At 42.4% G+C, this 68,704-nt stretch overlaps 8 protein-coding genes across 9 annotated transcripts in view; 3 read left to right on the top strand and 5 right to left on the bottom strand.

Moving 5' to 3' along the window:
* Positions 1-71: 71 nt before the first annotated feature.
* On the bottom strand, positions 72-2,763 carry dmac2 (distal membrane arm assembly component 2). The gene is made up of 6 exons (XM_068745603.1): positions 2,739-2,763; positions 2,332-2,522; positions 1,777-1,857; positions 1,099-1,238; positions 830-992; positions 72-759 (listed from the first exon to the last, which is right to left on the bottom strand). Exons 1-6 carry the CDS (start codon positions 2,754-2,756, stop codon positions 567-569), a joined length of 786 nt encoding a protein of 261 aa, XP_068601704.1. The 5' UTR covers positions 2,757-2,763; the 3' UTR covers positions 72-566.
* A 12,499-nt stretch (positions 2,764-15,262) lies between these two features.
* On the bottom strand, positions 15,263-30,295 carry LOC137901491 (gap junction delta-2 protein). Its single transcript, XM_068745526.1, has 2 exons — positions 30,225-30,295; positions 15,263-16,118 (listed from the first exon to the last, which is right to left on the bottom strand). Exons 1-2 carry the CDS (start codon positions 30,293-30,295, stop codon positions 15,263-15,265), a joined length of 927 nt encoding a protein of 308 aa, XP_068601627.1.
* A 2,710-nt stretch (positions 30,296-33,005) lies between these two features.
* Positions 33,006-36,942, bottom strand: nop53 (NOP53 ribosome biogenesis factor). Of its 2 annotated transcripts, none has more exons than XM_068745909.1 (12): positions 36,689-36,942; positions 36,435-36,511; positions 36,237-36,339; positions 35,587-35,789; positions 35,276-35,331; positions 35,060-35,155; positions 34,747-34,848; positions 34,502-34,660; positions 34,183-34,358; positions 33,788-33,854; positions 33,343-33,419; positions 33,006-33,237 (listed from the first exon to the last, which is right to left on the bottom strand). In XM_068745909.1, the coding sequence occupies exons 1-12, from the start codon at positions 36,892-36,894 to the stop codon at positions 33,177-33,179; spliced, it is 1,383 nt and encodes a 460-aa protein (XP_068602010.1). In that variant the 5' UTR covers positions 36,895-36,942; the 3' UTR covers positions 33,006-33,176. The 2 variants fall into 2 exon arrangements, with proteins under 2 accessions (XP_068602010.1, XP_068602011.1); XM_068745910.1 differs by having other exon boundaries at positions 36,237-36,333.
* A 634-nt stretch (positions 36,943-37,576) lies between these two features.
* On the top strand, positions 37,577-40,190 carry LOC137901866 (histone H3.3A). The gene is made up of 4 exons (XM_068745911.1): positions 37,577-37,662; positions 38,561-38,704; positions 39,048-39,201; positions 39,287-40,190. Exons 2-4 carry the CDS (start codon positions 38,577-38,579, stop codon positions 39,413-39,415), a joined length of 411 nt encoding a protein of 136 aa, XP_068602012.1. The 5' UTR covers positions 37,577-37,662; positions 38,561-38,576; the 3' UTR covers positions 39,416-40,190.
* Positions 40,191-40,600: 410 nt separating this feature from the next.
* On the top strand, positions 40,601-43,742 carry LOC137901166 (histone H3.3A). Its single transcript, XM_068745170.1, has 4 exons — positions 40,601-40,784; positions 41,749-41,892; positions 42,003-42,156; positions 42,382-43,742. The coding sequence occupies exons 2-4, from the start codon at positions 41,765-41,767 to the stop codon at positions 42,508-42,510; spliced, it is 411 nt and encodes a 136-aa protein (XP_068601271.1). The 5' UTR covers positions 40,601-40,784; positions 41,749-41,764; the 3' UTR covers positions 42,511-43,742.
* Positions 43,743-52,931: 9,189 nt separating this feature from the next.
* LOC137901271 (homeobox protein otx5-like) lies at positions 52,932-55,142 on the bottom strand. The gene is made up of 3 exons (XM_068745286.1): positions 55,043-55,142; positions 53,724-53,875; positions 52,932-53,570 (listed from the first exon to the last, which is right to left on the bottom strand). The coding sequence occupies exons 1-3, from the start codon at positions 55,140-55,142 to the stop codon at positions 52,932-52,934; spliced, it is 891 nt and encodes a 296-aa protein (XP_068601387.1).
* A 9,739-nt stretch (positions 55,143-64,881) lies between these two features.
* Positions 64,882-67,814, bottom strand: psma6l (proteasome 20S subunit alpha 6, like). The gene is made up of 7 exons (XM_068745316.1): positions 67,739-67,814; positions 66,896-66,990; positions 66,394-66,475; positions 66,134-66,289; positions 65,483-65,661; positions 65,206-65,300; positions 64,882-64,939 (listed from the first exon to the last, which is right to left on the bottom strand). The coding sequence occupies exons 1-7, from the start codon at positions 67,812-67,814 to the stop codon at positions 64,882-64,884; spliced, it is 741 nt and encodes a 246-aa protein (XP_068601417.1).
* Positions 67,815-68,180: 366 nt separating this feature from the next.
* Positions 68,181-68,704, top strand: part of LOC137901674 (inositol-tetrakisphosphate 1-kinase-like) — a 3,514-nt gene continuing 2,990 nt past the window's right edge. Inside the window, exons 1-2 of the mRNA XM_068745717.1 lie at positions 68,181-68,263; positions 68,438-68,462. Coding sequence (XP_068601818.1) covers positions 68,181-68,263; positions 68,438-68,462 — 108 coding nt within the window. The remainder of the gene's footprint in view (positions 68,264-68,437; positions 68,463-68,704) is intronic.

Raw genomic sequence — 68,704 nt, 5'->3', positions numbered from 1 at the left:
TCCTATATTAAGGTCCCAGCAAACCAAGTTGAAGGAAGTTGAATGAAGGATACAGGCAAAGGAAGTCTTCTTACAATACAATTTTTACTCAGTAGCCTACATTTACAATTATTTTTACATTTCAACAGAATTTAATTACCAGTGTCATTATTTAGACCTTAATAGTTTGCATCTTAATCGAGAACACTCAAGAGCAAATTGAATCTGGAAGAAACCAACACAGCACAACATAACAGGGATAAATAATGCAACAATGAGGGGTGGCATATTGGTTCCTCCTTTGTTGCATTTTGTGTGTATTAATACGTACAAAGTCAAAAAGTATTATTCCATAACTGGTTAGTGTTATAACAATTTTCTTTTATATATGTTGGTCGTTTTCTGTAGATAAACAAAAATCATGTTTATGGTAAGAAGAGACTGTTGCTTAAGAAATCTGACTTATGGCCTCCGGTCTTCTCATGTCCAATGGTTCTACGGCGTAGTTGCTCCATCAGTGATCCTTCTGTCAGACAATGGTGAAGTAAAGCTCCTCGAGAAGACTCATGTCCCTGACTCTATCCGATTCATTCCTGTGTCTTGCTCCACCTTTGCCCCTGTTTTGGCTCCTTGTTCTCCTCTTCGGTCTCCTGCCTCAGGGTTAAGTCATAGCCATTTGCAATGATCTGGCACTGTGGAAGCATCTCCTTTAGTAAGATAATGGCCAAACCAGGACTTTTCAGCCCTTGAAGTGATGACACATCCAGGCGCCGCAATCTTCTGTAATAGACAAACGCAGCATGAATACAACAGTGACAATATCAACAATAACTAGGATATGTTTAATTACGTGAGATTTATCAGTGCCGGTAGGCCGCCTATCGTGATCTTCGGACAGTGAGAAATGTCCAGTTCCTCGAGAGAGTCCTGAAATACGTGGAGCCTGGCCAGGAACCAGTCATCTACTTCAGAACAACCACGTAACGACAGCGTCCGCAACAGATGCTGCCCCTCTAATTTGGAGCAGATTAGAAACACAATTAATGAACAGCGGACCTGATAGAAAGTCGGGTCATATTACAAAATGGTTTAAAAAGGAAAAGGTTAGGAACTCAATACCCAGGTTCTGCAGTCCTGTGTAGTTGATAAGTGTGTAGTTCATATTAACTTCTTCAAGAGGTGCGTCTTTGTGTTTCATGAAGTCCCAATTAAACCTGCCCTTCTTGTATGTAAGGTACCATTCGGGCTGCCCCGCATACCTGAGGACACCACAGACAATCGCTTGAAAAATTGACTGCAGCAGCACATTTGAGATGTGACACTTAAATTGTCATCGTTGCCATGTTACTGTAAACATGCATATGTCTTCATGTTTGTCATCAGTAGCTTATAATTGACAAAAATATTTTCAGCAACACCAGATACAGATTAATTTTTCCTCTCTAACATTCGGATCTTTTTACAAATACAGGAAATCCCTTTATTTTTCTTTGCGATACACTGAAGTGTCATATCTTCACTCTTTACATATTAACCCCCCTGCAAATCTATATTTGAATCACCAAGATCCAGATCAGAATTTAATGTGTCGTAGCGGTGTAGCATCATAAGATGTCAAATGTTGACAAAAGTGAAAAAAATGATTAATGAAAGAGAAACTGAAGATTCATTATTGTCCCGTTATATTTAGGGGGGGATAAAAACTGATCCAAGATTCAAATCTAGTCCCACTTTCACATTCAATAAAGTCTTCAATGACCCAAGAGCCACTGATTTCAACACACGTAAGACACTTACCTAAATCCTCCCTTCAAACACAAGATATAATACGCCGTCGCTACGTGCTCCCCATGCAAGTGCTTCGTGTAGCCATAGTAACTGTGAAAGACAGTTTAGAAAATCAGTGATAAGCAGCATCTCTAGTCAACTAAACGCACCGTAACACAGTCAATACTTTGTGCACATATGTTTTCATCTGTATTAATTGCCCAGGGGAAGACAAAGAGCAGGTGAAACTGAAGTTCAAAATGAGGCTTCTTAAGTGGGCGATTATAACTGGCTAAGAAAATGTCCACAGGGGTCAAATTTACATTTATTTCCACAGCTCTTACAGAACTACTCCTATTCATTTCTCCTCTAAATTTCTTTACATGTATTTGTTTCCCTCGTGAAACAACAGTACCTGTTCAAGAACAGTTACCTGTTACCTGTTCAAGAACAGTTACCTGTCTTGAACAGGTACTGAAAAGAAACACCTCTTGCCCAACAACATTTACCAGCAGCATTATTTGATAGGACTTCACCTAACTGTTCAAGACGGACAAAAAAATAAATAAAAAAAAACATTCTCACGCATTCTTCTTCTGAATCCCCTTCCTCCTCATTTGCAGCCTCCAGCCCAGGAACATCTCGACATCGTAGAATCGCTGGGAGAGGAAGCGCATAAATCTCGCGTACAAGGAAGGAGACGCCGAGGAGGACGAGCTACCTGTTCGGCTCGCAACACGAAACAAAACACACCGCTGGAAGCATCTGCGAAGAGGCTGCGTAAAGATAGATGGGAAAGGACAGGGAACAGTGACTGATATCCTCCATCTGTTTCCGGTTTACGCAGCCCGGCTTTCCTTGGATGGCTGCGCATATTTTAGCTCATATTAGCTACACTTAGCTCGATGCATATATATGTTAATATTACCCTCTGGTAAAATATTAAAGTCGGTTTATTGCAGTAATTATTCGAAGTTCGAAGGGCAACTCACCGCAAGGGGAGCCGCCATTGCGACGCACTTCAACGGAAAGTCGTGAGGGACAATCATCACGGCACTTCCGTGTTTTCATTCGTCTGTAGTTCATAAACTGGCCACGCATCGTCGCTCGTCTCCTCTGCTCACCGGATACTACAACTGATCTGTGATCTTTCTGTTCCGAAACAACAGCGCTAACCCCTACACCACTGTGACACTGAACTCTGCTGCTAAAATTTAGCCTGGACTTTTTATTCCACAGCAAAAAATAAATAAATCAAGTCCCATGCAACTTGCAGCATTTCAGTTGTTGCATTGTTCCTCTTGAATCAAAGTTCAACAGTAGAATGAACTCTCCTCCCCAGAACCTGGGGAGATACCTTTACAGGGAGGCTGAGACAGGTGTGATCGACTGTAATGTACTGTATTGTAGTATTGGACAATATTATTGTACAATATTTGTCCATCTATTACATTTAAAATGTGGTAAATCATGTTAGAAAGGCTGTTTGTAACTCATTAGTCCCTTTGTATTTATTGGCGTAATCCAGAAATGAAAAAAAAAAAAGGAAAGATGGAGGAAAACCTACTGCATGTGTAAAATTGGGTGTGTAGCCTGCACAAATCACATTACAGAGGGGTTGGTTAAATGAACAGATGGACCAATGAAATAAAGAGTGAGTGACAGAGAGAATAATTGAATAGATTGGGGAATGGATAGAGGCAGACCGTTTGGGTTGTCCTCGTGGTGCCTGTAGGGCGACTACTGTGGGTGTCTGTGGGCATTCATCTGTCTTGATTTCCTCCGACATTGAGACTGACGATCACTGATTGTGATCTGCTCGAGCATCAATCAAGTATTTTGCATAAAGCTGTGGTTGAGCTCTATCCTGTCAGATGCGCATCGCTACAAAGAAAATGGCAGTCCATTTTGTTTCTTGTAAATTCAAAAAGGCAGAACTGCTTCCACGGTTTCGTTAGAAGCAGAAGACAGAGGTTTCCTAATAGCTGCTGCCCTGCGGCTCCCCACGTTTTACTGAGCGTTGCAAGAAGTGATGGAACTGAGGGAAAGCCATTAGCCACTGGTTGTACGCCTTGGCCCTCTGGTTCTGAAGTACACACACACACACACACACACACACACACACACACACACGCGCGCATCCTCTTCAAATACCAGCATTCTCAAGACTGTTAGTGGCTGTCCAGGGTTGTTTGTTTTCACCAGCGTCCATCAGGTCAGTGGAGTATAAATCTCAACCGTCTTGGCAGGAAAGCCATTAGTTGGGGATTGGACTGGGCCGGCTGCTTAATGCTCACATTGAGGGATGGTCACTTAAAGGGCAGCTGGAGGGGACGACCAAAACAAAACAAAACTCTGAATCAATGCTTAACATTCAGACATGCACTAATTAATATCAGTGGGACATGCGATATCAAATCTTATTTTGTAGAGATTGCGAGGTTAATCCAGATTTTTCTGAGGTTTATTTTACAACATACAGTAGGATAATTGGCTTACAGACATTCTACAAGAAGAAGAAAAATCGTTCACCAATTGTTGGTAATTAGCATCACTAGGAATCTTAGCATGTTCCTTCGAGGCCAAAGGCCTCCAGTTCTGTAATATTCAGGGATACATGTGCTTCAAACGCCTTTTATAAATGCTTTTTAGCTGCGTTTGTCTCATATAATTCATTAGTTCAGTGATTTGTGGACAGAGACACTCGGCTCAGCTTCAGCACCACAAATGCGATTTGTTTTCAGTTCACACTGGGATATATGATCCACATTTACCTTCAGTTAAAATGTAAATGTTAGATTTTAATGTTAGATTTTAATGTTGGACGAGCTGGTGGATGACGGGATTGTAGAAACTCTGGGCTGGCATTTTGGTTTTATTCACAGTTTCTGCAGCACGCCAACATTTTTGGAATTGGGGTTGTATTTTCTGCCAGCCATCAGACAAAAATAGTTCAATACCTGCTATTTAAATATGTGAGTCTGGCAGTTTCCATCAGCAACTGCCAGACTGAGTGCTTAGATGTGTCCCATCACTTCCGGCTAGCTCTTCTAATATTACTGTATCATCATCTCCCTAGAAAATTCTGTTAAAAGCATTTAGATCTTTTCTCACTGACAGGAAGTGATGCCAATTAAAGCCCTCTGAGAGAGACTTGTGATCTTCAGGTTTTATAAATAACGCTGACATCATTTGTCTTTGCACTTCTTCTGCTTCTCTTCACTCCCAGACCCTTTTCAGACACAGCTGCCGCTCATGCAATGAAGAAAAGTCACGCATCTGTGGGACGTGCCAATTACTAATCACCGATTGTACAATCTAATCAATGCAGATTTATGTCAGCTTTTGTTGCCTCACTGCTTTACTCACAGGCTTTACGTCATTAAAACGTATAAAGCACAGCTGGGTTTCCTTTGTGACGTCGCTCTTTGTCCCGTATCCTGACACCAGGAAATATAGTTTGATTTTGTTCTCTTCCAGTTCTGTCAGTCTTTATGTGTTGCATTGCTTCGGTGCTCTGGACTCCCTTCCCTTTGTGCGATCCTATTTTTGATTGCATGATTTCTTTTCCCACCACTCCTTAATCATGCATGTCTCCCATCTCATCTTCCCTTCTGCAGCATTGAGCTTAGTGCTGTTTAACAGATATAATGGCTTACTCTTTGTGGCCTCATTTGGTGGATGCTAAATAAAAAGCAGACTTTTCTACAACGTCACTCATCTTAGACAGATGTTTCGATGAAGCTGGGATTAATAAAGTATTCTGATGATCTTTCCTCTTCTATGCCTCTGCAACATTCAGTATTTCTAAGATCTCCACATAGCATAATCAGTAAAAGCCTTGTTGTTGAATATATTTGACTCATTACTTTTATGTTTTCCGAGGTCTTCATGAAGGATGAGATATGCCACTGGTACACTGACTCTAAAATAAAATAATGAGCTTTAGTGGGAGGATGGATCTTGAGTAGAGCTTATTAAATATTGATAAAGATCCTGTTTCAAGTGCATATCCATGATTCTTTCCTATGTTCTGTAAAAAATGAGCCTTTTGTTTTATTTGACCTTTTTTTGTTCAATGTTTTTTTCCAGTTAAAATACCTCGTAAACAAAGTGAAAAATGCTTCAGAGAATAACTGCATGTATAAATAAGTATACATAATTATAATAACAACAGAAAAAGTCCACAATAACAGAAGTGAAGCCATTATGGAAAATAGAAAAAGAAAATAAGGTTAAAAAACATCTAAGCTGACACATCGCGCGCACACACACACACAATTAAGAACAAAAGCTTACAGCAGATTATCCTTTTTTTATTTACCCTTATTTTTAGGCTGAAGACAATACATCCTATGAGCAGAAAAAAATTGCCATATTATTGCTGAAACAGCATTAACACTTCAATGTTGCCACTTTGTCAGCTTTTAAATGTTGTTTTTTTGAAGGTACATTATTTATTCATTTTCCGAACAGCACTGTTCTTGATCCAGAGGTCCTAGACCTATGTATAACCCCCCCGCCTCTTTAAAAGTCTTGAGAAAGCAGTCATTAAACAGTTGCGTGATTCTCCACGTAACAATAGTTTATTTTAGGATTTCCATTTAAGCTTCAGAGTGTGTCATAGAACAGAGACAGCTTTGATCAAAGCTACTAACAAACGTCTTTTTGCACCAGGCGAAGGTCTTGTCTCTCTGCTTGTCTTGTTAACTCTTATTGCTGCATTTGACGCCTCCGAATATGAGACGCTACAAAGACTCAGGTAATTAATTGCCCTGGAAGGCACTGCATCATTCACACACAGACTATAATAATTTGGGCAACCAGGAAACCAATCAGGGTGGAGCAGACTCACGTAGAAAGACGCTTCATAATGCTTGTGCGTGAGCATGCTGGTAATATAAGTACGTTTGTGCTGGCGGCCCAGGAGGGCGCCTCGGAGGACTGGTGTTTGATTGGCGCGTGCTGTCGAGATCTGCTCCTTCCTGTTAGCGTACGCATCACTTCCTCTCACCCTGCCCAGAGCTACTGCCTCACTGTCTCACAATCACTCTGACACGATTTTTCTTCAGCCTGATCTCCGTCTTGTCGTGACTTTCTGTCCTCCTTCCTCTGCCTTTTCGCTGTCTCCCTTTTAAGTGCCTCCTGCATCTCTACTCCTATTCCACTCTTTGTTTTGTTCTTTTCTTTTCTACTTAGTTTCATTTTTATGCCTTCCACCACCACAGTGCTCCCTCCCCTCCAGTCTTTGTCCATTTGTCTCTCTCTGCTCTCCCTCTTAACTCTCAAAAGGCCACTTTTGTTTTAACAACCTGACAGCAGCTCATCATCCTCAAGATTCCATTTATTTTCCTCTTGCTTTGTGGCTCTCGCCTTCATCTTCTTAACCTCTTTCTCCCTCGATATCTGCTCAGTATTCAATCCTGAAGCGCACCCTTCCTCTTCCTCACTTTCTTTGTCTCTTCCTCCTCAGCTGCTCTGCCTGAAGACAGAGCAGATGTGGCCGGGATGTTCCCATGTTCTGCAGCTGCTGCAGTCCTCTTAAACCTCTCAATTCCTCTCTTCAGCCCTCAGCCTATCACATGTATTTTGCATAATTAAATTATCTTTCCCACTTTTTTAATGTATTCCAGCATTTGCTCTGTTTTGATTAATTCTCTCTCCTTTCTCTCCCCTTGCACCTTTCGCTCATCTCCAGGCTCCACCCTCGTTCTCTGCATAACATTGCTTTAGGCCCACATGTGCATCCTTCTATTTCAAGCCCTTTACTCTCATTTCATCTTGACTTTCTGTGATATTTAACAGCATGGCGGGCTCCTCAACATTTCTCCCTCTTCCTTACTGCTCAGCATTGAAGAAACTCTCCAGCGTTACACGTTTCAGCTTTTATTCACTCACTGAATGCCATCATCTCTTCCCTGCACTTTTTATCACTGTCACATATGGGCTCATGTTTATGCTGATGACATCCTCACCTTCATATATTGCCCACAGCACTGTCACATCATGTACACTACAGCACCGCTTTGAGGGGCTAAGTAAAAAAAAAAAAGTACACTTGTTTGGATAAAAGACACAACGGCAAATTGGACTTAAGTAAATGTGTTGTATATTTCAGAAGTTATCTGGCTGCTGATTTGACACCGGCTCATTTGAGTTGCCTCTCCAAGATATCTAATACCATCTGATGTCATTAATGTCAGTTTATCACAAGACAGGCATCGGAAAGGTCATCAAACGCACCATAAGAGATCCAGGCAACATGTCACAGAAGAGAGGAACAGCAAAAGTGAGTCATATTTCCTGGTGTGGTGCCGTTGCTTTTTGAGACTGTTTTGTTTGCAACATTCCATATCCTTCCTCTCATACCGATATTTTATCTCACATTGGCTTGATCTTAGTTAATTTGAGACCAAGAAAGAGTCTCAGAAATAACATACAGTACGATGATAGATACTGAATGACCTACTTTATGCCCCCCTCCAGCAAAGAAGAGGCTTTCTTTTTTTTCTTTTTGTTTTTTTTACAGTTGACAGCATTTGAGAATATTATCGGGAAGTAATATATTTTTTAACAAACTATGAAACTTGGCAAAATATTTTCATTTTTGTTCTGAAGGTGAATTTGAATAATGAAAGCAAATGGAAAATGAGTGAATGAATATTCCTTTTCTTTCTGAAATATTAATTTTCAAGCCATGGTCCTCATCAGCAGGTGGAGTTGAGCTTGAACAACACGTTCATTCACTAAAAGCTCCTGAGAGATGAAAGTTCACACAAAAACAGGGATTCTGTCCAAAATTAGTTATCAAGCAACAAAGCAGCGACTACAAGAAGACCGACACTAATTACAAGCATGATAATTATGACACAGTTCACACTGATTATTCACAAGGGATATGTTTAGCATTCATGGTGGCTGTGATAGGTGAGAAAGAGGATGATGATGAGTGATGATGGTGATGATGGAGGCTGCTGCAGAAATCATAATGCTATAGATGATATGTAGAGGACAATGATGAGGAGGAGGATGATGTTGAATACGAGTGTGTTTCAGGAAGTGACGCTGAGCAGCCAGCCATCTGTCAGCAGATTAAGCCTGGTTGTGCTTAGAGATATTACCGGCTGGCTTATCGCCGTGGCAACAAGCCTTCAATCCCGAGTGCAGGGCAACCACCATGTGACCTCAGGGAGGGAAGGTGAACGCGGGTGCGTGCATGCACAGAACACACAGAGGGTTGGTGATGTGCTGCAGGTTCGTTATGTTATACTGGAAATACATTTATTATGAGGGAGGTTTAACTTAAATTATAAATGTTTACTCTCTTCTCATCTGTGCTGTGGTTTAAATTTTTTTTTTATCCTGCTGAAAGGTTTCCGTGGTGTCACCTACTGAGACCAGAAATGTCATTCTGCCAACCCGCTGGGCTGCAAACATCGTTCTCAAGCAGCCATGCAGGCCAGGATCGCTATGAACGCCGATGCCTCTGTCCATTCCCTTCACGCCACACAATGCCTTTTCATTCTGTGACATGAATGCAAATGTCCACCCACACATGTTTTACACACACACACACACACACACCACCCTTATTGGGCACAATTGTATGTCATAAATCAGCAGGCAGGAGGCCAGCTCAGGCTTGATGTAACATTCAAGGTTTTATTCAGTCTTTACATACAGTACACCAGGCAGAAATATACAGTGGACCTTCAAAGAAGAATTCCCACCTACGCCATTGGTGGCGGCAGATGTTAGAATAAAGATTACAAAGTGTGAAGTGTGTTTCTTTCATTGTTCCTGTTTTCGGTCGATGCTTTTACATCCACACAGATGTCACAGTAGAAGCTACGCTAAATATTGATACGTTTCTCGGGCTGGGATATTTAACTGTAGTCCCTTTTTTGATCCTTTAAATATTGATCGTCACTACAGGATGCCAAATATTGGCTAAACTTGATATTGCCCCCCCCCCCCCACTCCCCACTATTCAGGTTAATCACATCTCTGTGGAGCGTCTAGCTTGACACATATCGTCATCATGAGGTGCCGTTTTTGTAAGAGATGTGAAAAAGTGAGAGGCTGGCCTGAGGTATGCGTGTCCTTTTCCAATTAAAGATCAATAAACAAAGCACTCGGAACTACTAGGTTTTAAAAACACAAAGTGGAGCAATCTCAGGTCATAAGATCACATCCACAGCCGGGCAGGTGGCAGAGCTGGTGTTTGCCTGCCTGAATCTGCCATTCAGTGTAATTAGACAAAGTAATCACAATTGATATGATGATGGATTAGTGAGAGGTTCAGAGGTCTTTCATGAATCCAGAACGCAGGACAGCAGCACCAGTATCACATGGGGCCAGAGGGAGAGAGGAGGGAGCAAACATCTGGATAAAGAGGAGCTTTATAACCTTTTACTTTAAATTAAACACAGTAAAAAAGCTTTCTAATTTGAATTAAGAGATGCCATTTTCAATGAAAACCTAATTGCCTGCATATGAATGTGATTAATCTTGGCCCATTGCACAATATCAAGTTTGAAAACGTGTTTGTTTGTTTTTTACGCTATGGCTTTTTAGTTTGTAGGGATCGCTTGAAAAGAGCGGTGCTTATACAACTTAGTTAAGGGCCACTAACGAGCCCTTTGGATTGACCACATAATGTAATTTCCTAAATTAATCTGAAGTCCTTCTCAGCAGCCTTATAAAAACAAATGTGGCTGCTCAGCGATCTCTATTAATGAATGAAACAGCTCAATAAACAATGCATTCCTGAGGAATTAATTTGCTTGCTACTGTTTGGCAGTAAAAACATGGATAATTTCATGAGAATGGTATAACCTGCTTTAGGCTTTTGTTGCTCATTTGTTAGTAACAGTCAGTAATGGCTTGGTTTGGAGACCTGCATTTCTTTCTACGGGTGGCAGTAATGTTCTGAGCACGACGACGTGTAATATTAATTCTATAAAAGTGTTTGTGAGTGAACCTAGAAACAGAATCTTTACTATAAAATATTAGTGGTCAGCATTGTTTTCTTGTCTGAATGCTGCCACTATGTTGACCATAAGGAGTATAACTGAGGATTTATCATGTTTAACACTAGAGTATAAATTGCAGGTTCATTACGCATTGTGCTGGGGACTAAACCCTGGAATGTTGTGTCGTCTGACATCTTCGGGTGCCAGTATTTAGCCTGTATCCTCTATATTCTTGCGTACCCTGTGTTTTAAAATAGGTCATCTGGCTTCCATATAAATCCAAACATCTTCTGCAACAGATTCTAAAGGTATGTATTCAAGTGCAATATTTTTGGAGTGTGAGATTCACTGTTTGCAGAGGTTTTCTGAGTCGTTTGGACGGCCAAACTGAGACAGATAAATTGCAATAGCAAGTTTTAACATCTTTGAGTCTGTCTGGTTCTTTACCGTCTGACGAATAATTAATATACACACTTGGCATCGAGATGTACTAACCTTGATTCGTATTTTGACCAACAAAAGTGCTTCTTTAAAGATTCCATTGGCGAAAACATAGAAACATGCATATTCTAGCACATTGCACATGCAGTTAAAAATGTGAACTTTGCATTTTGGCAAGGGCGGTTAAATATTTTTTTCTGTTAGCTTTATAATTCAACATTCTACCCTTGATTTTTACAGGTTAAAAAACAGCTTTTTGTTCCTTTACATATAAAAAAATCCTTACTTTTTTGATATGTCACTGCACAGAAAATAACAACAGAGAAACTGATGAATCCACAAGTCAAAAAGGAGCAAATGAAAAAAGCAACAAAAAAAAAAGCTGCATAATTCATTTCACATTGACAAATAGAAAAGTAGACTGTGGAGAGTAGTGGACTGTTGGAAGAACCGGGGTCTGGGAGCGTACCCACCGACTGTGAAACTTCAGGAGCTGCGAGTCACTAAAGAATGCTGGATGCATGTAAACCGAAGAAAACCAGGACGCGTTATTGCGCGTTAATGCGTGCAAAAGCGTGTGTTGTTGTGTGCTTCTGTACCGAAACCAGACATTACAAGGAGAAACCTGAACTCGAACTGCTGTTCTTAAAGTCGGATGTGGTTGCTTGTGCATTCAATATGTTTGCATCACTCACTAAAAATAAATGTTGCCTTGCTACCCATGCTTTGGTCGATGCTCTGTGCAGATTAAATCAATGCTCTAGTGTGCAGTGACTGTCCAGCAGGAGCTACATATATAGTGCAGGACATTGGTTTTGGCCTCTCAGCTCAAGGTCAGTGTTTAAGCCTTTGGTAGGAGCACAAGGTCTCAGCATCTGAGAGAAGCCATGACTCAATCTCTATTATTAGGCATCCTGGCACATGTCATCAGTGTATTTGTCCTTTGCAGCAGTACAGTAGAGTGCGCCGATCCCATTGAGCCCTTCAGGAATTCTCTGAGACATTTAAACCTGGGGATAATCACCTGTAAGAGTCACAGAGATTATGACATTAGGACTGAATGGAGGAACATTTTTCTTTGACACTGGTCACACATGTAACATATTAGTGGTTCTTACATGGGATCATTTGTTAGACTTTTATCTCAAGTTATTATCAGAGGTGATTAAATTCTGCTAAAAAAAAAACATAATAACTATAATATATATAGTATAATATAACTATGAGAATAGAGGAAATAAAGAATGTCAATATTATTCATCTGCTGAAGGGATGTGATAAAGGTTACACCAGATGATCAGTGTTTGCAGTCAGGTGTATTTTAATTTTCTCTAACTTTCTAAAGTTCAAACATGACTGAAATATCATGAAGGGCACATAAAGCTTTTTAAATTGTGCTGCTACAACCTTCTATTCACCCTCAGTCTAATAACCAATGTAGGCAAGTTAGGAAAACTGGGAACGATTAAAAAATGAAATAAATCCTTTTCCGGTCGCGCAGTGGTAAAAGGTCACAGGTTCAAATCAGACTTGGGGCCTGTCTTTGTTTGCACGTTCTCCCCGTGTCTGCGTGGGTTCTCTCTGGATTCTTCCTCCCACCTTCAAAAACATGCAAATTAGGCGAATTGGTTACGCTAAATTGTGCGTGAGTGTGTGTGTGTGTAGCTGATTGTCTGTCTGTGTGTGGCCCTGCGATGATCTGGCGGCTTGTCCAGGGTGTACCCTGCCTCTCGGCCATTGACTGCTGTGATAGGCAACGACACGACCCTCGACCCGGTAACGGACAAAGCGGTGACAAAGATGATGAATGAATCCTTTGCAATGTTCAACAAATATTGATGTAATCTAGTGGCTGAATTTGAATAAGAAGGAAACAAATTTACAGTAAATTCAGAAATTCATGCCAGATCTTTTATATTTCAATAATGTGTATCATCATAAGCATTCATTGCTGGGGGGGGGGGGGGGGGGGGGGGGGGGGCTTTCATGGCAGTGCTAAGCTAAAGCTGAGTAGAGCTACATAAGGCCGTTCGGTTTGCAGTGGTAGTTAAGAGGCGGTTGGCGCGCCTGCATGTCATGGCTTAAACCCAGATCTCTGGTGGAACATTGGGACAGATCGGTCTCAGGTCTCTGCAGCAGTTAAACTGATGTTAACGCTTGAATCCTCTAGATATTCTCTAGATATTCACCCCATGCTGGACCTGTATCTCTCAGTATTTGTGCTCGCGTCAGCTACTGAAATGTTCTGTCCCTATATGTCTGGTTTCACAGGCTTGCATTGACGGCTCCCTGTTTATCACGAGTTCCCACAGTCTGCCACTCTCCCACTCGTCTGTATTATCAAGGTGCACCACTGTCTGTCATCTTTACCGTTTTTCTTTTACGTCATTCTTTTCTCTTACGAAGGCATGCATGTCCAATCAAGAGAGAAATGCAGAATAAAAACTACCGATATTCAAACACACCACTGTCCCTAGAGAGGAACGACTCGTCAGTCACACAGCTTGATCACTCAAGAAACATTATGTCATGTAAACATGCCTTTTTTTCAAATGGCCTTCAGGCCTCAGATGCCTGAAGCTATGCAGCTGATTTTTGATAAAAGGCTCTGTGTGGAAAACACTTTGATGTTGTGTGCATCGGCTGCAGCGCTCTTCATTCTGAGCGCATTTAAAAAAAAAAAAAACAGCCGCAAAGATGCTTCCCGTACAGCTGCACAGCCTCAGTACATTTTAAAGTAATGCTCAAAAACGCATTACCCCCCCGGTCCGTGTTCAAATTTAAGTTCCATCAGTGAGAAATGCTTTTAACTAGAGAAAAATAAAATAAAATAAAATAAAACACAGACAGTTAAAACATTTGAAAACACAGTGACACAATGTCCCGACCAAACCCCCCTGCAAAGATAAATAAATCTATTTGGATATATTCTAAATGGATAAATAATATTACCAAGATAAAATCTATATAACTTTTCAATAATAATTAAATATCTTAAGAATGGCACCATTGCTTTCTCAACATAACTGGAACTTCTAATGATATATTTTATAAAAAATGTTGTAATAAAGTGATCTATTTCCCTCCTCCACAAGCTCAGATTCTTTCCCCTTTCCTCCTTGTGTTCTCCTTCGGGGAAGTTTGGTTTGTGCTTCAGGAGAGGCTAACATTTTCACGCTGTTCATCCACATGCTCATTAGTTCATCTCCAAAGTTTTACGAAGGAGAGCGGCGAGGGCGTCACCGTCGTCCGAAGCCCACGGGCTTTGTAGCTGCCAACCACGGAGCAGAGATAGGAGAGAGGCAAGAGAAGACGTGTTTATGGTACTAGCTGTGTTTGTGTTAGAGTTGTCTTTTGCCAAGAGGCCAAACATAAACACCGTCAGTCTTTTTCTCTTGGCTTTGGCTCCTGATGTTCCAGCAGAGGTGAAGCTGACAGTGTTCAGAAGCAATTCTTTCCCTCTCAGCTTCGTTCCACTTTAAGTCTCCGTTTTTCTCTCCATCCTAGGATTTCTTCCCAAAATGTGACGTGTGACAAACGCTTGCTTTCATTCTCCAGAGCACACCACGGCCCTTTGACAGTTCTTCCGTTCCTCTTTAAAAGCTGTTGCTTCTCATCCTCCCCGTTCCATCCCTTGACATGTCGTCCCGTGTTCATTGAGGCTGACACAGTCCAGAAAAAAAGCACCGTAGGATGCATCAAACGCCTCTGTCGTCTTCCAGTGTCCCCCAAAGTATACAAAACAGCCTCTGCAGACTTTCCCCTCTCCTCCCCCCTTAAGGATTTCATTCCTCACAGTGAAAGAAATGACGGGAGAGGAGAAGTTAATTAGTTAAAAAAGACAAGAGTATAAAATGGCAGCCGTGATATCCTCGTGTGCATGGTGTTTGTTTGCTGAACCATTTTTTGTATTCTCTCTTCTTCTTCATGTCTTTCTTTTCCTTTAAGCCATAGATAGAGCTCCAGATTTGGTATTTCTACATTCTGTTCCTTTACACATCACAGAGGGGTCATCTTGTTGACCTCCACACCATCCTCATTAAAAATAAAATCATAATTCATTCACGCCTCCATGCAACACATTTGTCTCCTCTTCACTGTCAGACGTAGGCTGATTCGCTGGACTGCGTGCGTCCCAGGTTGGGAGGCTGGGACAGATGCGCCATGTCTTTCTTCCTGATCTCACAGATAGACTTCCTTCGGGCCTGGACACCCCTGATGGCGGCCTTGATCTTACGCCAGCCCAGATGGTTGAGCTCGGCCAGGTTGAGCACCACACAGATGCCGCTCACCGCAAACATGAACACCAGGAAAACCGTTTTCTCCGTGGGGCGGGACACGTAGCACTCCACCTCCTTCAGACACGGGTAGCGATCGCACTCAAAGATCCCAGGCACACTGAAGCCATAAAGGAAGTATTGGCCAGCCAAGAAGCCGATCTCCAGTGCGTTTCTGAACACCACCTGGATGATGTAAAAGCGGGAGATCCCTTCTTGTCGACGAACTTTGGAGCTCTTCCCGTGGGTGAGGCCCCGCGGGGCATTGGGGATTTCCTTCACCTCGAGGCAGTCGGGCTCTTCCTTCCCTCCGCCACCATCTCCACCATGCTGAACTAGAATCCCATTAATGTTGCGTAGCTTCCGCGCTCCGTCCCTTCCCATCCCCCCAAAGTCCCTTTCCATTATAGGATAGAGAAATGAGTAGCGCCGGTCTTTCTGCTTGGCCGATTGGTGGACAGAGTAGGTGATGAAGCAGAGGCTGGGTGTGCACACCAGAATGATCTGGAAGACCCAGTAACGGATGTGGGAAATGGGGAAGGCCTTGTCGTAGCAGGCCTGGTTGCAGCCGGGCTGCAGAGTGTTGCAGATGAACATGGTCTGCTCATCCTCGTACACGGTCTCCCCAACGATGGCCACAATCAGGATACGGAAGATCACCACTACTGTTAGCAGGATCCTGAAGGAGAAAGAAAGAGATAAAGGAAGTTAATAATGAAAGACGGACGGGGATTTCCTGAGATATCATTCCCAGCAGAGGTTCCACTGAAGTACAAGAAAACATGAAAAGATGAATAACATAAATATAATGTGTGTTAGAGTCAGGAAAGGATGGTTTTAAATTGGAGGTCTGTCATAGAACTTAAAATGGACACTGAAATATGCGGAGTTAAACGTTCATTGTGCTTAATTAGTGCATAAAAGCCTGAAGGGCCAGTCAACATTCTTGCAAATGTAATAAATGTAATGCGGTTATGCTAATCTGATGTTTCACTGACAGAGATCGGGAAAGTTTCCATGAGAAATACGGCTTTTATGTTCTTTATTTTGAAGGAACGCCAAGCCTAAAATACTCATTTTGAATACAAACTGTTCCACAAAAGAACGATGGCTTATAGTTCGAATTAGGCAGACATGATGGTACAAATACGTCTGTTGTGTATTTGTATTTGATAGCAACCTAACTGACAAGTACTTTACCAGGTAACTAAAATATCTGTTATCTGATGAAATGATGAACAATTCTGAGAATAAAAGGCTTGTGGGGAGGAAATGTAAAGATGCAGACGTAATAGAGAACATTGCAGAGAGTTCACCTTCACCACTTAGTGCCAACATGCCTAGACCTTAATAATAATAATAATAATAATAATCTGTATCATCACCATTACATATTTAAATATCAAAGTAAAATTATGAGAATGAATCAAACTTTTCAATCTGTACTTAAAAAGGAAAACATTCCGAGGGAAATACAGATGGCAAGTTTACAATTCTAATAAAAAATAACAACGTCTGAATAGAGGTTGAGAGTTGAGGAAGTTTCAGGAAGCTCCCTGAACTCCTTAAACAGAAGAGAGAAGTGAGAGAGGAGGCCCAGAGGAGGAGACAGGAGAATACAGCTGCACCAGGGATGGGGAGGAACATTGTGTCACTGTTAAGTCACTGTTCCCTCTGATAAGAACCAGAGAAGAAGAATGCTCCATATCCCATCCGTCAGCCAGAGTAAACACTCCAGAAGAAGAACAGTTATGAGAGGAGCCTTGATGTGTCTTCAGTGTTCATAAATCTGCTTCTCATGTGTAATTTAAGATGCAGTGTGAGTGTGTGTGTGTGTGTGTGCGTGTGTGTGTGTGTGTGTATTTGTGTGTGTGTTACAAGGGTGTTTAAAAAGGTAAAAGATATGAGGTGACACATCCTGTCTAATTTTGGCATCTTCTGCATCGTTAGGCCCAGTCATGATGACAACCTCTGATTAGACTCACTGAAGTTGGAACTGAGTCTTCATCAAGGAGGAAGAATCCTCTCCCTGTTTATTATTTATCCCCCCCCCTTCAGATTAGTTCTCTAAAAACAAAATCCTTCCATTCTCTGAAGAGCATCGGAGGGTATTTCAGTTTGCTGACATTTTCCCTCTAAACTCTCTGACATAACTCGGCACACTCTTTATGGAAATGTGCACATTAACTAAAGTGGGCAAAAATCATTGATGTCCAGTTACCATGGTAACCTCTGATCAGACTTCAAACGCTCACACACAATCATTCAGAGTAATTAGTTTCCTCAGAATAGCAACAAATTCAACACTGGTGCTCTGGTATCAGCAGGACCTTGTTTGCAAATTAGATGCTATTTCTGTGAGGTGAGATCATGGGAGGTTATTTTTTGCTTAAATTGGGTTTATTTTAATTCGCTCTTAGATGTGCCCACTTTGCACATCCGTAAACTTTGTGTGTGTTTCTATCTCTTTGTTCTTGTACTTCCTTTCTCATCTCTCATTTATTTTTAGGCTCTGTCAAGAAGCACTCCAGACAGAATGCCTTTTTGCAGTATAAATGTTGTAAATGAGAAGTCGTTTACCTGGTAAAATAAAGGTTCAGTAAACAAAGTATACGTGAGCATGTTGACTATCTCATGATGCATACTACAAATGTCTGGACATTGTTGTTAATCTGCTGATTGATCGCTGCTTTACACGTCGACTCTACAGATATGAGAGAGTTCAAACCCAATTCTGTTTGAAGATCTCTGATTAGTCGTTGCCAGTGATAATAATCCTAATCCCATCTATATAAAGGTCAGAAACATAATATTCCTTTTTATAAATCTGGAAATATTATGCAGACCTTTACAACCTAACCTCATTACATTTATGTTGGATTTATGGCTTTTTTGTCCACTTGATATAAATTAAAAGGGCTTTGGAGGCGGTGCTGATGGGCTAGAATGATGCTGCAGGTTTCGCCACAAACATACAGTGTTATCAGGCATTTATAAAGAGAGGGATTTAACTCTCTAAACCTTCACAAGACTGAATAGACACAGAGTGTTTCCACATCTAACTGTGACGTCAGTAGACAGCAGTCCCACCTTCAACTAGCTCCTTGGAAGAAAGTGCTGAAGGTGGAACAGCTAAGATTTACCTTCAAAATAATTTGATGGCTGCACTTTAGTTTACTTCCAATCAATCTACTTCATTTACTCGAAAGAACGCTAATATGTCTGTTCCAGGATGCCACTCCGATTGGAGTCTGGATCCCTGGGGAAGACCCGCAAATAAGGAGAAGACCCGCAAAAAGGGGAAGACCCGCACCACTTCACCGTAGACAGTGCCAGATAATCATTAGATGGCAGTCAGCCTGGCGAAGGGAAATCTACTAACTGCACAGTAGCTTTACCGGTCTTGTGCGGCACAAGGCGAGGAGTCAAAGGGCAGAGTTAATCCTCTCCAGAATCTGATTAACAATATGGCGTGAGAGAGGATCGCGCTAAACGTGCGTACGTTTGCACAAGCGCACGAACACGCGCCACAGAGTAGAGCATTTTAAAGTAAACTAGTACTAAAGGAAGATGTCAAAATGCAGTTGAAGACGAATTAGTTCCAGACGGGGATGAAATGATTAGAAAGTCACCAAACACTCAGACATCGCCTCAATAAATTAAAAGAGAAACCTGCCAGTGCAGGGACAGAGCGCGGGAGATGGAGGGGGGGTAGCAAGGAAACCAGCAATGGAGGGAAATCTCATCATAGAGAATGAATTATATAATAGCTTCCACATGCAAACCCTGTAATCTGTGGCTGGGGCCAAAGGAGGATTCTTGCATTCGTTTTTTTTTCCTGTTAATGCTATCAGATAGCTTTAGATTATCTTACACCACACAGCATCCTCTACCTGTTTCTCATTTCCCCCTCCTTCATTGATTTAAACCCTCAATGCTCTTTCTCTGACCCCTTCGCTCTCTGTGACCCCACCCACTGTTGGATGTTTTCTATGAATGCACTTTATAATAGATTCCATACGCTCTGTTGTGAACACACTCATGTTTACCAAAAATCATTGACAGGCAGTCGGTGGAGTTCAACAGTCCCCTTTAATTCAGGCCGTCCAAAACCAAACTCAGCGCTCTACCATTGCTGATTAGTGACAGCCAGCCAAAATCGGATGGAGCCAGATTGTAATCTGGATCAACTTCTACACACTCTTAAACACCAACCCTTTAAATATGGTGGCTTTTTTCCTCCCCCAACAAGAAAACCCACTTTCAATTTCAAATGTATATTTCCTGTGTTCTGACTCTTTTTTTTTCAAAATCTTTGGAACTACATTAAAAGAAAGAGCGAAGATTCTGACCTGTTCAGCGCCACATCCCATGACAATAGCTTTAGTATGCTTCGAGCACACTGGCTGACAGATTAACACATATCTCAACACACTCACAGCCTCGGTTCCAAGCAGACAGTGTTTGTTGTTCCCTTTGACTAATATGTTGCCTGTGCTACCACGCAGGCGGTGGTGATTATGCAAAAACATTACGCCAACACAACGCCTCTTATGCTCCAGCAATTGTGTGGCTGTGAACCACGATCTTTCTCTTCTCCTCTTCATGTTTGTCGGATGGCAGGGGGCTCTGTGATTGGGGCATTTGTCATATTCCAAGCTCATAATGAATGAGCAGTAATTAAACATGCATATAGCTATGTGAAAACTAATCACAGTTTATGCATCTGGCAGAGGTAATATAGTGCCACCAGCCTCCTCATGTAAATTCATATACAGTAGATGTGCATGTACTGTCCGCATGCTTAAACCACACACCGGATAAATTGAATTGCCACTCACAGTGGAGCTAACTTGATGTTATATTAATGTCAGCTTCTTTTAATTAAACCTTCAACACTGTTTACGGAAGAGGATGGGCTGCATAGAAATAGGAGTAGTGGGAGTTGTGTGGAGTTGAAGTGGAGCGCATCAAGCACAGCTGGACTTGAGTTTTGGGTGTGAGAATGGAACGTGAAGGATGAACAGATATGTGCTGGCTTTTTTGAGTGGGGTGTGTCTGGAAATGGACAAAATATGCTCTGAATTGTAATCTGATGTTTATAATGGCGCAAGGCAGAAAAAAGAAAGAATGGTGCATAAAGGAGGGAACAAAAGAGGATATTACAACAGGAGAGGGTAAAACCAGGGGAGGGTAGTGAGGAAGAGGAGGAAAAGAACAGGAAATAATTGGCCAGGGATCAATAAGTCTAGGAGAGAATGGGCGATACAGCGGAGTAGTTGGAGGAAGAGCAACTGTAGTTTCTTTTTACCCAGAAACCTGCCCCCCCCCCCCCCCCCATTCCTCTCATCTCTCTTCCCTCCCTCTCTCCCTTCAATCTCCCCTCCACTCAAGTTCCGTCTGTTAGTTACCACGGCAACAGGCGAGGGGCAGAAAATGAAGCGAGATGGGGAGTAGTGTGGACTAGAAGTGAAGTCAACTGAAGAACGGCATGTTTCTCCAGAGGAGGGGAGAAGATTCGCTGCACCAGTTAGTCTGGCTTGATGCTTCGCCTGAAGAATAGAAGAGAAGGGTTCACGGAAACAACAAATTACACCTGCGAGGCAAACTAAAGCAACCGTGTGGACGATAAGAAAACAGAATGTGTTGCCCCCCCCCCCCCCTTAGAGGAAAGAGATTTCAGTCTTCAAAAGATGCTTAGAACAAACCATTTTCAAATTAAGAAATGTCTCAAATCGACACATCTTCTCAAAATAGCTAAAAACTAAATATGTGGTTTAGAAGTATTAGAATTCAGCCTTACTCTCATTAAATATTATCAGTATTGCGCGGCAGCATTCCGTTTTCTTCCTGACTGTGATGTAATCAACGCCAGTGCTGCTGAACCAATAATCCTTTTCAGAACCTCACCATTAACGGTTCCATCACTGTTAAGCTCTGGCTTCTCTCTGCAACCCCTCCCCAATCAACCCTTCTATTCTTCCAAACCTCTTTTCCCACCATTATTACATCTGTACCTGTATCTGTCTTTATTCACCAATCTGTACTCTGCTGCCGCACCCTGAGGAATCACGGCGATCTTCTAAGAGGTCAAATCCTCTAACTTTCAGCGGCGATCAAGTAACAGGCTCAGATATGTTTGTCTTTTTTTCCCCCAGTCATTTTCATTCATTTGTTCCTATAAATATCTATTTATAAATATAAATGTTAGCGCCGTCACCTCGGAACAAGAAGGTGCCGGGTTCAAATCCTATCTGTTTAGAGTTTTTATGTTCTCCCTGCGTCTGCGTGGGTTTTCTCCGGGTTCTCCAGTTTCCTCCCATCTCCAAAAACATGCAAATTAGGTGAACTGGTTACTCCAAAATTGTCCCTATAGTGTAAGAGTGTGTGTGTGAATGAATGGTTGTCTCTCTCTCTCACTCTCTCTCTGCGCTAGCGACGCGTCCTACGTGTACCCCGGCCCTCGCCCATAGCAAACTGGGATGGGCTCCAGTAACTCCTGTGACTCACAGAGCGGAGAAGCGGTAGAAAAGGAATAAATGAATGGATGAATGAATGAATAATTAAAAGAAACAATCATTCGGACAGAGCTTTAGAAAATCTGAGATGAAGAATGTTGATTATTCTAAGACGGCCTGATGGGACAGTTTATGGTTTGTCCCCATATTCTTGATTCATGGTTAATCTTTCAGCGGTCTACAGACTGCTTGTGTTCTGAACTTTGTCCCGCCTCCCTTCTCCTTATTTCTCCTCCACATCTTAACAACTTTCTGTCTTTCCTGTGTGGCTTAAGTGTGCCAGGTGGTAACCCAAATACAGCATACCACCAGCCCCGACAAATGTAATCCCATCACATCAAATGCGAACACACGCTTTCACTCTGTGTTTTCATTTGCCAAGGTTTATCAATAAGGGTCAGCTCGGACCAAAACTGTGTCCAGCATCACTCAGAGTCACACCAACACACACTTGAAGCCAGAAGGGAAGGAGTGTGGGGGCTAGCAGACCTCGATCCTGCATGGCCTCCCACCTCCCATCAGTCGCACACACTGACACACACGTACACAGATACACAATAAAGGACACATGTGCACACACACACATACACATTTTAATCAGACAAACACACACACACACACACGCTCTCTTCCAGCTGTTGCAGGGCGTTACAAAGCCGATTGTCTCACTCTGACATCGCCCGGTGTTAGTTCCATCCTCTCAGGAGAAGATGAAAATGAATTTCTATCATGCCAAACATTAATAATGGTTAAACCATTGTCCAACCTCAGAGTATTTGATCTCCAAGCGTTTGTTTTCCAGGTTTCATTTGGTGCATTTCAGCGGTGACAGAATGCACCCGAGTGGTTTGTTTAGGTGAACAGTCACGGATAATTACTGTATATGCAAAGCACCTTAAAACAAATAATCCCACATATGTAGAATATAATATATGCAGTGACATTTATTCTCCTTTATACTACGCTAGGCGACTTTACACCCACACACAAGGCAATTCTGTCCTTTTTTACTTGAATGCATTCACAAAATCTTTGCTCTCTGCTTTTGGTTTGCATAAAGAAAAACAGAAATAATAGCAGTGTGGCAGCCAGGGCCCTTTTTTCAGCTTTAATTTCACTTCAGCAAAGGTTTTAATTGCTGAAAATGTATTTGCAATTGAATATTTTTACAGTGTGGTAAGGATTTTTTTTTTTTTTTCAAGAAGGATTGTATTGATTGACCATACCGGTACGTGATTGAACACAGAATGATCTTCAGACATCAGGACTGTGTATTATTCTCTCGTATACTATTGAATGAGCAGCTGCTTGACCATCACCTCCTCCATTCACAGCACCACATGTGTTTCGTTTTCAGTGATAAGGTGGCGGCTCACACTACTCCAGCTACTAGTTATTACAGTGTGGTGTCTGTGTAATCCTGGGTCTGTAAGCCCCTGAAATGGAAATCTAATAATAGCATTTTCCAATACTGTTCACTTATCCATCTTCCCCCCATCCCTGTCTCTCCCGCTCACACACACACACACACATAAAGTGATTTAATTGGTGTGTTGATCTGACAATTTGATAGCTATCAGAGTTACATTAGGGCAGACAATAATTAAAATGTACATACCCACACATGTAGTATTAAACAGTCCAATGTAACACAATACATTTTTCGCATCAGAGAGATTTACAACCATAAAACATTTGTTTTGATTTAAATACTAAAAGCACACAAACTGATTTTGAGAGTATAGCTGCAGCCCGTTTTCCTACCAGTGCATTTCATGCAAGCCTCTGCATGATGATAATAACTGTGGCAGTTACCTTGGCAACAGATTAGGCGATCAAGCAAGACATAAATAGGAGCTCAGACATTAAAAATAGAATTTCTAAAAATAGAGTGAGCGATCATTGAGAACAGATCAATGGCAGGGATGGAGGGTGTCATGAGGATTCTACATGGCAACAGACCAATCCGTGCGGAGTATATATTTTTTTTGGTATGCTAGACGGTGGAGGAGCGAGGTATGATCAGCAGAAAAGCAGTGGGGGAGAGGGAGACTGGGTATGTGTGGGTGGGTAAAGGAGGGAGGAAAGGAGGGGGGTCGGTGGAGGGACATACAGAAAGTGAGAGAGAGAGAGAGAAATGATAATCCAGATTAAAGTGGTGGGTTTTGGACAATCCAGAGATAGGGCTTCCGCGCTCGTGGCAACTCCCCACCCACTTGCCATGCCAAGCCACAACCCAAATCAGTCACTCTGGCACATGCAGGGAGCCTCCATGACACACAAGCAGACCGCACACGGCGAGGAACACCCAAAACACACTTGATAGATGTTCCACTACCCTTTACAGTCATTACACAGTTATTCAGTGCGATCACTCACAGTATTTACACAAAAGCAGACGGTGGATGGGGGAGTACGCTGCCCTCCCTGAAACACTGTCCCTTCAATTTCCCAAAGACAAAGTCTTTCCACCTCGTCCTCCAGAAGCACGCCAGTCGACTCCACTCTTTATGTTTCATGCTATATGCTAAAAAATAAAAAATAAAAACTCTGTAAAATGTAATTCTGGTGAAACTCCGCCACTGTTTCTCTGATTTGACGAGAAAGCAGGATCACGATGTGAACCTGGGAGGTGCTTTCTCCAGGCAAAGCAGCCACCGTGATCCTTTCATTGTCATTCTGCATGTTGCGAAGGCTACATTTGTCCATTCCCCATTACAATGCTGTAAAATGCGTTTGGGGTGCGTTGTGAATGAAGCATACTGCCGAGAGTCAAACACGCTCCCTTGCAGCACATACTCCTCAATGCTTAATTGACGAAAGTGCAAATGGGATTGAGTGTGAGTTTACTGAGGTGTGAATTCTTTGTCGCGCTGTCTGGTTGCTCATATGCAAAGATGTCGACGATGACAGCTCTGGCAGGGCGTGTGTGTATGTGTGAGAAACCGTTTCTAAATATATCTCTGTGTTGAATACATTCCGCTGGGCCTGTAGGAAAAGCTTGAAGATGTTTCACCGCTCACACGAGAGACTTCGTAAAGTCCGGTTGACTTTACTCAACATAGAAATTTACCATGACCCGTATTACTTTATGTTTGTCTCCCCATAGCGTGTTAATCTTGGTGGCTTTGACAAGGCGTTAAGGTGTTTGAGGTTAGGGTTCACTTTTTAATTGATGTTGGCGTTAGCCACAGTCACGCTGCAGAATCCGATACCGTCTCTGAGGACCTGTTGTCACGAAAGGTCGGCTCACACGCATGCACTGCAGACTAAGTGGATGATGTACTTTCAGCGTGTTCATTAGAGACTCCAGTCGAGTGTGAAGATGTAGCAAGTGATTAGGGCGGCTGGGGATGAAGAGAATAAATCAATGGCAAAAGAGCGTCCCTTTAATCTTTTAAAAAAACAAGATTGGGAAGATTGGGTGAGATAAAGTGGGGGGGGGGCGAGGGAAAAAGAAAGAGCTAGAACTGCACGGAGATGTATAGAGGGCTGATTTAATCAGCCGACAAACATAAGGATCAGTCAAACAAAACGAGGACGGTCTTTGTGATAGAAATGCTCTTTGTCACGGCAACAGAGGTAGCTTTTATAAATAGGTAGTGATGTCACACGGATAGACTCAAGAGAGAGACAAAGCGCCGCTTTCTACAAAGGATCAGAGTTGATTTGCTGCGACTGCGTCTTCCGTATTTCACGTACGGTTTGTTGCTCTCACTGCACAAGAGTTACGTCTTTCTCGCCGCTATTTGTGTCGAGTCAGTCACACATTTTACAGACCTCATGCCACAGAAGTGCAGGAATGTTTGAGATGAATCAAACTGTGTCCTAATTCAGGGGCCTTTTGAAAGCTGTTGTGAAACTGAATGCATGACAGAGGCACAACAAGGTCATAATATTCACGAGGCGCCTTCTCAGGGGCCACGGAGGAGCTGGTGGGTCCGCGGCCCTTGAAGGCTCCACGACAATGAGCATCGCCTCCATGCTGCCAAATGGGAAATCCAGTAAATCCTCTAATCTAATTTTGGAAAATGAAATAGTTCAATGTTCTGTGGTTGCAGAACTGATTTAATTTCTTTCTGCAGCTTTGTAATTATTCATGTCCTCGTGTCTCACTTAACAAAAATAAAAGCAACGACACATCACACGACCACTTAAACATTCATGGTTACAGTATTTGAAATTAAATTAAAGGCCCACGTCTTTATCCTAAACTGGTATCTATTGTTTTTTATAAATAATATATTGACTATATATATATATATATACAAACATGCTGGTGTAAAGTAACACCCAAGACATCACATGTTTACTCTGATTAGACAGCTCATGTCAACAAGGTTTGAGAATCATCTTGCAGAGATCAATAATTCATCTCATCATCATCATCCGGTAATGTAGATGAGATCAGGCATTCAAGTTTCACATTAACGTGCTGGAGTATTGATTTTTCAACAACACGCTACACATCTGGATGCTCAACCTTCGGATGGCGGCTACGACCACAAGTCCTTGAATGCATCTGGAGGAAAATAATTTCGTCCTGGAACGATATCAACTTGATTTCCAAGGTGAAATCTGTCTCAACTCTGACCCCATCGCCTGACGCAATCTCTCTTTATCCATTCATCCCTCTCTCTCTCTCCCTCTCTCTCTGATCCTTGTTACTGTATTCTGGCTAAGCCTGTAGTTTCCACCAGCGTTTCCTTCATGGTGTACCAGAATACTTTATTACACATAGGTGTACAGATTGTGGCATTGCTTTATAAGTGAACACAAAAAAGTTATTTTCTCCCTCTCAGCAGAGAAGAAGAAGGAAATTTAACATGAGGTGTCATTGAAAAGAAATTAGAAAAGAAGCTCGATAATTATGTCATGTTTTTCTCCTCTTTCTGCCTCTGGCTATTACTCTGCTACTCCAACGTCCCTATGGAGGCTGGTTGTAGCTCCCATGAAAAGCAGCAAGCAGCTTCCTGGGCTCATTTCCACAATGCTTGCATCTGTAGTAGCTCAAGCAGAGAAAATCAGCCCTATTATCAGCACTGACACGGACGCTAAGGCACATCAGAGTATAGCATCAGCAATAATGAGCCGGTCTCTGATATTTATTTTACTAGCAGTGGCAGCATCAGCAAGTGGATGCAGCATATTTGGGATTCAGACCAGGATTCATTATATCCGTCTGGAACATGTGAGGTCACTTTAATGTCGTGTTTCTTATGGAAGCATGGAGAAGGTGCAACCATCAGCGCTGATGTCATCCCGGGGGTCATTATGTATGGATGGAGGAAGTGTGAAAGCAGAGAAAGGGGAGGGAGAGAGGGAGGGAGGGAGGGAGGAGTGGATAAATGTCAAAGGTCTCATTCTGCCTTATTTAAGTGTCTCTTATCGCAGATATCACAGCCTCCCCGCTTTTGTTTTAATTTTCTGAACAATATAGCACACATTTGTTAACTAAGGCTCCTTCTGTACAGACAAAATCCTCCAATCCCCTCCGTGAGGATTTCAAGCCCTAAACAGAGATTTGCTAAATAATGGCTCAATAATCAAAAGGTCATGTGACAAGAGAGATTTAGCCTGTCATCAAACACAGATCGCATGGACACGCTGCTCACTTAGAAATATTGCTTTTTGGCTCGTTTTGCGTGTTGAGAAGGAGCACGTGGCAAACACACATGCATTCTTTCCAAGACGGATGAGCTCAAGGCTTCTGAGTGACAACACTCATTTGACTCAGGGGAGCCATGATGAGGGAGTCATGCTGAGCAAGCCGGCCATCGTCAAGGATGAGGTGTCGAGCTTCTACAGAAACACCCACGCGCACACGCGCGTGCAGAGACCTGCTGAGATAAGGACACGAGCAAAGCTTGAGCCGTGTCCTTTCCTGCAGGGACTCGAGTCGCACTGTTTTAAGATGGGTATCTTGTACTTACAATAGTTTTAATGGCCTCAAGATGCTTCAAACAAAGTGCCCTTCCAATCAGATAACAGTGTCAGAATACTCCTCCCCGACAGGAGAGGGGTTCATTCCTCCCTGGAGTTGATCAAACAGGGCAAATAGACAGAGGATGAATCATTATTTTACTTCTTATAAATAAAACTACACTTTTACAGTAGAGACTTAAGATGAATAGAAAATGTTTGATTGTGTCCTGGTGTAAATATGTTGTTTGTTTGATTGTGTTGTCCTTCCTCCAGGCGCTTAACTATGGATCTCCTGCTGAGAAAGGTTATGTTAATTAATTAATAATGAGGTACTTAGACCTTTAATCGTTCACTTAACTTTTCAGCCACCGCACCACACGAGTCACTTTATATTCAAAACGGACAGGCCTAAAGACCGTTTCATTTAGTGCCGTGTCTTCTATCAGGCTTCATTTCCTATTTCATTATTGGCGATCAATACCGCAGCAGTGGGAGGGCTGGCCTTCCATGTTTAGCAGCCCCGCACGGACCAATGGCAGCTCACAAGTAGGACTGCGTAGCCTTCACGTGCAGGGTCACACGAGCAACGTGTGGACAGTGTTGGGCGCTTCATCGAGGCTTCTCCAGTGGGGACCAACAGGTGCTCAGACGGTACCGGGAAAGCAGATCTACACTTGAAGGAATAGAATGCGTTCGTACGCATTCATGAGTATGGATTAGAAATGTCAGAAACAGAAGAGAGACTTTACTGTACCTGAAGTACCCGAAGTACCCGAAGTACCATACTGCTGATTTAATTTGATTCTGAACTGCCTGTACAACTTAAACTGCTTTATATTGTTCTATATCATACACGTCTACTTAAATATACCGAAGCTAAACAAATACAGGCGCGCCTTCGCAGCTCTGCTGGCGACATCTCATTGGTCAGCGCAGGCTCTGTCCATGCTGTTGTACATTTTGTTTTTGTTTTTTGGCCCGCTCCCCGGTCATCTGAACATTTAAACCGTCTGAGCAACAGATAATAATAATCTGTAGAGAGATGGCTTCAAGCTTCTTGCCACCGGGTGTCCCGGTTGCCCCGGTTAGGTCGTGACACGCAGCGCGATCTCGTGATCAGACAGTCCTCTTGGCGTCCGACCAACACCCTGCAGACGGAGGCCATGCGTCTGCTCGCCTGTCTGTGAATAACTGCTCCTCGCTGCCTTCGTCTTCACTCCGTCTTTTCACTCTCTGTGTCTCTCACATCTCACACTCTGACGACTCTGCTTACTTTGAAATCAAACTTTCTTTTTTTTTCTCTATTCCTCGGTTGCCTTCGTGAATTTTTTGTACTTTTTTTGGGGGGGGGGGGGGGGGGGGTTGTTTTCATATCTTTTCTTTCTCGCTCTCGCTGAGACCCTGCAGCCATGATGACTAGTCCAGCTGATGAGCAAAGCTACACTTCCAGTGCCTCATGAAGGAGGGGTGGGGGTGGGGGGTGCTGCTGACCACTCAAAGTAACATTGAAGGAAACACTTTAAAACAAAAATCACATCACTTCCATAACTGGACACGACTAAATTTGCTCTCAGCTATGACAGCGGGAGACTCTGCCAAATAAAATAGAATTTCTTCACATGATTTACTCAAAGAATGGCACTGTTGGTCAGAGTGATTCGGGGGATTTGTTTATCCTGCTAATTCAAGCAGTTTCATGATCCCAAACTAAAGTTGTGGTTTTCAAAGATGCCCCCCCTGAATGCAGGACTACATACCGTCCGACGGAGCCAATGTGCTTCTGTGACTAAAACGCTCATCAATAATTGCTCATTCTGCAGCCGATGTGAACGAGTTATTCAAACTGAAATACAAGACATCCCAGCATGTAGAATGATGCATAAATCATGACTGCGGTGACCTTGTATGAGTAACCTTTTTTTTTTGGGGGGGGGTTGCGAGATGACTTCATTTTTGACCGAGAGTGAAAGCGAAAGATAGAATGGATGGGAGCTGAATGATGGCTTCGAAGCAAACTGGCCTTAAAGGCGTGAGAAGGAGAACAAAGACGCCGCCATGAGAGGAACAGTAGAAAACTGAACGGAGGCGTAAAGGATTTAAGGTGTCCTCTGTGTGGCCTAATAATGCCCCCCCCCCCGCCATGATGTCACTCAAAGGGATTAAAGAAGCTAAAGTCTTGCTCTCCTTGCCAACAGAAGAAGCAGGGAGGGAATCATTGCTCATGGGCCACATACATTATGACCTCAAGCAGGCTCATCCTCCATCTTCATTGTAATCTAGACTTCCAAAGATTCATTCTGAGGAGAACAATCACGCACACTTGCATGAAGACAGCAACTCACCTTCCGATCATAGTAGAGTGCTGCTGCACGGCAGCCTCTAGGAGGCGCTCTAGGATGGTCCATTCTCCCATGGCTGTAGTTGGGAGGCATACACTGGGAGCAGGAAATCAGCCAGCCAGCAGGGCACCAGTGCTGGAAGTCCACTTGATGTGTTGAGATGAGGTAGGGAGCAGCCTCTGGCGGCTCGTCTGGAGTAAGAGAGGAGTCAAAGCGACCTTAAAGGCGCTTAGCGATGCCTCATTGTTGCTGCAGTGGTTTTCATTCACTAGACCTGAGATGGTTGGACACACACACCCCAACACCCACGGGCGTCAGGGTGATTCTCCATCCATGCACCTGCTCAGGTGAGGATCTCCTCTATCCTTGCTCCCTACTCTGGGTCCACCTGACCTGATCTACCTCCTAAACATCTACTTTTCCTTCACTGAGCAGCTGCAAACACACGTTCCTCTCATCACACACAGGTTCTCCGGGTGTCTGGCGGTAACTCCGGCTGGGCTCAGGTCCACGCGCTCAGGAGAGCCTGAGAAACCGGCAATCTGTGTCTTTGCTCGTTCTGTGCTCCTCCATCCTCTTGGTTTCCTCTTCTCTCCCTTCCTGTTTTTTTAGTCCTCTCCTCCAGATTTTTTTTTTTAATAGACTCCCTCTCCTCCTCCCTGTTGCTCTCCTCCTGGTCTCCTGGTTTGGCTCAAGCAGCGCTGGACTGAGGCATCCTCCTCCTCCTTCTCTCTCTCCTTCCCTCGGATTGAAACCGCGTGAGAGCCACTGGTTCCTCCAGTCCTCCTCGTCCTCACTGCCTCTCAGGTTTCTCTCAGTGTGATTTACAAGAGGCGGCTCTCCTTTCTTCTCTTCCCTTCATCTTGTGTTTTTTTCCTTCCCACTTGGTTCTCTCTCCCCCCTCTCTCTCTTCAACCTGCCTCAGTCTCACTCCGAGCCAGTAGGCAGCCAGACTGAGCGCGTGTCTCGAGGATTACAGAGGAATCATCTCTCTGCTCCTCCCCCCCTCACTCCCTCTCCATCACTGTGTTTATCCCTCCTCTTCTACATCTATCACTCCACCACCAAAACACAAAGCTATTTCCACTCTTCTTTCACAGCACATTCTCCTCCATCCATGTTTTTCATCTAATCGTGTATTTTTGTTCGTGCACAGATACGAGATGATCTATACTGTTTACACACACACAGACACCTGCATACTGTGTGTGTGAGAGAGAGAGAGAACGCTTTGAAATGGAATTAGCAACAGCAAAAGATTTAGAGTAATTTGATTAGACAATGTGTTTTATCTCTCGCGCGCACGTACACACACACACACACACACACAATGTACAAACCCAATTCCAATGAAGTTGGGACCTTGTGTAAAATGGGAATAAAAACAGAACATGTTGCAGCCATCAAATTCAGAATGAGCGAATATACAAAAGAACGATAAAGTTTAGCAGTCTGAACAATAAATATCTTGTCTTTGTAGCGCATTCAATTGAATATAGGTTGGAAATGACTTGTATTCCGTTTTTACTTACTTTTATTTGCTGTTGCTGGAATAGGGGCTCGTAATAATGAACGATATTTTTAAAGCAAAAGATCAATCTTTACAAATGATTGCTTACAGTATTATTATTTCCAGAATCAATACATTTGTTTTATTTTTTTATTCATTAAAACTTCATTAAATATAAAAATAAATAGTTAAAAATGACTCAGTGCCCATTTCGGATACATTTAATTATTTGAGGAACAGGCACTGGGAGCAAACAGTGATCAATATCTTGCACAAGGGATCTTTCAGGATTTAAACAACATATTTAACCAGTTAACCAGTTAGCCGTGTGGAGTCGCCCATACGTTTGATCAACTATAGTTGACCTTCATTTTCCTCAGTTGAGGAGAATGAAGGAATGTCACTTTAGTAACAAACAGTGTGCACATAAAGTCACCCATCATCTGAAGGCTTGGGGAACATTTTGCTGCCAGATATTCAATTTTTTCAAGACCTGTTGGAGCATGTAAGGATATTTCTTATTGGACAAATGCATCAATTACTCAATGTTTACAGGAGAAGAACATCACCTACTCCACCTTAAGAGCACTAACACACCACATCTGGATGGACACCCCCCAAACCAAAGCTTCTGATGTTTAAATTGGTTCTGTTGGTTGTAATATTGCAAATATCACTGAATACATAAGCTGATGAGTTTTCACCCTTAAGTTCTGCCTCAATGCTACAACCACAAACCCTAAAGCATGATGCTTTCATCTTTTTAATTATCTTAGCCAGAGATTATGATTTTGATCATGTCTCATTCTTTGTTGAAGAGAAAATGTCCATGAAATTTGGCGGGAGGTTGAGACTTATTGTATTTTTCCCCACACAGGATTGATCTCCTATTAATCTCCATTAATATAATTATGGTTAACTTTAATTTCTGAAGCCCTTTCACTTTTTCATAAGTATTTTAGCTTCTGCTCCACATTCTGTCCGTGTCACCTAAAACACACAAAATTACCAAACACATGCTGCTGTAGACTCCCTTTGGAGATGTTGAGGATACAAATGGAACATCTAGATATGAGGAAATGTTTTATCAAACATTATATTACAAGGTTCACGTTTGACATTACAGAAATACTCAAACAGCACTGATGGATATTCCTGCAGCAAGTCATCGCCTCATGTCTCTGACCCTGCCTTTAGCCTGAGCAGCGATACACCGACACGACTAAGAAAGCTTGAAACTCATTTCTCCAACACGAAAAACACAGGAAGTGCACTACATTTTTCATTTATCTTTATAACAATGTGGAATATTGTTTTTTTTAGTAGTTGTAATCATCTGAAAGGTCAATCAGGCCTTCGGCAGTCACAGTTCAATCACATTGTGTTTGTGGCTTTAAATGCTTCCCAGCTTCTTGCGTTCATCTCCTGTGGTCTGCCGGCCAGCACTAAGTGATCTCTTTAAAAGCTCTCTTCTCTGTATATTTCAGTTTGTATCTCCTCTTGAACCTAAGAGGGGGGGGGAGCAAATAAATTAAATAAATATACTCCATGTGAACGCGTGTCGCTCTGAACCTTAGAGGACATGTTAGATAAAGACGCAGAGGTCCTTACTTGGCTCTTTCTCGTGGTTCAATCAGGTTCCTCTTCTGCAGACTCTTGAAGCGATCCTTGAGGATGCTGCCCTCTGGCTGCAAATACACAGCATTACAACACAGGAGGGAGACCACACGTTAATGTTAGACAAATGTCAGCGGTCCAACTCACTATGCAGTCCCAAACCAAATACACTCTTATTCAAACCATAAATATCCTTTGCTATAAGGGCAGAAGACAAGAAAGAAGAAGTAGGATTTTCTACAGGTAATTACATCTCATGGGACTATAAAGATCCCAGTGTGGCGCTGCAGTGTTAGGAACTAGGATAGAGCTTAGAATGGGACATGTGCTGACGATAATACACCATCAAAATGTTCCAAAGCTCATTTCAGCCTCACTAGCAAACGTCAAAATGGACGAGGGACGAGCAAACAAACATTCCAAACAGTTAGTGATGCACCTTGAGTTGTCGTAATGATCCAGACAGTTCGTCGCTCAGCTGAACTTCCATGTCCTGAGGTTGGAACCTGAAAATGAGGACCAACATTTTTACAACTGCTTCCGGAATAGAAACCTAGTCTGTGTTCAATGCTGTTCAGCTCCTGGTGTTACCTACAGGGTACGAGACGCTGATTTGCGACTCCACAAACATGATTAAATCTGTCAAACTAAGCAGATGAGATAATGATGAAATATATCTATGTAAAAAAACAAACAAGCATAAAATCAGGCCAACTCAAAATGTATTTATCCATCTCAAGTGACTCCCCCACGCCTATCAAAGTGCGACCTTAACAAACTGGATTGTCCTTCGAACACGAGGGAGCGGGCGCAGGAACATTTACAGCCGCCTACCTGAGCTTGCCGAGGCGTCTGGGCTGAGCTTTCTCTGCCTCCTGCTTGGCCTTGCGTTGCTTCTGTCGAGTGATGGTTCTCTGGTCCTGTTGTCTGATGGCGGCCTTGATGGAGCGAAGCTGGAAGAGCTGCTGTCGCTCTTCAACCTCCCGTCTTCTGGCAAGCTGCTGCAGCTCCTGAGACGGCGAGAGAACCAGAGCAGAGCAAGTATGATAAGGCATCTTTCAGCACTTATTGACAGTCCAAAGCTGTCAGTGTTTGATTACTCAGTGTGTGTGTGTGTGTGTGTGTGTGTGTGTGGGGGGGGGGGGGGGGGTACCTTAATTTTCTCAGCCTTCTCTCTCTTCCTCTGTCTCTCAGTCTTCTTTTGCGCCAGCGTGATGGCTCCCACCGCCACACCCTCGTCATCATTAGCGGCCACCTCTTCTTCACTATCCTCTTCCTCCAGGCCTTCCACCTGCTCTCTTAAAGTCGTCTCCTGCAGAACAAGTGGCAGATAAATATCCAAACTTTGATGACGATCGCGACAACCACAACTCGCCGGGTGTGAATCATCATCGGCACCTCCGTTGCCGTCTCTTCTTTGTTGATAGCCAGCTGTCTCTCTATTCTGTCTTCCTCCTTTTTTTTCTTCACCTCCACCTCGTGGGCCTCTTGCAGCAATTCCTGGATTCACAGCGAGGGGAGCCATTGAGTCACAAATGTTAATCTTTTGGAATTCTGAGAGAAATTTGTTTTCTTCATTGCAAGTTATTTCAACAAGCATATAAGATCTCTAAAAATGTACGTTGTTAAGGCAGTGGGAGCTTGAATTTCACTTGTTCACAAACAGAACTACATAATTAATGTCGGTCTGCAGCGCATGGAGTCGTCTGACCTGATGGGAGAAGAAGTCTGGGTTGTAGGATCCTCCAGGAGCAATCACTTCCACAGCAGGAAGAATAGACGGCTTTAGGTTCAACCTCTCTGGACGCTGACCAAACAGGAACACAAAGTCAAACGCAGACAAAAGCAAGACCCCTGCAGACGTTTCATGAGAAGAACTCAACCTGCAGAACGTTTACTCGTTAACCTGCCACAAAATAAGTCTCACCTTCACAAGCGTCTTGCCCGTCTGCTGAAGGTACCAGGGGTCAGCTGAGCTTTTGGCTAAAGCAAAACAAAAGATAAGACATTAGCGCAATACAACATTTTCATAAGGTATAATGCTAATAACATAAAGTCTAATTTCACATAAAAATCAACCCGAGTGTCGTTTTTTAAACGCATTTAAAAAAAGATTCCATTAAGGCAATACTGAGGCACAAGGATGGGCTCACTTCTGGAAACACACACGCACACACACGCACACACACACACACACACACACACACACACACACACACACACACACACACAACTCACTCTCTTGTCCCCATATGTCATAATATTCTCTGTCTGGGTTGTTGTTGGCCTCCGTCGCTGCCTTCTTGGCCGTCTTGCTGACTGGCCGTCTGTTCAGCAGCCGTTTCTGGCTCCGTAGCACCACCCCTTTGGCGGCCAGCTGCTCTGCCTTCTGGGCAATACGACGGAGCTTCTTGGCATTAGGCTGCTGATAAGCCAGCACACTGTAGGGGGGGGGGGGGGGGCAGAGCACAGGACTAACTAATTATGGTGAAGTAAGAGAATGCCGCGACAACACATTAGCATGGAAGATGGAGGAGTCGTGCGTAGGCCTGTTAAACGCGACACTACATTTATCACGACGCCTGTTTGCATAGCCTCAGATCCCAGGACACCGTTCACACGACAGTTTCCTGAGCTCCTGTATTTTGTCTTCACATTTCCATGAAGGAAATACTGGGAGCGCAAGGATGTGATCATCATCGGACAGATTTAAACATTCAGAAAAACAAAGTCTAATTTTCTATATATTTTTTAAAGAAATTAACAGCAGAGAGCCAGTCAATACATTTACACAGACGTCACTGTAGGTGTGAGAGGAGACTGCCCCCTTTTTCTCAATGCCTTTACAGCTAAGTGTGCCAGCATCACATCAAAGAAGGAATACAGACTCTTTAGGCGGTGGAACGAGGGAGTCATGCTGCAGGATCAGGTCTATCCTCAACGGGCGCGGCGCCTTTCCTTTCGTCTTCTTCCCCTTGACAGATTCTGTTACTTCAGAGAAACACATTTACTTTATTTGTAACTGCGCATCTGAAACACGCAGGACTCGGTGCTTTCGTCACCAAACTGCTCAATTGCACGTTTACCTTTCGCTTCAGCTTTCTGTGACTGGCCAGCATCCAAAAAGAACAAACTTTCATCTGATTTCTCAGAAAGTAGACCTCTGGTGGGGGGAAAAAGAATCACATATATTCTAATAATCACATTATTAGAATCGAAGATTTTTCTTCTCCCAATGTCTCATTTACAATTGACATTTGGAATGCAGCCCAAGCCGTAGTTCAAAGTAGGAACGTAGATTAACTGGTAAAATGAGCGCTTTGTGTCTGCCCGAACCTACCCTGTGGTTCTCTCCTGGTGTCTCACGTCTTCTAGAAAGTCTTCGACGTCATTAATGTCACTGTGTTTGTTCCAGTTCTTCTTTTTATTCTTGTTCAGGCGTTTTCTTCGACTACTGACCAGGTTTGCAGCATCTGAGGTGGATTTGAAATTTATAAAACCTGATTGCGACGCGACCACGCGTTTCAGCCTCCGGGTGGACGCCATGTTGGAGGACTGAAGAAGAGAAACACTTCTTCTTCTACTGTGCTTCGGGGACGGTAATGCTGCCACCTACAGGGCTAATGGAGTAACTTCTGATGACTTCTTCTTCTACTGTGCTTCGGTGACGGTAGTGCTGCCACCTACAGGGCTGATGGAGTAAATGATTTGAGAGCTGGAAACATAGAATTAGTTAACATTAGTTATTTTTTTAATACTATATATATATATATATATATATATATATAATTAAATCATTATTATTGTTTTATTTAAGACAATGCTTTTTTTTTATCAACCCAATTATTTCTGACAAACATGCATAATAAAAATAATATTGTCTTGAATTATAATTCTGTTTTGCATCAACTACATTTTAAACCAAATAAAAGATTTCGTATCGTTTTGAGCAACTAAGCAGCTGAATGTTTCTCAGTTAATATGCTGTCCTGAATACTGATAGTGTTTTAGATTAGACTTTTAAAATATACCAATCAATTACTAATTTGAACTAATAAACAATTAATAATTCTGTTAGAAATAACTTAATGTTCAACATTGCGTCTCACTCGTGAATCATGTTATTGTTCGCCATGTCGCCGCATGTGGAACATGTTTGTTCCAAATGCATCATGGGATACGTGTCTCCTGTTGCTGTCCTATGCTCTTTTTCTTTTTTTTTCCTTCTCCTCGTTTTATTGCGAGAACAACGCTTTCGAGGCTGAAGAATTAATTCTCATTTTTAAGCCGCTATCTTTCAGTAACTTTTCGAAGGTAAGTATCATCATTTAGGTAAAACACCGATCTATGATTTAACGTCGTGTTAATTCATGGATGAGTGTGTTTTCTGCTTTATTTTCGTTATAAACGAGGACGCGGCGCAGCCGAGCTATTATCTGTCTGCTCGGGGAGTCGGGGACCGAAAGGGCTTTTGTGATGTGCTCGCATTTGACTCGGAAATGCGCCCAGACTGAGGGGTCATCTGCCAAAACATTGCTCATCAATCGATACTCTGACGTGTCTGCTATCATTTACAAAACGTATATTCAACTTTAACGCCGCGGTTTTCGTGAGTTACCGTCGTTTTTGACATCAACCTCGTCGTTCACTACAACGATTTTTTTTTTTTTTTTTTCCCCTTCCCGTTTACGTTCTTCTGGGGAGGCCCAGCCATCATATTTTAGGTGTGCTCGTTTCTTAGTACTAAGTAGCCAGCGTGGGCGGGGTTACCCGATTTCCTTCAAAATAGCTCATTCTGTTGAAAAGAATCAAGTCTCGTGATCAACCGGGCAACTCGTGGTGAGGAAACGAGCAAACCCCCGTTCACTGCGCAAGGGGCGGAGCTGCCCAGGCGATCTTCGTTCTGTGAGTGGTCAAACGGTTCAAAACATCCCGCCCCTGTGGCTCGTATGGAGTATTTGATTGGCCATGATTCGACACGTCCGCTGTCCTTCTCACAACATCTCGAATTACATAAGCTGCCTTGGATATGCATTGAAAATAAGTGAAGCTGTTCTTGATGCTGATTTCTGTAACCTGCTCGACTGAAAAATGTCGTTTGTTGTTGAATTCTCCATAAAATTAAAACACGACTATCCTGTATCCTGAAGCTATTTAGTCAAATATCCCGTATTTATGTCTAACCAAAACAAACTTTGTCCTGTGCCCTCAGGTGATCTTCAGCAGCGATGGCTCGTACCAAGCAGACCGCCCGTAAATCCACCGGAGGCAAAGCCCCCCGTAAACAGCTGGCCACAAAGGCTGCTCGCAAGAGCGCACCTTCCACTGGGGGCGTCAAGAAGCCCCATCGTTACAGGTGTGAGATGAACGCAATGTCGTAAATACTGTCGTTTTATACTTTATTTTATGTACGGATATGAAATAAAATTCTTCTGACTATAGATAGAACCGTTTAACTCAAGCCCCTGAGAAATGAATGCAGTTTTTTAGCTAGCATTAGTAACATACCGGTAACTAATATTAGCAAACTCTTCCAAGAGACAGTAAACTGTGTATTTTATTTATTTGGAGTGTTATATGAAGTACATGGTAAAAGTTGATATTCTCTCCTTTGGTCTGGAGTTACACGTTTGTGTACCAAAGTAGGTCGGCTCAGCTGCTCAGAGAATCTATGTATTTTTTTTTGCTCTTTTCTCCAGGCCTGGTACTGTGGCCCTGCGTGAGATCCGTCGTTATCAGAAGTCCACTGAGCTGCTGATTCGAAAGCTGCCCTTCCAGCGCCTGGTGAGAGAAATCGCCCAGGATTTCAAGACCGATCTGCGTTTCCAGAGTGCGGCCATTGGAGCTCTGCAGGTCAGTAGCACTCGCTGTGGACAATTATTGAGTATCGTGTTTCGTCACTCTTGATTAAATCTGGTTTTACTCTGCCGATTCGCAGGAGGCCAGCGAGGCCTATCTGGTGGGTCTGTTTGAGGACACCAACCTGTGCGCCATCCACGCCAAGCGTGTCACCATCATGCCCAAAGACATCCAGCTGGCACGCCGTATCCGTGGGGAGCGCGCTTAAATGTTTTTTTGTTCTATGCTGTCCTCTCCCCCCCCCCCCCCCTTTCACTACCCTTTATATCCCTTTCTTTCCACTTAGTAGTCTGGTTTGAGGTTCTATATATATCAAACAATTGTGATAACTGTAAAATGTGTGATAATGTCTTCTTTGGTGCTACTAGTAGCAGAGTTTCCGTAGAGATATCTTCATGTATGTTTGAAACTTTGAATCACAATTACTCTCCTTACTTCTAAGTAGCTAGCTTCAAAGAATGCCTTGTTATCTCAAATAAATAAGGTGCAATTGGAAGTCGAGAATAGTGGGTGATCTGGAAAGAGCATTAAGGTTGAGACATTTTCATCTTCATACAGACATACACATTGATGCAATGCATTTTCTGATCTTTTCTCAATATAAATCTGTTGTATAAGTAGTGACTTTTCATTGTTTTCAATAATGGTGTATTTCTACTGTTTAATGTATCCAAAACAATGTTTGATTTTAGTTGTCAGAAACGTAAATGCGCTATGATGGTACTGCATTTTGGCAGATTACAAACGGCATATATGTAGCAGACCTATGTTCATCATGTTTTGATTTGCAGACTCTTTTATGTCCAGGTAATGTTTCGACTTTTTGTTTCTCTCTCAGGTTGATACGATAACCTAGTTTTTTTGTTTTGTTTTTTCTACTGTGTTTTTGAGTTACAATTTAAATCATTTTTAAAAGCAAAATATTTGTACTCTGGAATTCACATACAAACATAATAAACAGGTTCTTGTGGTTAGAAAATCAGTACGTGAGTATCATTGTCAAATAATATACACATGCACTTTTAGGTTACATTCAAAAGCCGGTTAATATTACTTAAATTAGAATTGATTGCATAAAACTAATAGCTTGTAGAGCAAATGGAATCAGTAATAGACCAGCCGAGAATCGTAAATGCTTACATTGTAAGTACAAGTCTATCCCATAGGATAACTGCTGTATAAATCAATTTTATACTTTTTTAGCATTTCTGTTTATATTTTATTCACCTTTTTATTATAAAATATTAAAACTTGTGAAGAATGTACAAAAGAAACAAATCTTATAGCTCTTAGTTTATTTAAATAGTAAAAGCTTGACTTTAACACGAATAAACTGCATCAGCGCATTTGTTCCTCCCATTTTAAGGCACGAAATCAAAACTAAATGCCACAATGTTGCCGAAATGAGTCGAAAAGATCAAAGTAACCAGGTAAGTCCCGTGAAGACTGATGCATTGTGGGACAGATGATTGACGCGGCGGCCATTTTCCCGCTGGACGCAACTCCCCATTGTGGATACGAAGAAAATAAGAGACAAGCGAGACGTTTCTCACGACTTCCACTCACTTTCCCGCGAGGTAAGCGTCCCGAAATATGTCGCCGGGCTTCTGAATTAAGTTTTTTTTTTTTAAACATCTATTGTATTTTCATTTGTGTACGTGTTCAACGGTAATAACTTCAAATTTTACAGTGCGGAGAAAAAATTACCGACGCGACGGGGAAACGCGGCGTTAACTGCGGTCGTTCTGACGACGAGAGATTCTGTTTCAAATCATGCGCCGGTTCGGCTCGGTTCTGCGCCGCTGTTACGGACCGCTCGACTTTCCTCTGCCTATCCACGAGTTCCTGGAAATGTCTTCTGTGTTGTTGTCTGCTTTTCCGAGACGTTGGGGCAACGGTTACTCTTTAAATTCGAGTTGTTTACGCGCTACTCCTTTGCTTTTCTGCCCCGTGTCTTTATCCCGTTTGCGCATCAAACCGCCGCCATGATCAGAGCGCGGTGGGCGGGCTTTAGCTGGAATGCCAGGCTGCTTGTGGAGCCCGCCTACTTTGTAGATTCTAAATGCCGATTGGCTCATACAGAATATCTTGTTTATGTGTTGGTCTATTAGCCAATAGTATCGTCGGTGAATTTTGATCGACGCTTGTCGGACCGAGTGCGAAAGGGAAGTGTATTGTTTGTTTATTTACTTAAAAATCAAGTTAATGTTTCCTGTTTGATATTAAAAATCACTTTATATGTATCGTACTTAATTTCATTATTGTATTTTGCATCGGGGTATGTATATAAAGTGTTGATTGTGTTGGAAACGCCTCGTTCCATGGATGGAATTTAGGTGGGAAAGTAAAAAAGGATCACATCACCAATATATATATATAGTATTGAACACAATATTTACTTTCTATCTACCACCATATTTGTATTTGTGTCATGAAAGCATTAACGTAAATGAGATACAGGAAATCAGTATACGTACTTCCAACCACTGAAACGAATACTAATGCAAGATATGATTTCCTTTTTTCCTTCATTTTCTTCAGGTGATCTTCAGCAGCGATGGCTCGTACCAAGCAGACCGCCCGTAAATCCACCGGAGGCAAAGCCCCCCGTAAACAGCTGGCCACAAAGGCTGCTCGCAAGAGCGCGCCTTCCACTGGGGGCGTCAAGAAGCCCCATCGTTACAGGTGAGGCGGCACATTCCAGACAAAGTGTTTTTGCTGTTTCAGGCCGCACAAATATTTTAAACCATCAGTTCTCAACTGTTGGTTTGCTCCCTTTTTTGTGTTTTCTCCAGGCCTGGTACTGTGGCCCTGCGTGAGATCCGTCGTTATCAGAAGTCCACTGAGCTGCTGATTCGAAAGCTGCCCTTCCAGCGCCTGGTGAGAGAAATCGCCCAGGATTTCAAGACCGATCTGCGTTTCCAGAGTGCGGCCATTGGAGCTCTGCAGGTCAGTTTTAGAATTAAATCCACACTTTGAACGTAAACTTTAATTAATAAATGAATCCCATGTGTAGGCTTCGTGTGGAGTACATTGGTGGGGCCAAACGATTTTAAAACGATGATGAGACTGTTTCCCCTGGGATCTTCTCTTATACACACATGTACTCTGTTCTACTCCGGTCATTTAAGCAGTACTCGCAACTGTTGCATGCCTCGTTTTCCTTCTCTGCAGGAGGCCAGCGAGGCCTATCTGGTGGGTCTGTTTGAGGACACCAACCTCTGCGCCATCCACGCCAAGCGTGTCACCATCATGCCCAAAGACATCCAGCTGGCACGCCGTATCCGTGGGGAGCGCGCTTAAATATTCCTCTTTGTCTTTTTTCCTTCACAAGTCTTTCTCTCCGTCCCTACGGGCCGCACCTGCTCCCTCCCCGTGTTAGTAGTGTGTAGAAGAATACTGATTATATTATGAAAAAGTGTATAGTCGTGTTTTTCTTAGTGCTCTCGTCAGCAGACTTCTAGGGTACTCTCTTTGTGTGCATGTAATTGCTTTTTGGTGATGAGCTCTCCTCAAGCACACGTCTCCTGTTTTGCACTCTTTCTAATCTGACTTGGTGGTTGAGGATTATTTTGTGGATGGAATAAGGAAAAGATCTGGAGTAGACTAATGCAACTCTTGGAGGGACAGAGGGGGGGGGGGGGGGAGAGGATGGGTTTTTGTCTGCTGGGGACTCGGGTCTCTGTTCTGCAGCAGGGTGCTAGAACAACTTAGCTTAACTCTTCTCCTTTAGAGGTGATGGTGTTCTCTTCTCTGGACGGTTGATGTGTGTGTGTGTGTAGGCGTTCGTCACCTGATACACAATCCATCAGCACCTTTTGGAGAAGTTGACGTATGATTAACATTTTGATCAATGCTCTCGTTCAACGTTTAATTTTTTTTTTCTTTCGAATGAGTTTCATGGACAGCTTTTTTTTTTTCTCACTTCACAATGTTTGTGAATAGCATTAAGATGGGGGGGGGGGGGGGGTGAATATTAAATAAATTAGATTAAAACACCTACAGAGAACAAAATCAAACAAAGTTTGATCCTCTTTCGTAAATGAAAGGGGAGTTTTACCTCAATTTTATCCGCTTGTTCAAATTAATTTCATCAAATTATTTCAAACTGAGTTTGAGATCTCAAGTGTGACGCAAAGAGGCACTTTTTAGCAGTGACTCGTTTTTTAACAAAGGACCTTTTTATAACAAAGGATCATATTGATTTATAACATTCTCTAATACAATTGCTCTCAAAGTGTGAAAATCATTTTTATTAAACAAAATAAATGGTTAAAACGATATTGTAATTCAACGTTGCATGAAAAACCGCTCTGCTCATTGTTGTCTCGGCACGTCCCCCCTTTGCTTCTGTTTTTCCCCCCAGATCAGTTCATAGTCTGTATACTGTTTCTCAGGTTGACTCTTCACCCTTTTAACTTAATTTTTATTTTTTGGCTCTTTTTTTGAAATGTTGGTGATAATGTTTCAATTGGACAATGTTTGTAATTTCCAAATTTGTCATATAAGGTGGTAATAAATGGATGTTACACACATTCCTGTCTCGTTGTTATGTATATCATCGTTTATGTTACTTATAATAGTTAGACTTGTCTATAGACAATATTACTAATTTTCTGTAACAAAATTCAGGAGTCAGTTTAAAAAAAAAAGGGTTCTGCTACTTTGTTTGAATATTTAAAGTTCACATATTTTTGCGCTGTGGTTGAGGAGAGGAAGTAAACGGTCGGAATTAGATCACCTTTGGACCCATTATCTGCATGAATAAATAAAGTCGATTCATTCTTGGCACTAATCCAGGGAGCTCCGAATATCTGTGAGAATTGAATTTAAGTAAATTACAATGATTTGCATTTGCAAAATATAATTAAGAAAATGATTGCCAGAGGCTTATCGATCATCATAGATCATAGTGATATTTAACTTTCAATGAACAGAGGATTATTTTTATATTTTAATTTCTCTATTCACTATTCCGGAATATTTCGTTTTTTTAATCTGTATATGTTTTTCATGAACAGATCATCTAATGTTTATTGCTTTTCCCCCCAAACACAACATGTCCCAAAATCTTAGATCATGAGTCCGAATCGTGGCTTTCTCTTTGCCACTAGATGGCAGTATAACACCACGCTTGTGTCATTAACTGGAGGCAGTGAGGAGATGAAACTGCTCATCCATGATCGGCTGTGAGGCCTCACTTCTCTCCCTCTTGATATTCCAGTCTCTCCTTTGCCCTTTGTGAAATCTAATTAAATTATAGCACATAACGCATTTGGATAATTTGTTCTGTGCCAGTGTTTCACATACTCACACACCCAAACGTGCACTCAGATGTGAGACTCCATCATCACAATTAATATCCCTTTCTTGGCTTTTTACATGGTCTCCCTCATCAGGTTTTCGTTTCATCCTCCTTCTTCCTTGATTAAAAGGGATTAAGCTATTCTCTCAGCTATACACTCATTACGACGAAACACACAAACAAACATCGAAGCAAACACCCACCTTTAATCCTGTTGTTTTGAGTGGCGAGGAAACACACACATCCAGTGTGAAGGCCAGCCCCGACTCCCAGGACGAATCCGACACACAGGTTTAAACTGATTCCAGCTTTATTGTTTTCATACATCTCTCCTTTGTTCACATTTCATCTATTGTTACCTTTGCTACATGTTCCTGTTCTCTTTCCACCTCATTTTGTCTTTTCTTCTTCTTCTTTCCTCCCTTCTTGTTTCAGAAATGAAACAAATTTGAGAAAACTGGGTTCACACAATCAACCATACAATTACACAATAAACTATTTCACCCTTTGGATTAGAACTGAAAAGAAAATCTGCTAACTCTTAGCTAATCAAAACGCAGGATTACGTGGCATAATATCAAAGAATCAATTCATTCAGGATTTGGACCGAACACTGAGAACGGCTCAGTCTGAGATCAGAAGAATCAGGCTTTTGCTGCTCTAAATTAGCCTCAATAATTAGTTGGTAATTATTTACGGTACCTTATCTTGCATAGTGTGGACAATCGAAAAAACTTTTCAACTGAGATTCTGCAAATGATCTTTTAATTGACAGATCAAAATTTACATTTTTATTGGTTACTGCCCTGGTGACACAACATGAGCCCATCTTGTTTTTAATGCAAACCGGTAGCTTTCATGCAGCAGCTTTAACGTTGGAGGGGCATCATGATGTCACTCATTCGTATATACCACTCTATTGTTGGGCATGTAATGGATATACACGTTTCTATATCTAAAATTATGTACGTGGCTATGTTTTATTGTATATCTTTGTCTGTGTGTGTGTAACTGTGCGTTTGCCTTCCACAAGGTCTGTGTAGCGGCGCTCCATCTGTGGCACTCAGGGGATTAAACCCAATCTGTCTCTGTCTGCCCCTCAAAGTGCTGACCGGCAAACCAGCATCAGATTAACACAGTGCTGGGATTGGTGGTGGCGGTGGGGGGGGGGGGGGTACAGTGGAGGCAGAGTGGGTGAGGAGAGAGACACACAGAGATGTGTGTGTCTTTGGGGGTGCAGATGGGCAGAAGGTGGATGATGGCAGGATGGAGAGATGTAGAGCAGGTGGATGGATGAAATATTTGGGGACGGATACACTGAACACAGCAGAGGGGAGACAAACACCCCTTTTTTATGGTCACCTGCCGCCCGTCTGACAGAAAAAAATCTAAAAGGCATTGACCAATACCCAAGGTTTGATCAATATTTAAGGTTTGATCAATATTTAGCAGCTAAAGTTTGTCATACAGTTTAAGGGGTGAAGTAATCAGTCTCTCTTTCTCTTTCTCTCTGTCTCTGTCTCTCTCTCTCGCCTTCACAGCACCCCCTACTGACTACTTACAATATTACATAAGGCACTCCACAAATTAAACCCACAAAAAATATCAGTACGAAACAAATATGCAAATACATTAAACATCCAGTAAAGTATAAATTAAAAATCTAAAACACTGTGCAATCACGAAAGGTCTGGAGACTCGAGCTACACCAGAGCTTCTTTTCTAATTTGGTTCTGATTATTTCTACAAGTCCCCATCTCGTTCTTGGTTTTTAGCTCCACTAATGTTTTGTGTCAAAAATTCACTTTCCCTTCCATCAACATGAATTTAGTTCATTTTTTGGATGCTATATTTATATTAAATGCAAATACCTGAAGTTTCAGCTGAATGGAAGACATTTCCTGTTGTCTTTTTTTACTACCGGTATGTTACTATGTTATCTTATTTTATATACTGTACTTCAATTACCACTCATAATTAGGCCAATGAAGCTGAATGGAAAGCTAGCAGACCTTGGAGCACCGAAATCCACCTGGATCTCGGACTTCCTCACGAATAGACTGCAGCTGCTGAGTCGTCTCGTTTTCGGAGAGGACAACAGCCATTTTCTTATTAATATAGACGAGACAAAAGAGTCAATTCTGGACTTAAGGAGGGAAATGCACCTGTACTGACTTCTATCTGTGCAAATGGCAATAAACATCTAATCCTGTACTCATCTTTGATGAGAATGATGGTGAAAACACAGCGTATTTGTTGTTGTTACGTTGAGAAACTGCAGCATGTTTTTATGATATTTGGATAATCAGAGAGAGGCGGGACCTTTGAGCGTCATACACAGACTGGTTGATGTTGTTGGCAGGACAGACTAGAATGTAAATATCCACTGAGTCACAGAGACACAAACATGTTGACATGTTCTTGTGTGTGTGTGATTCTAATATTTTGTAACTTCATGGAAGCCCCCCCGCCCCCACAATCAGACTGTGATTGGTCTGCGGCTCCAGCATCAGGGATTAAACCATGTTTCCCCACTTCATGTCCCCTGTACTCTCTCTCTCTCTGTGTATGTGTGTGTGTGTGTGTGTGTGTGTGTTTCCTCTCTTCCTCTTCTATTTTCTATTTCTCTCTCTTTCTCCCCACATCACATGATCCGTTACATCACGGGATTGAGGTCGGAGCTGGATTAGGTTGAGCAACGGGAGGGAGCGAGAGAGGCAACGCTGGAATTACTGAAAGTGAAGGAGGAAAAGCATATATGTGTGTGTGTGTGTGTGTTTGTCGGGGGGGGGGGGGGGGGGGGGGGTTCGCTGGGCCGTGGATGAACAGAGTACAAGAAAATGACAGAGAGAAGAGAATAGTGAGCATTTGAAACAAAGGCATGCACTGGGAGGCAGAAGAGGGATGAAGAGATGAAGAGGGAGTCTTTGTCATCTCTGATGTAAACATAGTGGGGGGTGGGGGGGTGTTTGACAAAGTGGACGAAACATTTATGAAATCATCTTGCAAAAGAAGAAAGATGTTGTCACCATGCATCAAGCTGAAGAAGTGTGGAGCGACGGGGCGCAGATTAAAATCAAAATATATAATATACAAATTTATGGGCACGTTTCTAATTGGTCAATGACCGGCAGGTGTGTCTCCAGGTGTTCAGCCACGCCCACACTGCAAGAAATTGAGAAAAAAAACGTGTCAGACAAGCAGATCACACATGAGAGCAAAAACAGAAGCCACACCTCTGTGTTTTCTTTTAGTAAACGCTAGAGAGCCTGAATTGATCCTGCATTGGCACAGCTGACATCCGGGTGAACGTGTGAGAGATAAGACGACATCATGATCTGACTGACGTTCCCGACACATGCTGTCCACCCAGTATCATGTAGAAACAGTCACACAATGAGGAAACGTGGTGCAGTGGAAGGTAAAGACCGCTCACCTTTCTTTATTATGAAAGCAGAAATGAGAAAACGAGACGTTAATGATCTGCATCGATATTTCTCCAGCGATTCCCCCTCCCTGTTTTCCATAGGGTTAGGGTTAGGGTTAGGGTATTCTTCTGCTTCTCTCTGCAAGGGTTCAGAGTTTAATTAACAACACGCCATGTCCCATGATGCACTTGGTCTGCCTCAGCATCTGTCGCTAAGGGGGACATTTTGTCATCTGGACAGGGAAGAGGCTTTAATCCCTCCAATGAAAACAGAAGGGGAAAGATGGGCATGACAAGTGGAGAGATAGAGGGAAGTGGGATCTGGAGGAGAGAGTGCCAGCACTAAGAGGAAGAAGACGAGGAGGAGAAAGAGGAGGAGAAGGAAGAGGGAGACAGTAATCCTGTCTAATTCACTTAGCATTCCGCTGAGGGTGCAGGACAGTAAGAGGATTTGGGACATTCTCTAAATTAGATCAGCAGAAATAACCAACTGCAAGGAGTGGTATAGTGGAGGGGAGACTGGGAGAGGGCAGGTAGCATGAAGGAGGGGGCATTATCGATGAAGGATCAGCCTCGGGGCAAACCACTGAGAAACCTGCTATTGAGCGATAAAAAACATCTTCATTTTATTTACGCTTGATATTCTAACTGCACCAAACGTTTCCGTAATCCAGCCAACGATTTCAGTCCAACATTAATCATTAATCTCTGCCTCTAAAACTCTGACTTTTACTATTAGTGATATTAACTAGGTGTTAAGTTGTAATCTGCAGCAAAGCCCTGAGCAGAAGTGTACGCTGAGGTTGATCCATTCATACAGTAATGCTGATCCTGTTAGCACTGCTAGCTGCAGATCATCCACACCTACTTACACTGCAGCGCCGTGTGCTTTAGCAGCATTACTGCAGGTGGACAGATCTCATTTAATGACATGAATTATTTTGCATCGCATCTTTATCTTTTTCTTTTGGGCGGGATTTATTGTATTTTATGTTGCAGATAAGAATACAGCTAATGTTCTTATTTTACTATACAAATGGGAACTTTTAATTAAAACCATTATTTTGACACATTTTAGAATAAATCTATGGTGTAATATTCTGATTATATATTACATTGGTGTCATCACATATTTGTCAGCTATAGGCTTCAGTTTATTCACAGAATTAAAGTTGAAACAGACGACTCGCACTTACATATTTTGTATACTGTATTTGAAACCTTTGGGTCTCCTCTACTATTAAAATTAATCTCCTGTGGATTAAAATAATGTTTGATTCATTAAGAGCCAACAAACCGAAAGGCACAATGAAATGTCTCGGTGCATTAACATTGACATTTGTCACACTCACATCAACATTTTTAAATTTTGATTTATGTTTTGATTCTTCACCTCAATTTTCTCGCCACGCTATCAAACCAAAATGCAACAGTGCCAGAACTAAAGTTCGTAAATCCTCAGAAATCCATATCTGAAAATGACCAACTTCACATCAGGAATTTGTAACACAGAGTTGTCAAACAGTTTGTGTGTGCATATGTGTCATTGTCTCCATAGATGTGTCCTGTGTGACTGTCTTTTGTGTGTGTGTGTGTGTGTGTGTGTGTGTGTGTGTGTGCGTGTGCTTTGCAGTACTGGGATTAGGAATCAATTAAGAGGAAAATGGACTGTCGGAGGGGAGGGAGGGAGGGAGGGAGGGAGGATGATGGGGAGGCTGGTCATCTCTGGAAGCAGCCTGCAGCATGATTACAGCGAGCCTCAGCGCAGGCTGCCCACCAGCTTGTTTGTTGGGGATTAAAGAGAGGAAAGAAATGAATCATATTTCTAAGTCCTGAGTGTATCTGTCTGTGTGTGGGGATTAGAGGAGCACAGGAGGGTCTGTCTGTCTGTCTGTCTGTCTATCTATCTATCTATCTATCTATCTATCTGTCTGTCTGTCTGCATACCAAATGTCAATCATATACCTGTATTCAGAAACTAATGATTATTATAATATCTGTATTTTCTAATATCCATGCTTGCACCGAATGCTATCAACATCAATGTTATCAACGAAACGGCTGCATATCAATTGTTTCCTGAAATCCCTTTTGATTAAACCTTCATAAGAAATTGATCTGCAGCTATGCTAGCTATAGCAATTAGATGTACTAGCCTTTTTTAATTGAGCTAAATGCTAATGTTGGCATGCTGACATGCTCACATTGCTATTGTTTTTTTGATTATCAAATTATCGTCTTACATTTACGGTGTTCACATCTTAGTTTTGCTCAAATTTGCTGTTTAGCACGAAACACAAAATAATTTTCCCATCTGAATATCATTGGTTTCATTGGTATTTAGGCATCAACCAAACTAATGAACAAAAAAAAAATGTAATTACCTGATGATGTTGTTAAAGGAAAAGGTTTTGTAATTAAGTCTCTTTTCACATTTTAACATCATGGCACCGTAAAAATCAGTAAAAAAAAAAGATACACATCAACTCTGATTCACTTTTACTGTTCATGGTTGGTTTATAAAGATACCAAGAACAATTTAGAACCTTTTGATGATGATCCAGATCACCATGTGGACGGTGTAAATCTATATGAGGGGAACGAGCTGCTCGGCGGAGGTCTGCGCTCTCTGAGTGCTTTTCTAGTTTGTCATGTGTTTGTTTGTATTAGTGTGATTCAAGACCAAAAAGCAAGCTATCAAGCGTCTCATAAGCTAAAACCTTTCATCTAGTGCACTTCTGCAACCCGGGCGCTGACCCTGAATGCAACACAGAAACATTGCAATCCAAAATAATCTGCCCATCTCTCATACTTCAGTTTGGGGTTGGCAGGGACTGTCGGACTCGGTATTATTGTTAGTTCTAATCTGTTTTCTGTCCTCTCTGCCCCATTTCATCTCTATACCTCTCAACCTTCCGCATGGATTAGTTAGTGGAACTGATTCCCAATCTCCACTGCCCGGCGCTGCCTTTTTCTCCATTTGCAGCCACAAAGAACCACAATATGAATGGATAGCACACGTCACAGGTGTAACTCAACCTTTATCACCACTATTCCAGCATTAAACTATTTTTATTTTTTGTACAGTACTTATTATTGTTTGGTGTCCCTTTTGATTTTATTATTGATTTTATCATGTTATTCCTATGATTTTATGTTTTGCTCTTTGCACTTTGAGACTTGGCTGCCAAGTATAAAGTGTGATATAAATATATTATTATTATTATAAATGCTCAAATTCAATGACTTTCATAAACAATGAGTTTTAATGAAATAGTTTAATGTCTCAGAAAAATGATAGCTATCTAGCATGGTAGCGGTGAGATTAGTTGAGCACAGGAGACAAATTAAATAAACAAAATAATTCATGTCAGAAGATTACATTAATGCAAGAGGTAAAAGTACAGTAAGTGATTAAGAAGCATAAACAGCCTAATATCCTATTACTGCTACTTTTTATACTGGATGAACCCCTGAGTTTGGAAAACACAAAAATATAAACAGAGAAATTAAAAAGTTGGCAGTTTTCTAGACATTAAGAGAGAGAGATTCTGCTGGGAGGAGCGCCTGCATCGCTGATGATTGCATTTTCAAGTTTTCATATTTACAAAAAGAACAAGAAAGTAAAATAGCAACGTCCGTGTCCGCAGAAGACGTAACATTAATCATAGTAATAATACTTATAATAATATCAACTTTAAAAGAAATTACCACAAATTTTACTTCAACAAATTCACAATTTTTTTTAAAGAAACATAACATGGTTTACCTCTAATACAAAAAAAAAAAATAAAAAAAAAAAAATGATACATCAAACACATAAAGTGGTAGCCATCACATCTTTACAGGTTGGTGTTGAGAGAGGCACCAAAACTCTCTGTGCAAAGGGGGGGGGCTGTCCCTTCCCCTTTCTCCGGTGCGGTCTTCTCTCCTGTCAAACACTTTACTGCACCAGTTTATCAGCTAATAGTTAGAATAAAGTCATTCTCAGGTTGAAGAAGTATTTCCTCATGTAAAAGCTGCTGGATGGCGTCAGGGAAACGCTCTGGGCTGCCAGGAGCCACACTGCGGCCATTGTTACCCAAATTGTGTCTGAAAGTGATCCTATTAAATGAACAATGTATGAGCCATTCCGCTAATGAGTTCAACCATGCTCAAAGGCAACAGGTTTGTACTATAGTCACTACAGTGACCCAACGCTACCTCCTCCACACACACAGGCTGAAGAGGATCAGTGTTATCAAAGGCTACTTGGAATCGGTGTCTGTCTGCTGCGTTTTTCTAATGGTATTCATTTAGTGGCTGCTCTTGTCGAGACGGATCTCTGGTGTCAGTTTGGGTCGGTTGTTGAGTCATCGCTCTGGTGAAAAGCCGATTTATAACATAAATAGTCACAGCAGGAAGTCGAGACAAAGACTAAAGTGAAAGAAATCTACACGCGGGTTTGGGCTCTGGTCGGTTGACCTCAAGGCTGTCTTTGCAATAAACGTGAACTGTTGCGTTTCAAAAATCTAAGGCCAGAGAGACAAAGCGGCCTCGACTTCAGTTGTCTTATGCCATCGTAATGGAGTAAGTCTTCATAATCATTGACTGGGTGAATTATGTGTGTTGTTCTTCTGCATTAATTTAATGTTATAGTACAGATATTTTGCTTTTATGTTGCCATTCCTTGATTTCAAGAGCATTATCTTATTTTTAATTACCGAGCCAAACACCAACAGATCATTAACGTCCACTCATATTGTTTTATTTTAAAAACAATATTTCTGCTGATTAGTTCTTCAACTGATAAATTAAGTAATTTTGTGTGTGTGTGTGTGTGTGTGTGTGTGTGTGTGTGTATGTGTGTGTGTGTGTGTGTGTGTGTGTGTCCCAAAGTCTCTTCCTTCTCCTCTTCCTCTAAAACATGGTTTTAGTTATGGGGTTTTTCATCTGACTTTGATTTCTCCCCCCCCCCCCCCCCTTCCCTCCCCACATCCCACTTATTGTTATTTACAAGACCTGGAACTTCCAGGAGTTCTGGTCTTTGTAGTCCAGACAGTCAGTGGCATTGAAATTGAGCTTCCAGGCAGTTTGGTCTTTGTAGTCTAGACAGTCGACAGCCCCGAAGCCCAGGGAGGCCGCTGTGTAGCCCTGTGAGGAGAGTGATGCAGGGGATTGGCTGAGGGGCCCACCCATCGAGGAGGCTGTGATGGGGCTGAGGGCTCCGCCAGTGCCTGACAGCTGTGGGTGCATGGGAGATAGGTAGGAGCTACAGTCCAGGCCAGTGAAGTAGGAGGAGGAGCCTGCGTAGCTCTGACTGTAGGCCGGGGCCTGGCTGTAGGCCATGGGGTAGGCAGTGGCGCGCTGCATGCAGGGGGTGGCGGAGGCAGACAGGGGGTCTGGCAGCGGAGAGATGGAGGCCGGGCTCCAGATGGACACTGTGGCGCTCGCAGAGCTGGAGCTGGGGGTGATGGCAGTGCCTGGAGGGGGGGGTTGAGGGCTGTAGGGCCCGTTGACGTGGTTCACACTGGCTTCAGCGTTGGCCTCTCGAGTGGGCGAGGCCTTCTTTTTAGGGGGTCGTGGTTTGGACTGGCCTGTGCTCTGCTGCTGCTGCTGGCGGCACTTGGCACGGCGGTTCTTAAACCAGACCTGAAGGATGGCAAAGAGGGAGAAGGTTCAATATGAAATCAGTGCTTAGATGTCAAATGCAGCAAATGCAAATCATCTAATTTGACTTCACGTCAACATTCGGTACTCAAACATGGAGTAATAAAACTCGATGCACTGGTTTGTGCATCTTACCTGGACTCGGGACTCGGGCAGGTTGATCTTGAGGGCCACCTCCTCCCTCATGAAGATGTCAGGGTAACGGGTTTTGGCAAACAGAGCCTCCAGGATGTCCAGCTGTGCGCGTGTGAAGGTGGTGCGCTCCCGGCGCTGTTTGCGTGGGGTGTCTAAAGGAAAACCAATAACAACATGATTACTATTAGTAGTAGTAGTAGTAGTAATATTGCACTGTTAATAATGTAAAGGAAATAGTGAGCAACACAATTATTTTACTAAAAAGCCTGTGGCTGCATGTGAAGAACAACAAACATCCAAATGATAATAAATTAAAGTCTGAAATGGAACGTGATTCACCAATAGAGTGGAAATTGCACCAATTTCCAGTTTAATAAATGCCTCGCATTTACATCAGGTCCATGAATGTAGACGATTTCTGTAAAGACCTCTGAAATTCACGAATCACGCATGAGTCGATGACATTATTTTAGACCTTTCTCTTGAAATCGCAAATAATTAATCGGTTTCTATACGTTTTAAAGACACCCGCAAAATAATGTATTTTATTTTACATGGCATGTGTTATAAAATATTGGATAAAAAGCCGATACATTTCAGCTGAACGTTACATGCCGCTTCAAAAAGAACGCGCTTTAATCTGGACCGAATTAAAATGATAGACTGAACTGTTTTAATTGTGACAAAATCAAATAAACGAAGTTAAGAAACGAAAGTTATTCTGGATTTTAAAAATCAGCTATATAATTTGATTCAAACTCTAATTTGCGTCAGAGAAGGCCAAGCTAAATCACGCCTTCTGTCATCAGCGCAAATTCTTCTTCAGGTCCTGACAGATGCTTCATTTCGCCCATCGCAACAATATCAGAGATGTTCATTCATCAACCAAACATTAAAGTACAAAAAAAAAACATACAAAGAGCATCGTTTGTAGGTTACTCGATGCGAGCAACAGATTGCTGCTAAATCTGTGTGAGAACCGGCTGCGCTTCTATTCACACACATTTTTAAAATGTTTTTTTACTCTATAATCCGCTATTTATAGGTCAAGTGAACACATGTTCAGATGATGCATAACCTCGCAGTAGATTTTAAATGATTACGCATGCAGAAGGCACAGTGTATTTGTTACTACCCATTTCTGATCGCATTATTGAACACGGAAACGATCGAACATTTTTTTGCAAATTATTTTTAGTTTCTGTCTTTCCAAATAAACTTTTAATTCACATGAAATATTACTGAAACGAAAAGCTAAAAAAAATAATAATACAGGGGGGGGGGGGGGGAGCCGTGATGAGACACAGGCCGTTACTTACTGGGGTATCCAACAGCGGTGGAGTGGAGCAGATCCATGCCCGGGCCGGACAGCGTTAACCCGTTCACCGCGTAATGGGGTTGCTTAATGTAGGACATCATGCCTGCTATGCAGCCTTTAAAACACTCCCTCACTCCCTCACTCTCTCTCTCCTTCTCTCAGACCGGGGGCCGGGTCTCCGAGCTAGTCTCCAGGGGGGGGGGGGGGGGGGGGGCTCTCTCTCTCTCTCTCGCTCTCTCTCTTTCCCCTACTTGTTGATTTATTCTTGCTCCTTTATTACCTTTGCATGCTGCTCTGACTTAGTGGCATGTGGCTTCAACTACAAATGCCGGCGGTGTACCTGCGTTGATGCGTAAAAATATTTTTTGTTATCCTATAGTTGCCTACGATTAAAATTAAAACAATACTTTAAGTGAATACAGAACTTTAAAAATAAAAGTCTAAAAAATAGTCCTATATATTTAACAAGTACAAAAGCGCCGTTTGTCCCTCCAAATCGCAGCGCGCAACGACTTCGGCAGGTGGCAGACACCGAAACAAGCAGGTCCTCCGCAGGTCCCTCTGTCGTCGGATGGGTGATGAAAAATGCAGGGACCGCAGGTGGAACCGGTGCCTGCAGGAGAGGATCCGGATCTGCAGAGTGGACAAGAAGAGACTGGCTAATTAGAAGTAACTTCTTACACAAGTAGTCGCCCAGAGCCCTCCTCTCTCTCTCTCTCTCGCTCTCTCTCTCTCTCTCTCACACACACAAACACGTGCGCGCGCACACACTATTATCACGCATTCATTCTGGGCCTGGAAGACAATGATTTGATCCAATAATATATTTACATCATGGTTTGTTTCACGTTAACGCTTTCATTACAACTTTACATTTTTAACTCACATTTAATCCATCCATCCATCCTTCCTTCCTGCATCCTTCCTTCCTGCATCCTTCTTTAAACATAATTAACTTGTGATAATAATTCACGTGAGAGGGATGCAGGTCGTATTCCAGCAACTATCTTGACGTCTTTTCACGTTTACAGTCATTGAACACAATAAAATTGTCCGACCCTGCGCCGGGGTGAGATGTAGGCCAGCCAGAGAAGGGGTACACGCACGCAGGCCGGATTAAAAGCAGCACAAAGACCGGGTTGTTCTGCTATTAAATCCCCTTCTGATCCCCAACATACCCCCCCCCCCACCACCCCCTCCTATACTCATTCACAACGCTGCGGTCAATATTATATATCAGGTTCAAATCCAAAAACTTTATAGTTCACAAACACGCAGTGCACATGAACGAAATTTCGTTGCAACTGCGGCATTCTTCATAAAATAATTCATACACACGCGCGCGCGCGCATGATATTTTATTTGATTGATTGTAATAAATATTATATAGTCAATACTGTATATTTTTGATATTTTTGATATCATAAATTAAGTAATCCATGAAGTAATTTTCTACTTCTATACTAATACTACTATTAATAATCCTAATAATATAGCCCTTTGCGACATTTTCCACAGCATCATCTTTTTGTGTGTCTTTTCTTTTCCTTTCCCTTCAGACTCCGGGTGTATTTCAGAGACCGTCTCCTCCCTTGTTGTCTGGCCTGTGCCATCCTCCGCTGCGAGACAATTTCACAGTGTCCAAAGCCGATTCTCTGCATGCGCTTGTTAATTGAATCGGATTTCTTATAGTTTAAAATCCACACACACACACACACACACACACACACACACACGCAGGCACACACTGACCCATGTTACTACAGCCCAAACTAAGGGGTTTATCAGCTCTGTAAAGCCAAAGCGGAGATATAAAGACACACACAGAGCTCCAGAGAGACTTCACCGGCTTGTTTGAACGTTAAATAAAATGTCCATCTGCTGAGTTTGAGGGTCGGAGGCCTGTGTGTGTGTTTCGGATATACCTCGTGCATGCAGTGGACGCCGCACTCGCACGTCCAGGTACGCTGTTGTTGTTTGTTGTCTTTGTTTTCTTGTGGTAACGCGTGCGTTTGGAACTAATTAGCGAGCAGGGCAGATAGCAGGTCGAGCTCTGCAGGGGGGGCCCCCGCTGACAGCATGTCTCTGGACTTCCAACTGTTAGGAAGAGGAACAGAACAGGGAGAGACTGCAGCAGAGCGCGCTGCTCGTAACACTGCTGTGCACGCGTAGACTTCACGCACATTCCTCCCTCACGCTACCCCGTTACTTTTTGCTTTGTTCCCCGTCTCTTTAAGCTCTGTTTATTTAAAAATCATAAAAAAGCTGTATGTCCCAAAATAATATTCGAATAGACAAAAAAAAAATCAATGATCAAAAAAATAAATTACTCAGGATCTAAGGGGATCCTGAGTAATTTCTCCCCTGCATTTAAGGGGAGAAATAATTCATTGAAGTTAAGTCCCTGTTCATTGTAAGCCTTAGAAAAATAAAAGTCAAATTTTCCAAATTAAAACTAATAAATATACAAGATATATAAATGCTCTGAATTCCCCAAATGGCACCTCGCCACTGCATGGTGAGGTAAACATGCATTCCTATGAAGAAATATTGAAACGTTTTTGAGGTATGCGTCAAAATCCTCTCCAAGAATGAGCCTAAATCCGACCTGTAACCACAAAAAATACAATGAAAAAAAAATAGTAAAAAAGGACATTCCAGAACTTGGTGGGTAATTGATAAATTTGGTGAAAAACTCTTCCTGGGTATTTAAACTGCAGACAGAAAGCATTCCACGATCATGGTTGGTGGTTTGATTGAGAAATATTAATTAATCCATGAGAAATAATGAACTAGAATGACAGAAGAATCTATTCATTACGTTTGTACCAAAAAAGGTACAATTGAATTGCTTCTGAGCAGATGATGATGAATATTATGGATTGATTTGTTCTTTTTATTTTTTTTGGAGAGGGTTTATGAAGTTACTAACTCAATTTTACGTATTTTAAACAAGAGAACGGCTCGTATTATGGAATTCAAATTCATTCTATGTATTTTTTGTAATTTTTCCATCCTGCAAGTAACTTGGTTTAAAAAAAATTGACTTAAATGTTTTTATGGGCATATGCATAAGTACGCTCCTCCTGAGGTATAAGGACTTAAAGTTCTTTAAGAATGAGGCTGTGGATCTTTTCATTGCAAGACATGAGACGTTTTGACTTCCTTTGTGATACTGACTGCTACTTTGAACGCGCTAGGACCCAGAGTAGACACAAATTAAGGACAACCAGCACGTAAGAAGCTTAGTGCAATCTAATCTATGCGTGCACGCACACACACACATGCACACACAAACGGACTAACAAACATTTCATAAGCATCCTATTTTTTCAAACGCGTGCGTATACACGTCCCAAAGGCAAACCATTGTGTTTTCATTTAGTTTTCATTTTCTCCAACTCTTTTATTCCCCTTGTTGACCTCAACTTCCATCTCACTTTATCGGAGAGCATCACCCATATGCTCCTCTGTTTGTCTCATCCCATTTCATTATAGCAAATATGTCTGATCGTCCTTCAGTGACGTAAAACGCAAAGGATATAAATAACACTTAATGAAAGTAAAAAGGAAAAATGCTGCTCTGTTTGATCCGTGTGACATTTGTCCATTTGACTACTTAATTTGAAAAGCTCCTTTCTTAAAACTGAAGGAAAATGATGACGCTTTCTTGAACTGCATCACAAAGAGCATGTTTTTTTTTTTTTTTCTATTTTGTTTTTACAAAAAGTTGAAAATATTGAAGTTAAATTCACCCAGAATCCTCTCTGGTGAACCCGCCTGTTTGTGTAAAGATGATACTGTGGAGATGCTAACTGTAACCCAAAACTCACTTCCCAAAAGGCCCCAAAACTCACTAACACACACACACAAATTACAAACCACGTGCTTTTCCAACTGTTACGCACCTCTGAAATCATATTGTTCAATACTGTACTTTTGTCGTGTGCACTGTGTGTGTGTGTGTGTGTGTGTGTGTGTGTGTGTGTGTGTGTGTGTGTGTGACAGTTACACACTAACGCGTACACACACACGCACTGAGTTCAGCCGATTTATCATAATATGCTTTATCTGAAAAGTAAGTATCTTACCTCGGGATAAAGGGAGGAAAGAGGGGTTTGTGGCCAGATTGACAGTGGAAGGGTGGATAGAGAGAACCGAGCGCTCGCTGCACAGGGACGGAGAGCAGGACCTCCCGCCCTAGCTGGGAGCTGATCGATCGCTATATTGATAAGGTAACGGAGTATTACGGGATAGGAACGACCGGCACTGAAGAGGCAAAGCTGGTGTGTTTGTGTGTGCGTCTGATGGAGAGGAACACTGGGTGGGTGACTGACAGGAGGAAGGTGCATGTGTGATGCTTACTGGGAATCAGAATTGTTACTGGTGGAAAACTGGGAGGAAAGTTACAGATGGGATGGAGTGGAAGCAAGGGAGAGGAGAGGAGTGCGACGTTAAAACATGCAGGGCAGAAATAAGTGGAAGAAGGGAGAGAAAGAGAGAGAAACAGATGGGGAAGGGGGGTAAGGGAGGGGCATCGGGAGACCTAGTTGTGTTTGCGGAGCCTCGCCCTGCGATGTGAATTTGTGTGTTTAAATTTAATGAAGCTATATTGTTATCATTTTACAATTGAGTTTGATTTGATGTTTAATATCTATAAAATATGCATACAGTTGTGTGTGTGTGTGTGTGTGTGTGTGTGTGTGTGTATTAACTCCTCATTAATGTGATGTGAGGATTACTGCGTGAGTTTGAGCCAGTGTGTGTGTCTCTGCGTCTACAGTGTTTCCGTCTACAGTCACACACTTCAGTTGTCATATGTAAACTGGTATTCCAATATGACGATGCGTGATTCCTATACTACATTATTTATTCATTCATGTCTTAATCTGAATTTACACAATTCCGCCTCTGACTGAGGAGAAGATGATTTTTCAAAGGCATAGGCGCTCCTCTATAGATTATACGTGACATGTTATAATCAGAATAGAGCGGTTGAACTTTGAAAGGGTGGATGAAAGATTTATGTTTTATGTTCTTGAACATTGTGAGAGAGGATCTATTAACATGGTTCTCACATCTTAGAGACAATTCAGGGATATTCATGAAATTAATGGACATATTTACATTTCTGACATCGATGTATTTGTGCAATTTGGTGTGGATCAAATTAAATCTGCACTTTAAATGTGAAATTTTTAACATCATTTCAAAGCATGGCATGATGATGGTCATGTGACTTCATCCCATAAGGTGCCCCCCAACCAGAGTTCATCTGTAAATAGTCTGGCCAACATCTTGATCAATTTCACAGACAGTCGGCCCCCCGCTGCCTGAATGTGTGTCCCGATGTCCTCCGAGAGGAGACGGAGCGCTAATCCGCGGCACGCAGCAGCAGGTGGGGTGTGTTCGCTGCCATCATTCAACCCCGTCTTTGACCACTGTCTGGGGGATTTAGTGAGCTAACACCTGTTCGTGCCCTCATACTCATACACTCGTAATAAAATAAGATGAGCAATTCCAGTTGTATTCACACGACTTGATTATTCTCCAACAGACGCAATGCTATATTCTAATACCTGCAAAATATATACATTCTAATACAAATGCGTCAATGCTTGCACCAATTTGATTGGTAGATAAATGATGTATGATTGAGTTTAGTAGGAGATCATCTTTGTCCAGACAAAACACCTCAGAGAAAAATCAACCAAAAGGCCTTATTATGTATTAATGAAATAAAAATGATTGCGTCTGTGTAGTTAAAAAACAGTTTAAAAAGTTTTGGGTGATAATCAGACAAGGCAACAAAGTTTATATTACATTTGTGTGTGTGTGTGTGTGTGTGTAACCTCCATCTGGGCATGTGGGCTGGTGGGTTGGTGGGTTGGTGGGACAATTGGGTGGTGGGTTTGAGTCGGTGTATACTGGTACAGTAGCTTTTGCACCCTCACCCCCCCAGCCACCCAGCAGCACCCCCTGCACCCCCACCGCCCCATATGGCAGCAGACAGCAGTAGTAATCATGGAAGTGGAGCAACAGGCCCTGAGCCTCACTAATCCTCTGCCACACTCCGACACGTGCCACACTGATGCATATACCCGTCCGAGCCACACAAACACAGACACCATGCGCACACACACACACACACACACACACACACACACACACAAGGCCCGACGCTAGCTGCATCTGTGACAGAATGGAACAAAGTAGAAATGCCAGGTGGACTCTGTGGTACCCGAACCAACGCAGGATGAACTCACAGTTAATAGCACCATCGAACACACACGTGATTCACTCCGTAAATGGCACGAGTTCGTTTTAAATCGCACGGGATTTTAAATGCAGTAGTTTGCTTTTATAACACGGACAGGCCAATACACAACACCCTGGTAGAAAACAACAAAGAAGCACCTTGCACACACAAAATCACATGCACTCGCAAACACGCACACACACTGCAACACGTATACACACACAAACACACAAAACCTTTTAAATGTGACGCAGAAGGAGACGGGGCTACAATGGTTCTCTTATTGTTAATTGGCTGTTTAATCCCGAGGAATGCGTCTGATTAGTCCCCACCGGTGGATCAGCATCTTGCTCAACACTCTCCTTCACAATGGACAGGCTGTCACCGAGAGCTAGGAGCAGGCCCACACATTGGTGCACAGTGCACGCACACCAACGCACACTAAAAGGACAAAGGTGTTCACATAGACACACACACAGAAACTCACAATTAAGTATCCATATGTGCATACTCGGGCCTCACCGAGTGACCATACATCATTGCTTTGTACATCTCTAGTAGGGCCAGTGGGCGACATAGTCGTGCAGTTAGCGCTGTCGCCTAACAGTACGAAGGTTCTCCGTTTTAATCCACTCTGGGGTTCTCTCTGTATGTTCTCTTTGTGTCCTGCATTAGTTCTGGTGCTCCTGATTCATCCCACAATCATGTCATCTCAAAATGACACTTCGTATTGGTGAACTGCCAGTAGATGCGAATGGGTGTCAGCCTTGTGATGAACTGTTGTGCCATCTGGGCCGACTCTTTTGACCAGTGTCAGCTGATGTAGGCCTCATGCCCCAGCGACCCTGCAAAGGACATGCTGTTTGAGGAAAATATGGACAGACACAAGGAGCTAGCCAACCAAAAACCACACACACATTCACGCCGCCTATTTGATTGTGATCACGAATGAACACGCACACAGCATTTTCTTTTCTTTGTCAGTTATGTATGTGATTAGCATTAGCTAAAAGGATAAATTCATCATCTCTACAATGTAAGCATCTCTTTAAAGGCACACTTTTCTTTTCACCAGTACATAAAAATGTGTGTGAATTGGTTTTCTGCTGTTAAAGGAGCCCACTGAAAGTTGCACCATGACATATATTCTGGTGTGATGGGGCCCTGTTTGTTTTGTGTCAGGTTCATGTTGGTGGTCAGTGCATGATGCGGTTTTCTGCATGCTTACACAGAGTCTTCTGCACGGCTGTAAATTTCATTTTATCTGAGGAATTCAGTTCTGTTGGTAAAGTACAGAAAGGAAATACACAATAAACAGAAGGAGGATTGGAACGGCAGACTTGGTACAGGTAGATGGGTAAGGTCAGAGGTGAAAAGCGTCTACATGTGTGTCCCTGTGTGTGTGCGTTTTGTAGGAGGTCCAGGCTGGCTGCATCACTGTTGCTGGTAAATCCAGCTTAGTGTGTCTAAAACAGGACTACGAAATCTGCCGCAGGGCCCCTAATGCAAGGGCCGCTGTCACCCTCAATAACTCACACACACCTAATCCCCACGCCGTGACCCAACACACACACGGCCTGGCTACCCAATGCACCAGGTCCATTCAACAAGGCAGGGAGACCCAGTACCAGGAGGCACCAGCCACAGGGTCAGCATTTCAAATCAGGGTAGAGAAGAAGGGGGTTCATGGTGGGGAGGAGAGAAAATCTGATGTAGAGGGGGCAGGAGTAGGACTTGGAGCGAGAAGGAGGTGAACAACTGGAGGTAATATTCTAGATAGGAACAGGCGTAGGAGAGGAAACAGGGAAGGATAAGGTGGCGGAGGTAGTGGAAGGTTGCTATTTTGGGAGGGATAGAAGATTTGGGAAAAGAGAAGAGGTATGAATGGAGGGGTGAGGTAGGATGTAAGTGGTGTGAGGTGAGGAAGGAGGAAGTTACAGTTGTGGTTCATTGAATTCAGCTGTTATCCCCAACAAAAGAATATAATTTACAAAAAAAATCATGTTTTCTTGCACTGATGCAACCTGGATGAATGTTGGTTCTAACATGGATCTTCTTTTTGTCTTCTCCTACCTAGGCTATCATGTGCTTGCAACCCCCAGACACGAGGATGAAGAAACATCAGACACACAAACATGAAAGACATTTCCAGCCTTGAGTCTCAGCCTTCTGATAAATCTAAATAATATTAGATTTAGAATTGTCATTATAGAAGAAATGCTCCTGTCTGTAAGATCAAGTTTAGTTGTGAGGCCTCTGATTGGTGTGTGTAGCTATAAGAAGACTGGCAGGATTATCTGCAGCTCCCTTTGAACATCATTAATACAAGGACTGACTCCAAACAAAGTGATGATTCACTGTTTAATGATCCTTGGTCCAAATGAGCTTGTCAGTTTTTTAAAGTTTCTCTCCAACGTATTACGTTTGCAAATTTTTGATCAGTCTGGTGTTGGTCACCTCAAACTACAAAATGACAACATGCATCACTCATGTGACGAGGTCAACAGCTATTCAGTATAAGTAGGCTCGTGTAACGCTCAGACTGAGTTTCATCACAGTTCCCCAGGTAACCATTACTCCCATTATAGAAAGGGTGGTATTTTGTCATGTGACATACACAGATGGCTTCGTTTATTGGTAATAAAGTCGATTTTTGATCGCCGGTCTATCCTGTAAAAGCATTCAAACTGTAAACACACATTTTCCTTTAATGTTACCATCATATTTTCAATAAAGTTAAAAACAGCATTGTTTTCATGCTGATGGGTAATGTGTGTGGGTCTATTATTTATTCTAAATTCCAGCACCTGAATAGGACATTTTTGTGTATCTTCAAACTTGTGACGGACACACAGAGACACGCATAATATGTCCTAATTACGTACGAGACTCAAAATAAGTCTCTCCAAATAGAAGCGTGGACAGAGAAACTCTAGATTCTGTTATGAAAGACTTCTCAAGAGGCAGGTGCAACATTGCCATCCTGTGGTCGAATGGAGACATTCAGGATGACCTGCAGCACAGTGGATAGCAGTGGCGTCGTTAGGCCTATTTTAGGGGGGCTTCACCCCTCAACACACTGGCGCACAACCGACTACTTTTATTACCTCCACCAAGGAGGTTATGTTTTTGACGGTGTTTGTCTGTTCATCTGTCTGTTAGCAGGATTACGGAAAATTTGCTGTATGGATCTTGATGAATACAAATCTGAAGATGTGCCTTGCTCTAACTTAGATCCCATAAATGTTTGAGAGCGATCTGGATGCCCGTCTGGATACGAAAGAAAATCTGGATTTTCCCATTGACTTATAATGGAGGCTTTAGGGTTAACTCTGATTCACTTTTACTTATCATGGTTGTTGTTTAAAGATACCAAGAACAATTTATAGAAATTTTGATGATGATCCAGATCACCATGTGGTTGGTGTGACCCCAATTACGAGGGGAATGAGCTGCTTGGCGGAGGACTGCGCTATCTGAGTGCTTTTGTACTCTTCAAGCTGTTGTCAGTGGTGTTGATGAAATAAGACTACACTGAAAATAAAATGTTGAATTAAGGTCTTAGATTTGTGAAGAACGTTTCACTCTCGTTCTGCTATGGCACCGAGGTGGGCTTCAACCTCTTCCTCCGTTAGAGTCCTGCAGAAGGAAGACAGGAGGGAGCGATGGACCAGACAAACAAAAAAAGTCACCTGTTAGACAGATAATATGACAAAAAAATTAAATATTGAATTAAAATGTACTTTGTCGACTCGATAAAACCTAAATTAAAATATATAAAAAAAACACAATGCAGTAAAATAACTCAGTGTTTTTATCATGAAAAAACCTCCATTGATATTAGATTAAACTGATCACACAATTCTTTACGACAAGAAAGACAAACAAAAATAGAGTGACGTTACCTGAATTCAGGGTTTTCTTTACTGACGACACCGACCTCCAGGTCACTGGCCTTGAAGTCCATGTTCAGGGCCGAGGACAGACAGGAAACGGCCAACTGGAAAGAGAAATCATGATGCGATTGCTAATTGGCCTTTCCGTGTCAGTTGCGTGATGTTTATTTTGAAATGTGCACTCTTATTTTGTAGTGCAAGGCTACAACGCTGGAGTCTGAAGAGCAATCTACGGGCAGTATGGCATCGGTGCTCTGCATCAGCCGGCGTACAAAGTTCCCTCTACCTGTACCGCCTCGTCTTTGGACAGCTCAGGCTTTTTCTTCAGTTTGTTCTCCAGGTAGCTCGTAGCCTCTGTCTGCTTGGCCCCGACTGCAGTGGCCCTGAAGCCGCAGTAGTAGCCGCCTGGGTCACATTTATAGAGGGCCGGGCCCTGCTGGGGGTCCACAGCCACCATGATCATACCTGCAGGTAGAGGAAGAGGAGGGAAGGCGAGAGGGAGGAAGAAAGACAGAAACATTATGAGGAGGATCTGTGTATTTTAGCCAGTAGCAATTCAAACCAGAAACCTGAAAGAGGTGTCAGGTTTGAACGTCAGGGTTTAGATTAAGTGTTTTTTATACACCTTTTCCCCTTTTCCTTATTGTAGGCTCCCCATTATTTTAAATATTCTCAGTTTCTTCATGTTTTGTGGGTGTTTATTCTGTTTGTTTGTTTGTTGTTGCATTTTTGTATGTATGGGTTGGTGGGTGAAGAGCATGAATTAAGTTTTTAAGAATTGTTTTTAACTACAATGGAAGAAGTAGAATAATATATTGTACTCGTAAAACTGAAAGGATATTTTATCTGTATTGTACATGTCTGACTGCGCAAAGTTGCTCTTTCAAAAAAAAAAAAAGATGAACGCCAGGGAGTAGAAATCAAGATCGCCACTCACAGCAGCCGAGGGGCCTCATTTCTGCATTTTGTGTGTAGACCTGGGAGATGTCAGCCAACCTGTGACACAATATATCAGCCGTGATGTCGTAACCAAACTTGTATTTCCATTCTCCTGCTTCCACTCGTGCCCGGTGAACCTGGGAACGACTGTCAGCTGTGTGTAACAAAAAGGGAACAGTGTATTTATAACAATATCAATACAGTAAACCAGCAGGTAGATGAACAAGGTGTGGGTGTGTGTGTGAACTAAATATATACCACTGTGTCCAGTCATCACACAGCCAATGCGAGGGGTTAGTTTGAACATGTTGGTCACAGTGGAAGCGTCCAGCAGCTTGTCCTGCAGTCAGGAAAAGAGACCAAGTTAAGATGAAAGCATTATGTACTGGGGCATGTCAAATTCTGTCCTGGAACGTATCTGCATATCGTGTCTCTCGATATGAACTCGTTGGAGTATAACCATTTGCCATTGTTGTTTAATCTGTGCTATCCATCGGGCTTATTACACCGATTGCTCTCTGACTGAGATCATCTCACAATGAAATTGAAGGATGCTGAACAGACGAAACAAGAGATTCCGCCTCCCTCTCGCTGTAATAAAAGCGTTTCACAGTGGAAGCCGTCTGAGGCTTGATAATGAGTACGGGCAAGTTTACAGCAGCGTCTCCTTACATATAACATGCAAGTAAGCAAGAAGTTGGAGTCATGACTCTGTCGAGGCTTCACTATTTTACTGTGTGTGTGTGTGTGCGTCTCTTACAGGTATTTTCTTTTGCGTGACCACCACAACACTGTCTGTCCCCCTGACGCCCACAGACGTCAGTCCACTCTGGGAGATGGCTTTGAAAGCATATTCTGCATGAAGGCACATGCAAAACACAGACACACACAGGGATCATTCGTTGTCCTGTCCATGAGCGGAGAACTGTCACTCCGTCACAAACAAACATGCCCGTTACTATGGCGATCAATCTGTGGAGCAAAGCACTCCGCTGAATAACCACATGTGCATGTGCAGAAGCTATCCTCAAGGTTATTTCATGCTGAATCCACGCGATGGATCGTCTCTTAATAAATAAATAAATCTATTAAATTCACGAGACCTTGTTTATTTATTTATCTTTAAAATCTGCCTCCTTGTTTTCTTTTTGCCTGTAGCAATTATCACCATTTGCAGATTGGAAGTTAGAGCGCCAAAGGAAGATATTTATAATTATTTTTTACAATCCTCTGTGTCAACATTTGTTATGGATTTCTTTTTTGTTTGCAATAAAAAGGCAATATTATTAAATACAAAAAAATAATCTTGAATTTACTCATTTGAATATTTCCATCTATACAAAATATTACTCTCAATTTACTGACAGCATACATTTACAACAACCTTTCTAAACTGAATTATTACATATTTCATACACGACAAGATGTTCAAGTTTAAAAAGCAGTTATCGTGTAACATCCAATGGCGCGCTCTGATTGGCTAATCTATATAGTTATGGATTATTTTGTGTCAGATAGCTATAAAGTTTAAATGTTAGCAGAATTATCTTGTAGGTTAATCATCAAAGGTTCCTGGACTGAAACCCCGGACGGTGTCTCTTACCGACTTGATAGAGGCGGCCCTCCGGTGAGAAGATGGTGATGTGTCGGTCGAAACCTGCGTTGGAGCCGCGCGACATCTCTGCCCCCGTGACGTGACCCCCCCAGGTGAGCGTCGCAGCACCTGTACCTGGATGAAGAGTTCTTTTCTGTGCCACTGATAGCAGGAAAATGCAGCTGAGAGATTTTGTACTTTCTCTTTCAGTCTGATTTCAGTGAGCCTCATTATTGGATGGAATAAATACATAAGTCGAGTGTGTGCGTGTGTGTGTGTGTGTGTGTGTGTGTGTGTGTGTGCGTGTGTGTGCGCGCGCGTGTGTGTGTGTGTTTTAGGTTTGTTCTCTAACTGGCCCTCCCCTCTCACCTGTTGCAGGCTTGCGTAAATCCTGACGTGGAGGGATGAAGGCAGAGACGGCTCTTCTGCTGGAAGCCCCGCACGCAGCGCAATGTCCGGCCGCAGGGTCGGCTTCTGCCTCAGCGACAAGAAGCGCAGGAGGATGAATCTGGATGCTTTCATGGAGTTTTGTGCGTAAGTTGCTTTCTTTTTTCTTTTTTACTTCGTGTAGAGCTCATGGTTGGAATTTGTGTCCAACTTTTAACAACAGAGGTGACGCTCCTTTAATCTAAGTGTGCAAATCTTTATTAGCAACAATGAAAAATGCGAGGAGCTGAGTCCCGTTGTCTGTGTGACTTTTCCCTGCAGAAACTATGGAGTGGAAGTAGTGGAGGTGAGAGTTTTCTTCTAGCTTTATTGTGCACATAATGATTGTTGCATATTTGTCTCGATGCAGACACGCCTTAACACACACACACATAGCATGTGTTATATTTTTATTTTAAGTGTTAAGCAGTGTGATTGATGTAAAAATAGTTTCCTCGCGGATGCGTACGTACATGTCATGTACAGATGTCCACAACTTCAGTGATCCATGTCAGAGCCACCTGCAGCCCCGGGAGGAACAATATCTGC

The sequence above is a fragment of the Brachionichthys hirsutus genome, chromosome 11, assembly GCF_040956055.1.
Source record: "Brachionichthys hirsutus isolate HB-005 chromosome 11, CSIRO-AGI_Bhir_v1, whole genome shotgun sequence".
NCBI classification, from domain to species: Eukaryota; Metazoa; Chordata; class Actinopteri; order Lophiiformes; family Brachionichthyidae; genus Brachionichthys; species Brachionichthys hirsutus.
This window is presented reverse-complemented; position numbering and strand designations above follow the sequence as displayed.

What these genes read in the sequence shown, in the direction of transcription:
- dmac2 (XM_068745603.1), bottom strand. An exon ending in GGGATTCAGAAGAAGAATGC is followed by an intron (nt 1,858 to 2,331) that starts GTGAGAATGTTT and finishes TGTCTTTCACAG; the next exon opens with TTACTATGGCTACACGAAGC. An exon ending in TGTTTGAAGGGAGGATTTAG is followed by an intron (nt 1,239 to 1,776) that starts GTAAGTGTCTTA and finishes TGGTGTCCTCAG; the next exon opens with GTATGCGGGGCAGCCCGAAT.
- LOC137901491 (XM_068745526.1), bottom strand. Translation starts at nt 30,295, where the DNA reads ATGGGAGAATGGACCATCCTAGAGCGCCTCCTAGAGGCTGCCGTGCAG. An exon ending in CACTCTACTATGATCGGAAG is followed by an intron (nt 16,119 to 30,224) that starts GTGAGTTGCTGT and finishes TTTCTCCTTCAG; the next exon opens with GATCCTGCTAACAGTAGTGG.
- nop53 (XM_068745909.1), bottom strand. Translation starts at nt 36,894, where the DNA reads ATGGCGTCCACCCGGAGGCTGAAACGCGTGGTCGCGTCGCAATCAGGT. An exon ending in AGACGCCTCGGCAAGCTCAG is followed by an intron (nt 33,855 to 34,182) that starts GTAGGCGGCTGT and finishes CCTCATTTTCAG; the next exon opens with GTTCCAACCTCAGGACATGG. An exon ending in GAACCACGAGAAAGAGCCAA is followed by an intron (nt 33,238 to 33,342) that starts GTAAGGACCTCT and finishes CCCCCCTCTTAG; the next exon opens with GTTCAAGAGGAGATACAAAC.
- LOC137901866 (XM_068745911.1), top strand. Translation starts at nt 38,577, where the DNA reads ATGGCTCGTACCAAGCAGACCGCCCGTAAATCCACCGGAGGCAAAGCC. An exon ending in AAGAAGCCCCATCGTTACAG is followed by an intron (nt 38,705 to 39,047) that starts GTGTGAGATGAA and finishes TCTTTTCTCCAG; the next exon opens with GCCTGGTACTGTGGCCCTGC. An exon ending in CGGCCATTGGAGCTCTGCAG is followed by an intron (nt 39,202 to 39,286) that starts GTCAGTAGCACT and finishes GCCGATTCGCAG; the next exon opens with GAGGCCAGCGAGGCCTATCT.
- LOC137901166 (XM_068745170.1), top strand. Translation starts at nt 41,765, where the DNA reads ATGGCTCGTACCAAGCAGACCGCCCGTAAATCCACCGGAGGCAAAGCC. An exon ending in AAGAAGCCCCATCGTTACAG is followed by an intron (nt 41,893 to 42,002) that starts GTGAGGCGGCAC and finishes TGTTTTCTCCAG; the next exon opens with GCCTGGTACTGTGGCCCTGC. An exon ending in CGGCCATTGGAGCTCTGCAG is followed by an intron (nt 42,157 to 42,381) that starts GTCAGTTTTAGA and finishes CCTTCTCTGCAG; the next exon opens with GAGGCCAGCGAGGCCTATCT.
- LOC137901271 (XM_068745286.1), bottom strand. Translation starts at nt 55,142, where the DNA reads ATGATGTCCTACATTAAGCAACCCCATTACGCGGTGAACGGGTTAACG. An exon ending in CACCGCTGTTGGATACCCCA is followed by an intron (nt 53,876 to 55,042) that starts GTAAGTAACGGC and finishes GTTTTCCTTTAG; the next exon opens with ACACCCCACGCAAACAGCGC. An exon ending in TGCCCGAGTCCCGAGTCCAG is followed by an intron (nt 53,571 to 53,723) that starts GTAAGATGCACA and finishes GCCATCCTTCAG; the next exon opens with GTCTGGTTTAAGAACCGCCG.
- psma6l (XM_068745316.1), bottom strand. Translation starts at nt 67,814, where the DNA reads ATGTCGCGCGGCTCCAACGCAGGTTTCGACCGACACATCACCATCTTC. An exon ending in GGGCCGCCTCTATCAAGTCG is followed by an intron (nt 66,991 to 67,738) that starts GTAAGAGACACC and finishes GCCTTCATGCAG; the next exon opens with AATATGCTTTCAAAGCCATC. An exon ending in TGTGATGACTGGACACAGTG is followed by an intron (nt 66,290 to 66,393) that starts GTATATATTTAG and finishes TGTTACACACAG; the next exon opens with CTGACAGTCGTTCCCAGGTT.